This window comes from Anguilla anguilla, chromosome 8 (assembly GCF_013347855.1).
Source record: "Anguilla anguilla isolate fAngAng1 chromosome 8, fAngAng1.pri, whole genome shotgun sequence".
Classification (NCBI taxonomy): Eukaryota; Metazoa; Chordata; class Actinopteri; order Anguilliformes; family Anguillidae; genus Anguilla; species Anguilla anguilla.
This window is the reverse complement of record NC_049208.1, coordinates 38,782,614-38,854,702: the sequence shown is the minus strand read 5'-3', so window position 1 is coordinate 38,854,702 and position 72,089 is coordinate 38,782,614. Positions and strand designations below refer to the sequence as shown.

The following is a 72,089-nucleotide window of genomic DNA, read 5'->3' as shown; positions in this document are numbered from 1 at the left end:
CCAATACAAATCACACTGTAGGCTGTGTTAAATTTGGCAGATACTATCCAAAACTGCCAATAATCACAGAAAACACTAAAAGCTGGGGAAATTTTGGTAATGGCAAAACACAGCGAAAATCAAGGAACTGCCAAAAACAGTAGAGCTCTTATGAAACTTGATACTGCAATAAAAATATTCTCGTAAAATGATTCCTATTTACACTTTACACCAACGTTCAGTATCTGTCCTACCCAGTGAGATCTATTGCTTAGGGCTAAAGCTTCAAATTTTTCAGTTCGGCAAAGAGAAACAAGGGGCTGAGGTGGGCTGCAAGTCTAGATGGACATGTGTTGACTTGCTGAGATCTTATCTGGGTTACTGACCAGAACTATTTATGAGCAATTTAAAACTCTCTTTCTCAGTTGAGATAGCAAAATAAATTAGTGTAAATTGTTAAAATAAATATATAAAGTTTGTATCTTTAATCTCTCTCTCTCTCTCTCTCTCTGTGTGTGTGTGTGTGTGTGTGTGTGTGTGTATGTGTGGAGTTAACTACTACTGACTTCTCTGCAGGATAGCAACTTCACTTTTAAGTGAGGAAATTACAGGCCTGGATTCAATCAACAGTTGCCCTTAACTTTCACTCTGCAAGTGTTAGCTTTATTAGTCAGACAGTAAAATGTTCGGTGTTAAATCGACTCTGACAGAGTACGTTTGATCCCTCTTGGACTTGTATAAACTGTTAGGGTTAATGTAACAGCATTGTGATCGCTGAATTTGCAAAACTTCTTTTTCTTTCAAAGTTAAGGATAAATGTTGATTAATAATGGGCACTTACTACAAACTTCTATCTATTTTATTCATTTTGAACCTTTCCCAACACTATATAAATACCCTTATTTATTGGTATACATAAGGCAAACAATGCACTAAGTGGGTTTATGGGAGGAAAAAAAAATAAGGAGAGAATGTTCCTACATATCTGACAGTATGTTGGAGGTGCTGATACAGTTCCTTTCTGTGCACTCTGTGCATTAACACTGTTATAGAATCCTGCTCTCCTCTGCTCTTTGCCTCCAGGATCCAATTCTCATCTAAGGAGTAACTCGCAGTAACTTGCTTCTGTCGCACACCCCTTCCGACAAAAAGTGCACTTGCTTTTCAATCCCCTTTGCTGTCTAACTTCTTTTTCCTCTGGTATCTTCCTTGGATACTTATGCAGCCGAGAGAATGTGCTAACTTGGTAGCAAGTGACTAAACGCTATGTAATTTAACTTCCCCGCTTCAGGAAAGGGAAGACCTTTGTCACATGGTTCTGTAAACAGCAGCAAGGGAAAGACCCTTTTTACATGGTTCTGTCAATAGGGCGATTCTCTTTCCTTCACTCTGGCCTCTGCTGCTGTAATGCATTACTATCAACCATGTGTTAGATGTGAAATGTAAAACAGTCTTCTCCCACAAATTCAAATTTATGTTGCTTAAAGTTTTTTGATGTCTGAGAATATTAAGTGGGTAAAGGCTTGACCCTGCAGTCCTGGTTTGCCAGCCAAGGGATGCATTCCAGCTGCAACCAATAAAGATCAAGTTGATCTGTTGAGAAGACTTTCGATTTTCAATTACTTTCAATTTAACTTTTTTTAAAATTTTAAATACTTAAATATTGTGTGCTATAGTAATGCAAATTTATTCTGTGAACACTTTAAATAGTTCCTCACAGCACGTTTTACTCTGATTTTGTGTTTTTGGGTTTTCATTTTTTCAACAGAATGTATAAATATGTATTCAACGCTCCCCCACCCCAACAAACAAAAAAAAACAAAAAAATAAAACAAAACGGAAACTATTTGATGTGGGTGAACAATGTTATTTGGGATGATATGGGCACAATGACATTGATCTTACAGATGACAGTGTATTCACTGTATCCTTCAGCAAATAAGCAGAACGAAGCCGAGAGGCGGGGAAACTGTGGGATGAATGAGCCGCACGACAGCCAGCATGAGAAGCATTGTGCAGAATCCTAGTGAGCACTACCTGTGAACACAAGCTTTTTTCCTCAGAATCTTTTAAATTCTTGAAAGAGGAAGACAGGGAGAGGGAGAGTGAAAGTGAGAGAAAAAAGGAAAGAGGAAGACAATGACAGGGAGGGAATTTGAGCGGGGGGGAAAGTGTGCAAGAGAGAGGGAGAGAGAGAGAGAAAGAGAGAGAGAGAGAGAGAGAAGGCAAGGGAGAGAAATTTGAGTCTCTCTCTGGCTGCTGCTGCACCAGTCAGAGCCTGTCCTGGTAGGCATGCCTCCATGAATTGTGACCTGGGGCAGTCCACTTTTCCACTCAAATTAACCTCTGCAACCAAAGGGGGTCTCCACATTAACCTTCGGGGAACCCAGGATTGTTTGTTCTTTCATTCTTTCTCCTTGCCTTTTTATTTTTCCCCCACCTCTCTTTTCCCTCTAATTTATTTCCTTCCAAATGGCTTGTTTCTGGAGTCCACAGACAGAATCGGATAGAATGATAACTTGGTAAAAACGCTCTTGCCCACATAAAATAGGTAAGCAGCCTGAAGACTCAGGAGAGCTGTGTAATTGTGCATCCTCGGTGCAGCTGGGAGACAGACACACCCTGGAATTAAAATAAAGACGGATGATTGCCGTTTGATCCCAAAGTTCTGGTACACTATCCATAGCATAAAGAGAAGCTTTATGGTGTATGGTTTTATACTAAATGGTTCCATCAGCATTATCCTAGACCAGCAGCACTGTTTTCATAAGCTCATCTTTAGTGGCAGTGGTGTGGAATGAAGGTGAAGGCTGTGTGGGCCATGCAGCTGACTGAAAGAGTGCATGTAAAGCAGTGACCTGCCATTTGGCTCCTGCTGTTTTGCGAATGGACAGACCTGCTGGGGCCTTAGACACCCTCTGTGGTACTCTGTAGCTTAGACCTCTATTGAAAGCTCCTGCACAGCACTTCGCAGGCCATGATAATATCTCAGAGCTCACAGTGAGCACTGGCAATTTTGCCTCTAATGGTTCCAAGGGCATGCTTTCTACTTCATTTGGCGTGTAGGAACTGCGAACAGAGTTCAGCTGTTAAACAAAAAAGAAAAAGAAAAAAGACAGAACACGACAGGGGAGGAAGCAGGAGCTGCATCCAGTACTGCATGCCCTGAAATCTGGTTCAGCTGCAATATCTGCACACGTGGAAGAAAGCTAAGCTTGCCAAAGTTCATTTAAGAAAAAAAAAAGTAATATTAATATTTAGGCTCCACCCACTTATTGTGATTGGAGAGAAGCACGGTCCAGTAGTAATCTCTGCTCAGAACAGAGCAGTCACACCCCAAATCTGCTCAGGAATGACCAGGATTGACTCTTCAGAGCAGAATGAGAATGAGGCAAGCCCATGCCTATCTTCTGCGCCCCCCCCCCCCCCCCCCCCCAAAAAAAAACAGACTCAGCCCAACTGAACTAGACCACCTTGGAATTCTCGTTTAGAAGAATTGCTATTTTTTTGTTTGTATTCAGGTATTTCAGGGAACAGCGCTGGTGATGACAATGCACTCATTCAGTTGATCTTGTACATGTGAGTGTTCATGTTAGTGCTTACCAGCATCCTTGATTAAACCAAAAAAGAGAACATTTACTGGAGGGACATTTTCTGAAGGAATAATAATAAAAGACAGGATTTCTACCTCAGCTTTAAAATATGCTTTCATTTTTCTGTTGTCTTTGAAAAACTGTCTGCGAGATTACTTTCTGCCAAAGTATAAAAACGTTTTTGTACCGAGATGTTATTATTAAACGACACAGTATTCGACACTAAGCTACAAAAAAAAAAAATGTCTTAATGCATCTATGAGTTGTGTGCATTTCTGTATATTTAACAAACAATTAACTTTTAGTTTATACAGAAGCACAATCATTTGAGTGATGTAGGGTTACTGTAAGTCTCTGTGTGGTGCATGCCCTAGGGTAATTGCATATTAGAAGATATTATACTGTCTGCCTTAATGAGAGTTTATTATAATAGGTATGATAAATTACTACATTGCAAGTTTGCCTGAACTTCCCTTTTTCTTGTCCTTCCCTTTAGGTTCTCTCTGTTTGTACAGATAATGTAGCTCATGGAAGCAGAGAGCTGGAGTTGGAGATCTTAACCAGATGTAGCTGCTAAGCTTGGATGGCAGCCAGTGAGGATATAGTCATGCAGAAAGTATTTCTCCAGCTGGCCCCCCTCTTTCAGAGACAGACTCTGAGGAGAGAACACAGCTTAGACGCAAAGCTGCCAGGGCTCTGCTACACCACTCTCCCCCGCTTCTCACTGAACATCAGCAACGCGTTTTTAAAACACAAAAAAGGAGTCTTAAAATTAGCTGTGTTTCCACCCTTTTTTTCCATTCACTAATGCAGCAAATTTCCACAAAATACTGTTGCTGTCACACGGTAAAGCAAGCATTAGTCTGCTATTGAGCTTTTCCAGCAAGATGATTGGCTGTTTGTTACTACATGGAAACCCATAACTACTATTTAAAAAAAGAAAGAAATAACATTTTAGCATTTCCAACAGAAAAACACAAACATGTTAGGCCTGTAGAATCTCACTTGCAATGACTGAGATTTTCCAGTGACAGACTTTCAGAAGAAAGGGGCGGGACCAGACAAAGGAAGTAAAAAAGAAAAAAGTTGTCTGAAGGTCTGCAGTGGAATTTCTGGCTTCACCAGCCAGACTTTGTATTAAATGTAACCAGCAGTAGCTCAACAGTCTTTGCAACTTTTATTTAACACAATAAAGAACAAATAAAGAATAAATTTGGATTTTTCATCTGTCATTCTCCTTAAAACACATCAGTTTCTATGAAGCAACAGTAGGTCCCATTTGCATGACCTAGTCAGAAGCTTTCCTTGTGAAAAAGTTGGGAGTGCAGTGCCCCAAAAACAAGAAACGTGTAGTAGTTACGATTGATAATTGAAGTTAAATGTCATTGCAAAGGTAGATATGTAAAGATGGTCCTTTCTTAATTAGAGTTAAAGGTAGCCACCTCCTCCGCCTACATCCAAATCTGGGTAATGATGTCACCAAGCCAGATTCAGCTGCCCAACCCCAACTCAAGCACCCTGATGCAAATATGCATTACAGAAGTCCAGGAAATGCCATTCCCAAGATGCATGTGTTTGCCACATGCTCTTCTCTGTTGTAGCTCCTATCAGGTGCTTAGGAGGTTAACAGTCTCAGGAGGATCCTGACCTTTAGCTGTGCTTGAATTTACAGGCAAATTGAAGGTGTGAATTTAACTTTCAACCCAATTTGCAACATCCTTTGCCTATTGCACCATCAAGGTAAAACACCTCAGAAATTCAATCTTGAAAAAAAAAAGTATGTGAAAAGAATAACTAAACAGTGCTCCTAGATGCTCTTTTTCAAAGAAATATAAAGGGCACTTTAACAGACCACTTCAAGGGAATGGGACCATTTCAAGCAATGGCACATTATCTAAATTCTTTCAGGTAAATCATGTTTTTAAGTGCATTGTAGACATGATTCTTCAGGAAGTATAAACTAATAATCATTGTTGGGCATCCAAAAGTTATTTATGTTACTGTGGCTACTGCAGTAAACACTAATAAAAAGGAAATTCTGAGCAATATTCTCATTTAAGTAAAACTGCTGTTCTATAACATCTAGTCCTGTCATGCACATTTATTTATACAGCACATTTCACAGTGCCTAAACCCTCACAGGACCAAGCCTAAAGCAACAGTGGCATTGAAAAAATCCTTGCAGCCAATAGGAAGAAACCTGTGTATTCTCAATATATAATTTCAATACTGATTTTAACCTTAATTACAATTGTACTGAAAATGTATACCTGACATTAAAGCTGTGTCTGATTGAAATCTCTTCATAAGTGGAAATGTCCGATTGAAATAACTTTTTTTGTTGAAGTGAGAAAACCACTGACAGCACATGCTGGCTTTTTCCTTGATGAAGTATCGTCAGTTAGCTGAGCCAAAATGAAGATAAGTTGTTCAGTAAGTTGTGTTCAAACACAAACAAATGATCTTCTAGCACCCTTTCCCGATAGGCCTCTCTACTTTTGGCCATATGCATACTCTTAACTCTCCATCATCCCAGAACCTTCACCCCGAGTGCCAGGGGATCAATCCAATGCCACAGGATTTAGGAGCATGTACCTGGCCTGCCACACATTCCCCAGGGCTTGTCCTGGCAAACTGCACAAACTGGGCAATCCTGCATTTGTGCCTCATGCCTGTTAACTTCACCATGTGCAGTGCAACTAAAATCGACCACATCTGGAGACAGTGTTGCAGCGTCTTTAAGAAAATATATCAACTTCAAAATCCTTTCTTGTACTTTTTGTACTTACTTTAAACAAGCTGATTTCAAGTGTGCATTTTTGCCAATACGTATTCCCCATCAATTGTAAATCTGCAACACCTTCTCAAATACTTAGGAAATATTCTATTTTAAAAATTATTCAGTGGGATCAACAATAACACTTTTGTCAGATTACGAATGTGTTTTCAAAAGAAGTCCTACTAATGTTTGCATCTCTGTTTTCAGCACTTTGTGCACCCTCCATTCACAAGTGTGACACTATTGATCATTTTTAATTGTGATTTGTAAGATTAATTGGTGAATATGTTGGGGGATCATTGACCATTCCTCCATGCAGAAATAAAATCCTTTAGATCCTTCAGCCTGTGATTGTGTACTGTCCTCTTTGATTTAAACAACAAATTGTTTGATTGGAAATTTGTGTTCATTTAACCATTTCTTGGTTAACTTCGAGGTTTGCTTGTCTTGCTGAGAGATCCATTTGCAGCACAGTTTGAGCTTCCTGGCAGAAGGAACCAAGTTTTTGGCCGAAATCACAAGGTTCTTTCTGGAGTTTGACTCCATTGACCTTAACAAATGCCACAGGATTGGCATTGAACTGTGTTTTTGGAAGAAAATAAATTGTGTTCTTCGAGAAATTAGTGCAAAAGAGTATAATTATTCTATTATTGAGATTACATTTTGTAAGCATATGATATGCTTAATTACCAGCATTGTACTGATATTTTATATAGTATGTATGTATGTTTTGTTTGCACTCAACACCAAATGCTCAAATATGTATTTCACTAGGAATGTTATACCTCAATGCATTATGTATGTCTCATGCTTTTTGTGCTTATTCTACAAAAAGTGTGATTATCCAAACTGGCGACTCATGGGATCATTTCATTGTGCTAAACTAAAGTTAGCTGTTTATTCTTATATGAAAGACAACCTTTTTTTCCCCAATGGTTGTGTATGACAGCCAGAAAAGTTCAGGAAGTATGACGGGTGTAAATCTAATTCATCTCTAAAACAGCGATGCTGATGGAGGTTTATATTTAGAAATCATGTAATTAGTGTGCTGGGACCACCGACCATTTGGTTTCAATAATGTGGAAATACAAGATAAGTTCACTGGTGGCGCTACAGCCTACACCAGTCAGGCCATCTATTTCCATTTTACCAAAAAGACCCCATCTCCACCATCTTCCCTACAGTACATGTAAAGCAGCCATATTTTTGGTTCTGCGCTGAACAGTGTTGTGCTTGGTAAACTAGCGCAAGCAGAACATTGTTTTAAACCGCATCTGGGCTCCAGCTAGAAGGGGGAAAAAAGCTCCATATGAGCTTTCCTTCTGCTCGCTTAAATCAAATTTTTTTCTTACTTGCATTGGCTCCGGGCTCTGTTTTTTCTGGAAACCGCACTAACATTAGGAATACATTCCAAGCCAAAGATTTAGTCAGACTGAACAAAAGGAGTAGTCTGGAACAGCAAAGCAAGTAGGAGAGAGAACTGAGAGAGAAAACCATGTTTTTAAAACTTTAAAGATTCTTTTAAGGATACGTCTCTTTTTTTGTTCAAAAGAATGATGCTACAGAGATCTGCGAGACAAAGAGAAGTCTTAAATTTCATTTTTCATCTTGCAAACGACCACGTAAGCAACACGAAAAGAGAAAAGACACCAAAGGCGCCGCCCCCTCCTATTCGCCCACCCACCCCCACCCGTCCTCCATCTGACCAGAGCAATGGAAAAAATGATAGGGCAGACACTGCTAACCGTTTACAGACATTGCTTCACAGGCAAGCAAGCATATTATGAGGAGCTGAGCAAAATCTGTACATTTGCAGTTATATAAATCACAGCTGTAAAGAGAGGAAAACTTCATATCACTGCACCCTAATAAGAAGATCCCACATACGTAGCTTTCTGTCTCTTTGTTGTGTTCAGATTAGTCACACCTGAACCACTGATAGGAAAGCAGGAAAGTAGATACAAGGAAATCTGGCAACCTAATAATGAAGTATGAGAGAGAGAGAGAGAGAGAGAGAGAGTATGCTGCTATCAATTAAAAAAACACTTGGGCTGTGGAACACAATACAACTCCCACTTGATAACGTTCCCCTGACAACTTGACTATTTGAGAATTCAAATAGCTCACACCTGTGGAGTATGCTTCCAATTTACTATGATGCCCGAATATTTAAGATTGGGCCGAATGTACTGTAGGCTAACATATGCCTGCACCATCTGAAAATGTTAGCAAAAAATAAATACATTTCTGTCTTTCACTCTCAAAACTGAAATGTCAAAATAGGTTTCCACTTCTGAGAAACATAAACTACTGCATAGGAAAGCACTGGCTAGATAGATGTATGGGCTTGGCTGTAAGTACAAAGCGAGTAGGGGATTTTAATGGTGTCGTAAAAGACACCAGTCATTCAACTGCTTCTAGCATTTTAAATGTACAAATGCATTCAATGCATCACATATTGGTTTCAAAATGCTTGTTCCCTTAAAATGTTTTATTTGCTTTGTGCTCTGCATTTCTTTGAGAAAGACCATATAAATGTAGGAATGCTTTTTAGTTCAATTCATTTTTTACAAAACATTTTTGCAAGGTAGTATAACTGACGTTTTACCTTGATGGTGAAACTAGCTAAGGATTCTGTTGTTGCTGTTATTTAATTGTGCCACTTTTTTAAGACCACAGTGATTTTCAGTGGACCCAGGTATGCATTATCTTAACATATCGCAATACTATTATGAGCAGGAGAAATGGCAAAAATAGGAGAGTTGAATATAATGCTTGTTCCCATATTTAATAAGTTTTCTGCCCATGTTCATATTGTTTTCTTCATTAGTATAATCAGTCTTACAGAAAAAAGTTTTCTAATAGATCTTTTCACTCTACCTGCCTGTAGGCACATTTCGATTCAGTTGTTTTTTGGGGTTTTTTTTGTTTTCTTTTTTGTATAGACAAGAATAGAAGCATTTGAAGAGAGCGAGGGAGAGAGATAGACTGAGCTCTGCTCATTTATGACACGTCCCAATCCCAACCCCCACCCCAGCCAAAATCATTCCAGCTGACTCCTCTGCCTGGAATGGTAATGTGCAATTCATGTTAGGCTGTTTTAGTTTTACATTCCAGCGCATCCACAAAGCTTTTTTTCTGTCCTCATCTGGGGTGTCTGTCATGACTGAACTCGGTGAAGAAGACCAGCTCTGAAGGTAGAGTCCGACTGTGGACACTTGCAGTATATTTTTACATGTCCGCTTCTGAGAGGACACCAAAAGGAGGCTTTCTGTGTTCCCCTTTCACACACAAGTTCTTCCTCAGGCAGATAAATGGAATTAAAGTGTTTCCAGGTGTCTGTGCACAATATATTTCACCTCTGTACTCTGAAGAGACAATCCCAACTGCAACAGAAAGAGGAATATTCTCCATGCATTCCAAAAGTTTTCTATCACCACACAACTTTTTTACCTTCTGGGCAATCTCCAAGCATGGTGCAAATTCTACATGATCACCTTCCAATTTGTACTCTTCAGAGTGGTCAAGCGGTGGGTACAGCATCCTAAAGGTTATTGCGGATCAAATCGGTGGTTCTGCACCTTACAGACTGGGCTTATTGCTTATGAAATGGCTGAACGTATGTCTTACTGTAGGGCTTTCACTGTAATGGAGCTCATATAGCCTGGGGATGTGAGGTTACTTTTTCTGTTTCTATTTACAAAATGCTCTCATCCTGGGTCATTTATAAAGGTTTGGCAAGGTGGAATACAAATAGGAAATGAATATTTTAGTATGTACCATAAATCCGTAACAGTAACTACTCAGCAGCATAATTTGTTACTACTTAAGTATCATAAGGCCTCTTAGTATGCAGTTTTAGGCAGGAATACACCCTGGACAGGTCGCCAATCTGTCGCAGGGCACACACATCATTCACTCCCCATTCACTCACACTGACATACCATCAGGCAATTTAGAGTCTCCAATTCGCCTACCTGCATGTCTTTGGATTGTAGGAGGAAAACTAGAAAAAGCTAGAGTAAATACATTTTTCAAAATGCTGTTTTAATATTCTATATAATTTAGCAAACACACATTTTAACAAAGATTGTGCATCTCCATTAATAGTTTACAGATATAAGCTAGTTTGGTGCGATGAGAAGTGATGAAAGTCCTTGTGAATAAGTAGCAATACCTGATCCTATGGAAGTACTTTCCCAATAAAACTCAAAAGTACAAGCATATTGGAAAAGGCAATGGAGCAATGGCAGCACCTAAGTTCACTGTAAATTCACTGAATTCATTGTGTGTGTATAATTTATGCAAAAAAACAAAAATGAAACAATCCAGTTAGCCATTTTAAGTTCATTCTTTGAACATGCATCAGCAGAATGTGATCCAGAAACATACTTCAGCTGGGTATGTCACCAGTAGTAGATCTCATTTAGCGTTCAGCTTTTGTTATAAGCAGCAATAAGCCCTGTGGAGAACCTCATTGAGAGGCCCTTTTATCACCAGCAACTCCTAGAGTGGGGCACATACAGCGATCATCAGGTTGTATTGATGCCTTGTTTGCATGGTCAATATTTCATGCTATTTTATAAATGTCATGATTTTGCTCAGGTTGTTAGCTTATCAGAAAAAAAATATTTCTCTATCTTTATGAATTCCTCTTCAAAAATACAACACATACTGCCGACCCTCCTTGGTGGCAAGTTGAGTTATGATATCACTGAATTGTATTTTCTGTGCCATTTTGCACTTTGAATGGACTGGGCAGCTGTCCTAGCTCATTGTTGAGCAGAGAAAGTTTTCCTTTTGCAAGCTTTAGCTTTCTGAATGTATGTTCACTTCCAATAACAGGTAACATGCATTGCATATGCAGCATGTAATGCAATACACACTTTTCTATATTCTATATACAGTATCTCTATATAGGCTCTTCAGGTGCTTTGTTTAAGTGACTCTGAGTTGTTATAGGGGACCAAAACTGCTTTCAAAAGTAGATATGATATACTTTCCTCAGATGCTGAATTTGTTTTTCAAAAGCAGTTGCCAGATCATTACTGCTTGTAGAGAAAGCAATATCTATATGCCAGTCATCTGGACATTTTATTTTCAATAAAAATGTGAGCAGGACAGTATGCCCTCCTTTCATATGTTTGCGTTGTACAGATGGGTAGAAAGCTGAGAGCAGAACAGATAGAGAAGGGACCCGTGCTGAAAAGAAAAAGTGCCTTGGCAGGATTGTCTTTTCGTCATTAGCTCTGTGTGATGTTTTGAGTATGGAAAATCCATCGCCTACCTGCTTCCAACTAGAACCTTGACAGAAAGCCACCTAGACTGGCAGGGAGACAAAGATATTAGACAGCCTGACTGCTGCAGTCTTCATGTAAGGAGCAGACCCTGAACTGTTCCAGATGGCACACCTCCTAACACCTGTCCTGTTGTTGAAAACTCAAGCAAACATAACCCATCAACCAGACCTTAAAGACCAGTAAATACTGCATCGTAACTTAAAATTTTGTGGGCCGCAGGTCAGTTAAATAATAAGTGTCCAAGGTACTTGCTTTATGGTTGTTTCAAGTGCTTGAAATCCAACCCTTTTAGAAAATTCTGTTATCCTGGGTCATTTATAAGAGAATGGCAAAGTGGAATACAAATAGGAAAGAAGTAACTCAACATTTCTTGTTTATTGTTTTATCTCTGTCTGCTTGCGCATTGTTTTACTTGTCATTCCAGTGACCCTAATCATATTAAAAATAAATCATGTTCTGCAGTGAGCATTGCTTGAGTATTTCACTGCAGCTGACTCCTGGCCTGCCACTTGTGGCACTAAAAGCTTAAGCAGCACTTAAAATAATATCTGAGAACTGCATATATCAACAATCTTTGAGTAGAATGTGCCCTAATGATTGTTAAAATTACATGTCATTGAAGTTAAATGTTTGACCTCCTGCAGAGAAACCAAGTTTACCAGATGACCAATAAAATTTAAACACAGAAGGTTGCCTCCAGCAAAGAGACTGAATGGTTTTTACGTCGCCGGTGGGAGGCCTCGCCATAAAGAGTTTGGAGACAACATCTGTCTATTGTTTGGTGCTATGTCCAAAATAGAAAACTGGTTTGAGGTCTTGGAAGGTGCTGAAAGTAAGCAAAACAGTTCACTCAGTGCACTTCCACATAAGCAATGGCATGGATGAATCTTTGCAATACAAAAGTATTCTTAAACTCAGAAGTTAGTTACTTGGGAGCGCACGCTTCTCTTTGATTTATCTTGATTGCAGCATGAGGACTCCAGAAACTGATATGAATATAAGTTTGATGATGTTTTAAAAAGCCATGCCATTTGGGTACAAATATACAATTCCAGGTCAAATATGACCCGGTGATACAGAATGCTAATTCAGAATGTGGCAGAATGTAAGAACTGTGTACTGATCAAGTTTATGACTATCTGTAAGGTTTTGCGTGCATACACACACACACACACACACACACACACACATGCAGTTCATGTGGGAAGTACAACTTCTTGATGTGAGAAAAACAAATGGCCTGCAATTATGGATGTGTGGGATATGTGAATGGAGCGGTTGCCACGTCTGTATGAGCCTGTAGTTACAGAGGAAAACAACTGGCTGTTGACAGTACATTCCCAGCAAGCCAATAAAACATGGCATGCAGATATGAGTGGCATGTGATGCAAGGTTCAGTCATGCCTGACGACTGCAACAATGGGGCAAGGGAGGAGTACTGTGATTGGTTTACAGGAACATAGACCTGTAAGAAGATGACAGCCTGCTGGCATTTGATCATCTTTTACAATATCATTGATATGTCTGCAAAAAAATGCATTTGTGATCTGGACTGAGATAGACTTAGGACGGAACAGTGGGAAAATTCACAGGATATTCCTTGAGCAGTTCGGAAAAAATTGGGAAAACAGGGAGAAGACAGCACCTTCCTACAACCTCGCCCTCTCATTGTGAAGGACATTCAGGTGGAGAATCTGGTCCCGCTCCACCTGAAGTCCTGCCTAAGGCTGCAGCATTGGGAAGGAAGCAGAGGAGGTGACATGCTTGCCTTTCCAAAAAAAGACTGCAAAACCAGCACAACTGGCTACACACACAAAAAGTACATCTGCAAGTCACACACACACTGAAGCTCACATGCTATCAGTCATGTGGAGTATTAATGGATCACTTGCTGTAAACTCATCAGTTCCTCCACCCATCCATCCATACATACAGTAGTGCTGTTTGATGATAATAAAAAACAAACAATCTGAGTGATACTGTATATAAGACAAAAAATTATAAGTGACTCTTTTGGTTTTGTAGTGTATGGATCTATTTTGACCCGAAGTTGAGAATTTGTTCATGTATTTGTGTGGACTGTAAAGTGCAACAACAACAAAAAAAAACATATCTCATAATTGTAGATGACTGTTTAGACAGTAAGTAAGATAAAATGCAACAGCGGGTACACTCCCACACCTTCCCCCTGTTTAGGGAAATAAAATGGCATTTGAGAGTTAGCACATTAGCTGTTTTTGCTTGTTTGATAATGGTGGTCTGCTCACAAACGGTCGTTTGTGTTGAAGACTTGATGTGAAGCTCTGCTGTGTCTTTTCTCTGAGAGGCCCATTTTCTCCTCCCTCTGAATTATTGCTGTTCTGGGGCGAGGTCTGGAGGAGTCATTTGCTTCCTCCAGCTTTAGTACATGTTGCAGCTCTGAAGAGGGTTGCCAGATCTTGACAGAGAGCCTCCAAGACTTTTCCCCAAGCTTTGCTGAGGGGAAAAAAAATCAAAGGACTAGAAAATCTGTTTGATGTTTGGACAGGAACTTCTATCACATTCAATATCTGTTAATAAAATGTCGCCGTAGAACATAACAGCTTAGCAGGAGTCTCCGGCATACAATGGATTTTTAAGCTGTGCTGTAGCAAGGTGTCTTCGGAGGTCTCCTGAACAGCAAAAAAAACTGCAAAGGGAATGTAACCCTCTGTCTGTATTCATAAACTCATTATGAACATCGAGGAGGCTAACAGAAGGTCTTCTATTTGTACTTCAGGTTAACATCAAATTCAGGAACCTCAGCAGAAGGCTTGTTGAGCAGTAGGGACACAACAGTTCTCCTGTTGTTATCTCTTATTTTCCCATTACATAGAATGACTTTGTCCCAGGGAGAGAAAATATGCTTGACCTTCCCGAAATGCAGTTAGCCTAAAGTCTGCTGACATCACAATGCTGAATAACTGCGGCTTCAGCTTGCCAACACCACAATTACAGTACAGCAGAGTGAAAGAGGAGTTCAGTGAGGAATGAACATTACACTGACGACAGTCAGTTTCAAAAAAAGGAATGAGAATGCTGAGCTATTGCTAGGTGAGGGAAAGACAGAATTCAATGTCAAAGATGGATTTTAATAGAGTGACAGGAAAAAATCAGGTCTCTGCAATCTCCTCTGGAGAAATTAGATTTAAAGGTTAGGAAGACTGTGCCCTTGGGTGCGTTTTCCACCACTCTTGACTACCCTGTCTATGACTCTTCCATACGACACGCCCACTCCCACTGTTTACATCAGGATCCAAACACCCTGCACGGGCCCCAACATCTGCACAGCCATGTTCCCCTGTGGGGAGGGGGTGAAGGAGACCTGATTCAAGCAGAGGGGTGGGCCTTCTGACAAGTACCCTCAGCTTAGATCTCTTTTCCTTCTGTTGTAGAAGGTGCAGCTTCTTACGTTTTCCCTGACTGAAGATTAGCAGTGAGTTAACATGAATTTACTCATGTGCAAAGTCGAACCTTGTTGTATGAACAATGAAAGCGGTACCCATAATTTGCATGGTTGAATCACAGTCATGGAAGGTCATTTCAGGAGAAATGCTGTAGAGAAGAGGCTTACAAGCCAAGCAACATTTTCCATCTGGAAAACATCAGTAAATATTGGTGCACTTCCATTAAAATGGTGAAGAGGCTATGACCAAAGGCTGCGACTACAGTTAAAAAGAGGAGAGCAAAAAGGGTGAGATGGAATAAGGGGAGGAGAACTTAAAGGCGGAGGTCGAGGTGGGGGTTTCAAATTTCAATTGACGTCCAGTCTGGATATCAGCGACGACTATTTCTTTTGTATTAAGTTAAGGGAGCTCATGAGGTTAACATTTTCATCTCTGGATTTTTAGAAAATAAAGATCTGTTCGATGAAGATCTGTCTGACCGAATGAGCATGTACCTCAAAGCTACTTTACAGCTGTGTAACAGTCATGCTAAGTATCTGCCCTCTATGTACCCACATTTGTGTCACTGGTCTTCTCTCTCGTCGAGACCATGCCCGCAATGCGCTCTCACGCCACGCAGCAGACAGAGCCAGCCTGATGTTGCCTCCCAGTCCCGCGCAGCGCTTCCCAGATGCAATAACATACCGCACTGAACTTTCCCCCGTGCCAGAGCGCTGCTGCAGACAGCTGGTCTCGCTTAAACTCGTCCCTCCTGTGTGCCGTAATATGGAAAAGATTTCTGTGTTCCACTTCGCCGTGGCTGCCTTCTCGTAACCCTTTCGCGGCAAGGCAGCCGTGTAATTCAGACGCAAATGTGTTTTCCCCTTTAAGAGCTGAAGGTAGTTACTGCTGGTTGAGGTAAAGGTGAGTTTGTAATTCTGTCCTCTTGTCGGCACAAAGTCCCTTTCCCCCACTTTCCAGTGATTTCCCTCCTCTTTCTTTTTACTAAAAAAAAAACAAGGCAGACTGGAAAGGGTACCGGTGTTGGTAATTAAGTGCCAATAACGGAGCTCTTTAAAAGCAGCGAAGGTGGTTCTCTGCGGAAATAATATTCTAGTAAAGTGCCTGGTTGGACATGCCCAGCATATTAAAAAAGAAGAAAAAAAAAACCTGTGGAAGTTTGATTAGTGTGAATTTAATTAATCAAAAAACTTTCTTTAGAAAACTTGTTTGCTTCTAAGGAAAAAAAAGTTTCTCAGCTGAAAGGCACTCACTGCCAGGTATTTCACCCTAAACATTTGAGCATGGCCTGAGAAAGGGCGGGTTCAATCCCCTACCATCATCTTCAAACACACAATATCTGATTTACAGTCCAATTACGATGGCAGGTATGCCATCCCACCAAGTTGCAGCTTGGTGGGATGGCATGCCCCATACCTATACAACACCAAGAGTTTGGCACTTTTCAGGGTTCCCTACAGAAATAACTACAATGACCACAGACTCTCGGCCCATACCCTCTGACCTATTTCAACAGACAGAATTCACTTCACACATCCACACAATAACCCCAAACTTAGGGTATTTAACATTTCCCCTCTTCTTCTTATTATTTTTCCTACCTGATTACATCATCACAAATGCTCCAGGGCCACAAAGAATAAGTCTCCCCATTGGATGTATAGGTACATTAGCCAATAAAAACCTAGGATACAGACACATAATGGACAGTGCACATACTTAAAAAAGCAAAACCTTGCAGCCCTGATGCCTACTTCCCTCATAGTTCACTGGGTAGAGCGTTTACCAACAGAACGTTTTTGGATGAGTGACGGACCAGGGTTCAAATCCCCCCTGAGACGGAAGCAAACCTCTAACGGTGGGTGTTAGATCACATTTGTTCATTCTGGTAGGTAACGCTACCGGTCGTATAGAAACTGGTGCAAGATAATGACTTCTTCACACCTGGAATGGAAATGTACAGTTGAAAACTAGTTTTTCATCATATATACACGGTAAATGAAAACTGTAAGGTAAGCTACTGATGGGCTTTACATCTGGGCCATGAGGTCTTCTTCATCTTTATTTTAAACTAGCAATGCGAGCCACCAACCCAGTCTTTACTGTATCGAACATAATAGAATATCTCTTGATGGATATTGGAAATACATTATACGCAATGTGGGCTGACCAGAGTGTGTGGGGGTGATATAGGCTGAATGGTAGACACAACTTTGAATATCCAGTAACATCTTAGGCAATAGCACAACCATTAAAAGGAACGATTGGAATCTCCCATGTTAAAGGGCCATTTTGTTCTTTGAGAACAAGCTATTAAATATGCCTGCAAGTAGTTTGAATACAGAGAGTGTCCAAGACTGCTGGATTGATGGGAGATGGGATTTCGATGTTTGCAATGTTTAACATGCTAGAAGAAAATGACCCTTTTTAAACTATCTGTGGTACAGTGGCCACTCCTCTATTACCACTGTGTAAAATGAGAAGTTAAGAGAGTGTGCTCTCATTTGAGATATCTTTACTTAGCCTATTGCACAACAGGAAGCTGTCACAGATTCCAGCACAATGCAGGTGTATCAGCGCAAATTCAGAGAGAAAACAACCTGCAAAAGCTTCGTATCTTACTTAAAGAAAGTTCTTTAACTGATTCTCAAAATTGCTTTACATATTCTTCTCTGTCAATAATATCAGTTTTATCCACTTAATTTACCACACCCCTCTGCTTTTTCGGTTGCTAAAACAGTTACTTTTTCATCGATGCAATGTACCTTTTCTAAAATTTCAGACTAATGTAGTGGTTTGATCTTGATTGTGCCTGATATTATGATGTTAATTTTGTCATTTTCATTTTTCTTGATTGAGGATATACAAAATATTACTTTAGGACAGCAATCGGTAAAGGCAGCCAGGCAGGATACTAATACATTTTGGAGGGTGCACAGAATTATGTAAATACATTCTGGGAAAGCCTTTCATACATCAAGGCGCATTCATTTGGAGCAGTATACTTGCTACTTGTTTTTTAACTTTGAAATGGCCATAGTGCTATAGGTGTCGGGAACACTTTGCATTGTGTAATGAACATTGCGTCATTTCATTTGCAGTAAGACATCACATGGCCAGCAGAAGCTATAAGTAGCATTCTCATAGCGTAACCTTTCACTGTGCCACCACTCTGGTTTGCTCATTCCCACATGGCAATATAAATAGAGCACAAACAGGACAATAATGTCTGGTCTTAAATAGCATACTACTACACACTATGTAGAACTACCCACTAGTTTTGAACTGAGCTCCACTGACTTTTTTGTGGATATTTTCTTGGGCTACATTACACACTGGCTGACCAGACCACGTGTCGTGTGGATTCAGAGAGACACTTAAGTTGGCATTCTGTCCGACTGAGGGAATTCCCTAACCAAGAGTGCTCCTTTCAGATGCATGCCCTCTCACAAAGCTTCGACTTCCATAGAGGTGTTGGGAAAAGTATTCACAGCATTAAAACAAAAATAGAATACTTTGATATATTTTTGCAAAATACAAGAAACATAGAACTATAAAGCATAGATCTACTGTAAGTCAAAATGCACTTTAAGTATCACAGCTTCAGTACTTCAGTAGCGTGGTGCATTGGTTTGGCTGAGTTGCCACCATTTTGTTTTTCATGGTTCGTCATTTCCGTTTTTAAAATCCAGAATGAAAGGCCTTGTCCCCATTGCCCTGTGGTGTTCACTGACTCATTTTATACTCTCAAGCGTTCCCCTCCTCCATCCTGCAAGTATAAATCACTAAACCCCACCCCTCTGCCTGTTGGGCTCTGGCAGGGAAAATTCATAGCTGAAATGGTCAGCAGATGTGGGTGTCTGCATCTTCAAAAAGGCAAAAAGGCAATTCACACAGTTGGATTTAAGTTGTGTAGTTTGGGAGCATAAAGTAAATGAATGCTTTGAAAACTTGTACAGGTTTACAACGTTCCCATAGTGCCTCAATGCTGTAGATAGATGTCTGGGAGACATCTATAAGTGACCTTGCCTGCCCAGAGATTCCTTCTGATATGTGTTTGGGCTTGTTCCCTTAAGTGTTTATTTATTTGAAATATTTTGTTTTGTGAAGGTCTGTTTTTTAAAGTCATCACAAATGCATCAAGGCATTTCAACTTATTTCTTCCTTCAGTGAAAGTCCCTGAGCCTAGAGAGTTCCTTCAGTGAGAAAGCTGGATGCCTAGTTTCATATCCTTAGCGCTGGGTTACCATGTTTTGCTAGTGTCCAAATAATTCTTCCCTTTTGTTCAATGAGCATCTTGTTTTTGCATTTGGTTTCTGGAGTTTGAAGATACCTCTTTTTTTTTTTTTTTTTTTTAAACGAGCAGCTGGTTTGTCTTTTCTTTCCTACTGATTATTAAGAGAAAAACTGTGTTGGTTGCTATAAATGTTGGTTCACTCAAAGTTTACATGGACAGATTTCCAAAAACATGATGCAAGTAAAAGAATGTCATTAATTCGCTATGTAAGTACACTTTACATGAGTGTTAAGCATTCATGTTTTGTTGGAGCCTACTTATGCAAACATTTGTGCTAGTTCTTTGTTGCAGTCTGCCCTTGGAAATGTCTCATCGTATGGAAAGTTCATTACCGCTAGTCTCGGCAGTAAAAGGATATCTGCCACAGAGTCTAGCTTGTAATTTAAAAACCTCAACATCCCAAGACCTCACTGTGTTTTTCTACTTACTGCTGTCAGTGAAGTGAGTCCTAAATCATGGGCCCTCTGCTCCTCCCCTCTTGTCGTTTGCCTCCACTAGCCCCGCCTCCCCTGTCAATCAGACAGAACACCTCCTGGGATAGAGTTCCCATCAACTTCACATCCAGTTTACCTGTTCAGGGCTCTGTGCATGCTAGTGTTGCTATATTTGGTTACCTGAGATTAACTATATGTGAAATGCCTCTAAAGTCTGTGCCGACTCTTCTATAGAAAAATGGGAATAAATTAATTCTGAAGTTACAGCCAACACAATTTTTTAGACCATGTTTCTTGTAATTATCTACTGCCACAGTATTTTTTTTAACCGTATTGTATTTTGTTATATATCATTGCTTAAAGCCAAATGCCTTCCTGGTTAATTTATTAATTTGCTAGCCTGTTATATATTAGGATATAAGAACCACGTGAAAAGGTTTAGAATGTAATTTTCTGACTGAATTTCCGCTATCTTCACGCTAACATATTTGGAGCTTTTTCAGAAAACTCATGTTCTCCAATTCAAATTTTGGCATTTCCTTCTCAGAAAAAATTCTGGAAAAAAAAAGATCTCTAACCATCTGTAAAAACACCTTGGCAATTTGTACCAAGTGCACACACTACTCACACAAGTTTTTTTTTTTTTTTTGGACTAACTGCCTTCAGAGTTCTTGGGCTCCCTCAGTGGGTGTTTACAGAAGAGCTAATATATATTGAACCTATCCACCCTAAATGATAGTATTTCTCTGTGTAACTAACTAACTTTCTGTCAATGCTTTATTTCTTTGGTGTACCCTGTCTTACTTTTGAAACCTGTGATTGGCTGTGCTGTCACCCTGTGACAGCACAGCTACAATGACAGGCCAATAGGTGCCCTTTAAACCTTAAAAAAATTCTTGGGATCTCAGAATGCAAGATTTGTTACTGTTGGCCCTTTTACACCAATGTGGCATTGGCATTTCTTTCATATTCTCTTACAAAAATGGAGTAACTTCCGGAATGTGTCTGAGAGGATCATGCATACTGATCAAATCCTTGGACACAATTGAGCTGGGAAGACACTTGGAAGGCACAACTCTGAATTCAAATAAAAACTTTTTCAAAACTCTAAACATAAATCCGTGTTACATAATTAATAAAAACTGAATTATTTAATTGATTTTGACGATTCTAAAGAACAATAAAAACACTTGAATTGAACTCTCCTGTTATGTGTGTGGACCAGTTACATCAGTTATGTTCCTGGGTCAATTTTGATAGATCTCATAATAGGTATTTTACCATCCAGTTGTATTTTACCTGACTTCCCACGGAGTTAGTCATCTACAACTATGATATTGACAAGTTTTTGTACTTTTGCAGCAATTTATTTTTAATATTTGCCATTATAGATTATTTGATGCATGTGTTTTGTCTGTTTATCTCTGTTTAGCATTTGGGCACTTCCCGTACATTCTGTTCCACTGGGGTCAAATTTGACTTGGAACAACATCTTTGTACCCAAATGGTATACTGACTTTCTAAAACATCAAATATACACAGTTTCATTCTGAAAAAATAAAGTTCATGACATCATTTTTGTGACAGTCAATGTTGTCCCAGACATACAGTTACAGGAAGGTTAAATGAGAGTCCAGGATAAGGACTGATATTGATTGAACCCAGGTCATAATGTACATTACATTAAAGTTCCTTACAGTTACCAGTTGAAGAAGAAATGCTGTATATGTATACAGGCAAATCTAAATGTGGGGGCTTTGCTTGCCTCCAAAATAGCATTACAAATGAACAAATTACCGATGTCAGGATGGTCTCTTAAATCCTATGGTGGCTACCTGTGCAGACTGATGTTCTGCACAGAGTCTCAGTACCTGAGAGGTTTTAAGAATGCCTTCGTTGGGTGTGTCTACAGCTGCTGCACAATGACGGGAGGGCAGGCAACCCCCCGGGCACTGTGAAAGACGACACAGGCATTCCCCGAGACATTCTGCAAAAGGCACTGCGCTTACTTTCCAGTACATTATTTACACAGCATCAGTCAGTGGCCACATAGGTCATTTACCAACTTCTATGGAAGGCTGTTCTCAAGATGCAAAGCCTATGAAAGCTTAATTGTTCTTGTGACATTCACAACGAGAATAAATTCAGAGAGAAAAGATGGCACATGACATGCAAAAGTTGTTATATAATAGTCAATAGTCCCAATTATTACCAGTTTTATTTTGAGAAGGTGTTACCAAGGTATGAAGTTGTGGATAAATGTACCCTTGTGGATAAAATAAATTTCAGCTCTGTTGGTGAACGTTAAACTGCCTGATCTGCACAGATGAATTTAACTGATATTTAGATTTCAATGTTCCTTGAATTCAGGCACAGAGAACAAAGGTATATTGACATGTTCAGATATAACAACATACTAAAACATTTGCCATGTAAAATAAAATGCTACAATGCATTATATTCTTGATGAATATATTATATTTTATGTGCCCCCTAGCTTTAAGTATTCTGGGCACCGATGGACATGAAAAGCAAATGAAAAAGGAGCCCATGCTCAATAACCTCATGATGCCACTAAGAAGAAGTAATGTGTGCAATTTTGACTGATTTATGGCTGAAATATGGCTGTCTAAGCACATAACAGGGCTTCACATACTGTATGTGGTCCTGGAGGGCCAAAGGGTATCTTGTGTCTGTTACATGAACTCTTCATCTGTTAAATAAATAATGTACATTTTTACAAATATAGCAGACTGAAGAAAACCCCTTCTTTCTCCAGTGGCCTTCTTTATTTCAGACTCTAAGCAATGCAATGCAGGTTCCCATAAATCCTATGAGAGAGTTGTCTTCCAGTACCAGCGCACCCCTAACCCCTGTGCATGCAATGTATTCTGGGCAGCTGGCAGGCAGGTGTATGCATGGACATGAAGGGATCTGCACTGAGAGCACTGGGCTGCCTCTGCCTTGCCTCCAGCCATTTGGCTGAGGGAGAAATATGAGACGCTGGGATGAGAGCCAGCAGGGGTGAGGGCGGGGGGAGGGGGGAGACGATGAAGGAAGCTGGCCGAGCCAATCGTATCACAGCACATCTGGAACCTGACAATCGGCAGAGCGCGCAGATCCTGCCGCGTTTGGACGTGGGTGATCGGAACCGCACAAAATGGCTGACAGCAGAGGGCCGGGAGACTGAGGAGCCCTGGCCTTGGAGACGCTTACTAACGTGTGACCCGGCGGTTCAATGAGACAGCCAGAAGTTGCATGTCCGTGCATAATTTTGCTTCTGTTACCTGACGCCTGAGAAATGTCCCATATCTTAAAAAAACAAGAAAAATGAAATGAGGCTGAGCGAAGCAAAGCTATGCACATTTGACCGGGATAAGAAAATGTTTAATATCCTATGTTAGAGGAATGATGAAAAGCTGAGGTCCTTGGTTTCTTTAGCAGCATGCTTGAGGTCATTGTTCTGCTGCAAGGTGAAGCACCACCATCCAATGAGTTTTCATGCATTTGGTTGGATCTGAGCAGATGTTTCTATATGCTTCATATAGAAATTCATCCTGCTGCCGTCAGCAGTCATATCATATCAAGTGAGCCAGGTCCAGGGGCCATTATGCCCACGTCTTAACACCCCCCTGCCCCCCCCCCCCCCCCCCCCCCCCCCCCCCATGTTTCACAGATAAAGGTGCTTTGGATGACGAGCAGTTCCTTTCTTCACACTTTCTTTTCCATCACTTTCCATCACTTTAATACTCACCACATCTGTCCATAAGACTTTAATCCTAAACTCTACAGTTTTTAAATGTACTTTTTAGCCAACTAAATTATGTTCTTGAAGCTTACCAGTAGTTTCCATCTTGCAGGGAACCCTCTGAGGTTATGCTGGTGGACACATCTATGCCTGCATCCTGTGTGTCTGTGTGTCAGAGAGGTAATTCTGACTCACTCAATGTTTTCGCTGTCTCTGATCAACTTATTCAGATTTTTCAGCCTGATCATGGTCTGCTTTACTGACATTGACACTTATTTGGTCCTCATGCTGATAGAAAGTAGCAAGAGACTATAAATGCACATTTCACACCTAGAATATTTATATCTGGTCTTAGTTTTCTTGTGCATGAACTAATGATGCAAAGATGCCCTAGAAACAGCTGAGCAGTTAATTGTTCGATTACTTTTGCTCCCCTAAAAGTCTAATTAATGCTATAACATATCCCCGTTGCCACTGTTCAAACAGACACCCACATTTTGTAAGAGGGCTTATGTTAGGATCAATCCATAATGCGATCTTTCCAGTACTGGCAACTTAAAGTATTTTTAAAATGGCCCATAAATGTAACAAAGCAGAATGAAAGCTGGGAGTGCCGAACGGTTCTTCAAGCAGAGATTTTCTTCCAAATATTAACTTCTTGACCCCCGGAGATACTTTGCATTCCAGGATAGCTGACAACTCTGACCTCCAGGGAAGTGTTTAAACCCACGGTGAACATTATCAGGCAGACTGTTTTTGATACTGATCATTATATCAGTTATTTTTCTGTCAGTGATCAAATGTAAGTTGGTATGATTTGGTACACAAATAAGCATTTATTTTTATCAGCTGGAGCTTTAACTTTAACTAAAGTGCAAGCTGCCATTATATTGCTACTGTATGAACAAATATTCATCAATGTGAAGGCAATGAAGTTAAATTGAAAGTTTAAGTTAATTTCCTTGTGATAGAAGGAACAAACCTTTAGGGGAACTATATGTTTATAGTTTATACTATACATACATTTGTGAAATCCCCCTTTTTGTATGACCTTGTTGAATGATCTTGCTTTGCAATTAACACTAATTGCATACCTTTTACAAGTTCAAATGTAAGTGTATTTATGAAATGTGCAAAATTTGTAAGCCAAAAAGGATAATTTAATCCTCTAAGGAAGGCTGGCTGGCAAAGCTAACTGATCTAGCCTTATATACCTGCACCTTGTTTCCCTCTCAGTTGACTGGAGTCATATTAAACACATATTCTAACACATAACATTTTAACATGTCAATTCCTGTCCATGTGTGAACATGCACAATGTTATTTTTTTCAGAACTGGGTGGAATGAAACATGTATGAAACATTGATTAGGGAACTTGTATCTGTCATACAATACTAGTATTTATTATATAATGGGGCTTACTATATAATATTCCTAAAATCATTTTGGTAGTGATTCATAATTACTGGTTAACATCTTTTGTGGTTTTACCAAATATGTTTCACCTAAATACAAAAAATGAGAAATGTAAAACTATATACATAATATTATTCAGCATGTATTTTACAACATAAGAAAATTATTGTCAATGGAATCTAAATGCATTGAAATTTAAGAGTTTATGTGCAAGAACAGAAGTTGTTCTTGCACATAAACACATCACTCAGCACAATAGCTCAGCACAAAACCAACACATTTAGTTATGGTAGTTTGTTCATTTGTTAATGTTTGGGACAAAGACATTTTTTTCATGATTTGGCTATGTACTCCAGAAAGCAATTCATATGTGGTTAAAGAGCACATTCTCACCTTTCATTTATAGGTGTTTTGTACGCTTTGGTTTCACGATGTAGAAATTACAGCACTCTCTATACATACCATCAAAAGCATCTTATCTGCTCAAGTTAAGCCATAACACCCCCATGCTGAAACAGTAACACACCCCACCATGTTTCACAGATGAGGGGGTGCTTTGGATTTTGGGCAGTTCCTTTTGGCCTCCACACTTTGCTCTTGCCATCATTATGTGAATCTTGGTCTCATCTGTCCACATGACCTTTATCCAGAACCTTCCTGTTTCTGCAGTCCACTAGTGATTTGCATCTTGCAGTGTAACATCTGTAGTTATGTTAATTAAGTATTTTGCAGACAGGAGTCACTGACACATCCATGCCTGCCTCCTGAAGAGTGTTTCTGATCTGTCGGACAGGTGTTTGAGGGTTTTTCTTCATTATGATGAGAATTCTCCAGTCATCAACTGTGGTTGGCTGCCTTGGTCCACCAGGCCCTTTGCGATTACGGAGCTCACTGAGCTTCAGTGCTCTCTTTCTTTTTAATGATGTTCCAAACAGTTTATTTGGTAAACCTGAAGTGTTTTTCTTCCTTATTTCTCAGTCTCATGGCTTCAATGACTTTCAATCACACAGATCAGGTCCTCATGTTGACAAATGCCAATAACAGGCTCCAAAGACAATCAAAAACTTAGAATCAAGACTAAATACTGACATTTTGCACCTGCACTGAATACACAAGGATGCAACTGAATACACCAGACTAATTAGACACACCTGTGAAACTATTTGTCCCGAACATTATGGTGCTCTGAAATGGGGAGACTATGTATAAAAAGCACTGTACTTTTTACATGGTGAAACCAAAATGTATAAACATGATTTAATAAAAGCTGAAAATGTGCACTTTAACCACATGTGAATTGTTTGTTTAGAAATTATGGAGTACAGAGCCCAACCAATAAAAAAATATGTCTTTGTCCCAAACATTACTCAATGTGTATTTTAGGCTACAATAGTTTGAATTTGACAAAACCAATTGATTAGGTTGAAAAAAAGACTGAGAATAATTTCTTGTCCGCCATAACAAATAACAAGAAGAAGAGAAGAGAAATCATGAAAAGAGGTTAAAGCATCTCTGCTTTTTTGCGACAGCAGCATGAGTGTGTACCAACCAATAGGAACAATTCTCCCCAGTGATCCAATCAGGAATTAGCACAGTCTAGTGCCCAACAAGGCCAAATGCTCGTAAATAGCAAAATGGCACAATGTCCTGCTTTTGGGGCAAAATTCCAGTCTGTGACAAACCTCCTCATACCCTGCTAGTATCCCTTCATACTGCATATAGGAATTTATTTACTGTGGATAACATAATCTATGCCTAAAGTCCCCGATCCTGTGCCTGTGAAGGGTTCTTCCAACCAAATAACTGAACTGCTTAATTCAGATAACTACCTTACTTTAATCCATTTAAGAACTGCTGTCAGTCTGAGTCAATGTTAATAACAACAGTAATACATGGTGTATTTATAGTGCCTTTCATCTCCAGATCTCAAAGGACTGAACAGAGAAGGGAAAATACCTTAACCTCCACCAATACAATGCCCACCTGGGAAATGCATGGCCATAATTTTGCCCTGGATCACTCACCGCACATAAACTGAAGTGGAGGGAGAGAGATTATCAAACCAGTTAGGATGGGGGATTATTTGATGGTCAGGCTGCAGACAGAAAAGTTGAGAATTTGGCAATCTAGTCATTTAAACACTGCCTGCTGAGGAGACTACTGTAAGTATAACTGTTCAATATGCCACACAAAGAAATGACACACATTTTCATTGTTCAGCCTTTCCAGCTGTCCCCAAGCGTATTGCTTTGTCAAACACAACAAATCTACATCTATATTTGAATTTGTTTAAGCTCTTCTACCGCTGTGCCGCACTGCATCCGTCTTTAAAACTCATTTCTTCAAACATGCTCCCCGTCTCTTTTTCTTCTGACCCCAGGCGAGTTTTCTGCTTCATGGATGTTCCAGCGATGACTAATATTTTTCTGGCGCAGAGCAAAAAAAAAAGGGGGCCAGCAGACACACATGGAAAAAGAATAGCTGGGACGCCATTTTAAAGGCTGGGCTGCCTTGTTTCAGAGGAGCCTGCAGCTCCAGTTTTACATTTCATGTATTCTCTGGTGCTTGGCCGAAACACAGGACACAGGACAAAGGCTGAATCTCCACAACAGCTTTTCAGAGTTTACAATGCCACCTATATTCAGACCTAAAGCAAACAAAAGCACCACCAGCTCACCAAAATATTTGGTCCTTAAAGAGGGGCAAGGTAAACAAAAACTCTGCTAATTATGGCTGGCGCTTGCACACTCTTTTGGATCTGATGTTTGATGTTTAATTGCAAGTGCACGTTGCGATGAATAGCTGTACTCAGTAATACTGTAAGCAAAAGTAAAGTTTAACACCAGATGACGTGGCTTCCATCCACCGAGTGTTACTGATTTAGGGAGCCTCTGAATCCAGTGAATTATCTTTGGGTGAAGCAACATCAAAACGATAGTAGCATTAGTGAGAGTGATTTCTCTTTTCGAGGCATACTCTCATCTTCATCTTTTTTCTTGTTGTTGTTGGGATAAGTGGCCTCTTTCCATCATTATGATGTTCTTATATTCTTATTCACTTCTCACAAGCTGGATTCACCTAACATCTGTTTCTGTTGCTCTGGTCGCCGGCCAAACCATTTCTTTCCTTGCCGACCCAGTGTCTTCTGCGAAGCATGTAGGAAACTCTGGATCTCACTCGCATTAGTCAGCAGCAGTGTCTCTGACAGGAAAGGTACGCTTAGAAAAAGGACATTCCTTGTCTACAGCAGTACATGTTTGGCTAGTTTTGCCCAGTTCACATCAGTGTCTGATTTTTTTTTCACATCCTATTCTGTGATTTTTTTTATTTATAGATTTTCTGCTACAGTTTCAAACTTGTACCCAATTAAAATAATGAAATGCTTCATTTAACTTCATTTAAGATAATACCCTTTTAAACAATTTTTGTATTAAGAATGATATGTATATATTCAATTAGAATAGCCATTTGGCAACAAGCCTGTTAGAAATGCATATTTAAAATGTATTTTGATATAACAAAGAGCATTTGTTAATACACCAAACTCAAGATCTCATGCATTGTTTAAGACAAGCAGTGATCATAAAAGAGAACATTTTTCTTACTGTGTCCATATAAAAGTATTACCTGAAGCTTTAGGCTGAAACTCAAAATAGTGCCATACCTAGGATGTGGGCTGTGGTTTGGAATGCAGCCATCGCCCAATTCTGAAACTGAGAACTGAGTTGCACCTGTGCACCCAAGAGGTAACGGTTCAGTAAACCACTAGCACCAAGTGTTAAGCCCCAGGGATACCAGAAAAGGTAATTAATGAAAAAAGGTGTAAGGTATTGAATCACCCGGAAAAAAAATCCATAATAAAAAAGCTGGAAATGTGTGAGTAATCAAAACAATGGCACTACTTAGTACTTACACAATTATTATAATGATTAAACATTTTGCTTAGATGAAACCCTTATCCAGGGAGACGTCGCACTTCAATGTTTGACAGATTTCTGGTTTCTCAAAAGAAATGTAAGCGTTCTAGATAATGAGTGAGTAACCACATCCTTCTGCATGTTTCTTAAATGCGTTCTATATGGTTTCCTAATCCAGTCTTACTAGTAGGCCTAAATATTAGGTTTTAAGTCAGGAAAATAGCCATATGCAAAACAGAGACAGACATTTTGTGAAAATTGTGATGTGAAAACTTTAACAACCTATCTATAAAAGGTGGAACATAGCATCAAGCAAATTAGTCAAATGCATCTAAAAGAAAAGCACAGACCAACTCAGCTGCAGTCTGGATTTAATCAAATAGGCACTTAACATAGTTGAGGACAGAGGGTTATTCCTGCAACATTGGATTCCAAGGAATATTTCAATTACTATTTCATTATTAGATCTAAAATTTCACAATGTATCTACCTATTCAAAAAATGGTAAAAATAAATAATTTACTAACTAATTTTACATGAAAATATGAAGTTTAATTATATAATTGCAATTAGATTACTAGCTTGCTTTCTGTATTTTTCAAATAGGTAGTGATGCTTTCAGTAATTTCCAGGTACCTCAATCAGCCAACAGACGGCTAGCTATATTGAACTTGCCACAGAGACAGCACAGGAACTTACTTTTCATTCATCGTAAGTATGATAAACACAGCAATAATGATCTTCACTACTATTCACCTACAGTAATACACTGAAAGGGTACAGCTACAGAGCTGCCTTCAGTATGAATAAGTTCACTCATCCGTATCACTGTTATCATATGGTTATTGAGAGCATGTATTTTTTTGTGCATTGCAAGTCATCTGTGATATAAACTCTAGTATCCTAGTATTTTATATGATAGAAAAGTATGAGAACTAAAAAAAACTTGTTCAAATTAAGCTAGTTCAGAAACAGCCTTTGTATCATCTCAATATTATGTTAGTCCCAAACTTATCATATTTGCATTATTGTAACAGAAGATTGCAGTGCATTATGGTTTAATTGTTTATATTTCAGCCCAACCATACATTTTCATTATTAGCTATCAAAAAGTAACATTTTACTGAAAAGCCTAGATTGACTGAATGACTGATTCTCATTTTAATTGCATTTTAATGTGATGGTTATACAGTGATACAGTATACATCATTGGCAATTATTTTAGACCACTATTCTTTGTAGAACTGCTTTAATTCAGACAAATTGGTAGGTTTTTGAGGATGAACTGCTCATTTCGGTTCCTGCCACAGCCTCTCTATTTGTCAGGACTTTGACTAGGCCACTCCAAAATGTTGTTTCTTTCCAGCCATTCAGATCTGGACTTGCTTTTATGTTATGGATCATTGTCTTGCTGCATCACCCAATTATGCATCAGCTTCTTCTTAAGAATGTTGTGGTAGAGAGCAGAATTCATGGGTCCTTTAATAATGACAAGTCATCCAGGTCACGAGGCAGCAAAGCATCCCCACACCATCACACTACCAGCACCATGTTTGACTGTTATGATGTTCTTATTGTGAAATGCTGTATTTGCTTTATGCCAGATATAATGACTGCTGTGTCATCCAAAATGTTCCACTTTTGACTCATCTCTCCATAGAACATTATCGCAAAAGGCTTGGGGATAATCCATGTGCTTTTTTTTTGCAAATCTGAGATAAGCATTGATGTTTGTGATAAGATAATAATAAGGATAAACAAATAACAAAAATTCAGGGTTTTAGAAAGTGGCTGTGTCCAGTTTATACCTGTGTTTACAAGAGGTTAGAAGGTACTGAAGTTAATGTTTTTAAAGGCTGAGAGCCTGTGGTCATTCTGGTTACTTTTGTCGGAAATCCTGAAAAGTGGCGAACTCTTGGTATTGTTATGGGATATGCCATGCCAACCCGTAACTTGGCAGATGCCATTCCTGTCATCCCAGTTCTCAAACACTCTCGAAGACTGCTTTAAAAACCACAACAGTCCATTATCATCCTAATAACATATATTAAGACATTGCTTGTATGCATCCTTGCCAGTGTTAAACTATCTCACTGTTACTCAAAGATTAATATAAATTTGTGGAAAAAAGGGATGTTTACTTTTCTAATGCAGCCCAATTAGCCTGCACATTTTTCATTATAATGGTTTTCAGTTTGTTTGGTGCTCCAAGTGTTGTTCAAGTACAATATTATGTTCCACCAACTGATTTCAGATAGAGAATACATTTTTTTCTATTTCGTAATGTAAGTATACAGCTCATAAACTATTTTTGTTGGAAAGGCTGTAACAACAGACTTATAATGATTTTCACTTCATCAACATATTAGGCTCGCCATGTACCAATTTTAAAAGGCAACAATGATCATAGAATCTGCACCTAGACATAACATCCACAATAAATCATAAGGTTTGTTTTTCAGCTGGATAACTGCATTGGGGGCCTCATATAATAGAGGCATTCAGTTATTTTCAAATTTGTTTGAAAAGCAAAGCTAGGTTGCTAGGTTGAGAAATATGTAGAAAATGAACAGTTTTTGGAGTATATACTTTTCACGTTTCACATACGAAAGTATGATGGTCTCGGGGAAAAAATCACCACTGAGATGGCCCAGATGCCACATGGAGCGACTGCACAGAGGGCAGGCCGTAATAAGGCCACAGCCCAGCCTGCCTCACATCTGGACTGGGTATGACAACCAAATTCACTTCCTGTGCACGCTGTACAGCATCTGGGCTGCATCTCAGTAGTGGATGTGGGCCAGATCTAGGCTGAGACTATCTGGGATTGGGTAGGCTATATACTTTGGGAGGACATTGGATTTGAAGCTAAAATCGCTTTTATTGTTCCTTGTGCTGGAATAATTATGTGCCATTAAAGGATTGTTCATTGCATGAATATCACAGTAAAATGTCAGGTGTTCATTCAACTCTTAACAGATAACACAGATAACAACACTCTGGAATGTGGGACAAAATGTTATCTGTGATGAGTTGAATTAATACTGTTAAAGTTGAATTGGCACTGGACATTTTACTGTGTAGCAAATGTTTTGACTGAGCCAAAATGTGGGGCAGAACATGACCAATTCCCATAATCATTTTAAATGTTCAACTATCTGCAACCACTGCCACATTCATGGAAGAGTGTGAACATACGTGGTTCTCCTCCAAAACATGTACTGCCAGTCTACTTCTGTTCACATTGGAGACTACAGCTAAGCTTGCATAAAGAGGAGTCTGAGAAATACCTTTCAACAATTATGCAGGTTTGAAGTAGACCACGGGCACCTGTTTGACCAGCAGGGATCACTGGATGGCCTTAACTGACTGAACCCCCCCATACCCTGAGCGACACAATCGGCAATTGCACATCACCCTATGTGCCGGCCATAGTCAGCACTGTCACGGCCTGGATTCAATCTGAGACCATTCTTGCAACACAACATGGTGGCTTAACAGGACCTGAGCAGCCCCTTAAGATTCTTGAAAACCCAATTGCTCATATTTAAAATACTTCCATGTATTTCTTTATTGTTATCTTTCACAGATTGACCCATGCATTAGAAATATGACTGAAAGAGTCAATTGCAATTTTTCCTGAAAAAAATCCAAAACTTTATTTTTAATCTAAGGTCAAATATCAAAAATGCCATGAACAGGAACACAGACAATTTAATCCATATAAGCTGCCACTTGTTTGATTGTTTTTATTACTGAACTACACAATTGTATGGTTAGATGGATGGAGGGACTGCTGGGTTTACAGCAAGTGATCTAGTAATACTGCACATGAATGACGGCATGTTAGTGTTTGTGTATGACTTGCAGATGTACTGTTTGCATTTGTTGCAACTTGTGCTAGTTTTGCAGGACTTCAGGTGGAGCTGGACCAGATGCCTCCACTTGAATGGCCCTCACATCGAATGCAGGGGTTCTGGGAAGGAGCTGTCTTCTCTGTATGTGGGGAATCACAAGAGCTTTTCCCAACTGCCAAAAAAGCATCCTCCTCCTGTGGAGATTCCCACTGTTTCATCCTAGGTGTGTCTCCGTCCAGATCACAAATGCAAGGTGCGCAGACACATTAATGTTATTGTGAAAGATGAGAGAGGCCAGCGCACTGTCATCCTTTTACAGCTAGTTCCTGTATGCTTACCAAGGCTGACCACTTTTCCCTGGTTGCTGTAGTCAAAAATGATGAATTCTTTCCATCTTCTCTGCTGTTCACTTTCATATTCTAATGAAGACTATGCATATGCAATAAAATGTCCAGTGTTCATTCAAGTCCAACAGAATAACATTTAGTCCCACTCTGACTGGCTGGCTTCCCTGTATACACAAGCAAGTTTCAGGCATAACTAGAGCTTATGTCACATGCAACCCAGATTTCTTAAAAATGCTACTGGTAAGGCTAAGAGTGACACATTTTCCTTTAAATGTCCTCTGACTAATTTTTCAAGAGATACAAATGATAAATGTCTGCTTTTTTTTGTCAATTTGGAATACAGTTTGAACAGTTAGATAGTATAATTTCATAATGAATGGTGCAAATGTGTTAAGGTTTTCTTAACATCATGATTTCCTAATTAAAACATGTATTAACAGAAATAAATATTGTGTTGATTGTTATGCTACATAATGCACTGAGAATGTGAGAATATGTCCAAGTAGCCTACATCTATTTCTCCACACGTAATTGGAAATGTAAAAAATTCCTTAATCAAATGTTTCAGGTATTTATAGTCCTTCTCAATGTATTTCAACATACATTGCAATATTCTAAAACTTTGAAGTTCCAAATTATCCAATTTAAAATACTTTCATGAAAAGGTATTTGCAAGTAATTTAAACACTCTAAATGTGTCCTTCTAGATCGGGATGGATCTAATTGACAGTAGATGGGAGCTGCATCCATTTTGGGATTCACGAAAACTCCCCTATCCCAGGCTACAGCGTGCTTGTCTGCAGAAAATATTCTTTAATCTAAAAAAATATATATTTTTATTCACAGAGAAGAGAAAGTGAAATGTAGTGGTCGAGTTTCATATATGGTGTTGCGTATTATTTGATATTATTCAGTGGTTTAGGCCAACATGTTGGTTTATTATTTATTTATTTATTTATGTATTTGTTTGTAGCAATTTTAAGTGTCACTGAGGTAGGCAAAAACTTAACATCTATACAGAATTCAAAGGTGCGTCCTTTTATGAGTCTGTATCAGTTTCAAATGTAGCATACACTTGATTGATTGAGGGAATAACACTTTCTGAGATACACTGCGGTGTAACGTTTCTCTCTCGTTTGCGACGTTCAACAAGAAATGTTGTGAGTAAAAGACGTGTCTGGTCCTGTTGCTAGATTGTGATGGCTGAGGAGTTTGAGGTGAAATTAGATCTCTCACACCCGTGTTTTCTTCCCTGCTCTTAACGAGCTCAAATGCAGCCTAACTTCGTTACGTACCATGCAAGGCCTCCCCTAAAGATTTGGTGCACTTTGGTGAAGTCGTGCTAAAAAAAGAAGAAGAAAAAAATTGAGTTGTTTAATGGAGTGATTTGATGGTTATTGAAGGGAATTTCATTGTTGAGGCTGCCTGACTGGATATTTGAAGCAACAACACTGCGGTCATACTGCGTCCTAAAATTTTCGTTGAATCAGCTTGAGTGGACTCATATGAACTCGGTTAAAGTTTAATTAGCACTGAATATTTTGTAGTGAGCAACCGAGATACTGTAGCTAATATTGCATTAATAACGATTTGGTTTTAACAAAGATATTTCCCTTACTGATCCACTAATTTATTAGTAAAATTGTATGTAGCCGACATATAAAGATCTCCTTTGTTTTGTCAATTCAAGGGTTATAAATGTTTATCTTGATTATTGCAGTTTTAATAGTTTAAGAATTGCACAAAATAATTGTTGAGCGTTAATAACTTGAGCACTTCTGTGCCAGTAAACCGGTATCTTCTTCATACATTCTTCAACTTACATACAATTAAAAGTTTGTCAGCCAGCACAAAAAAATATCTATCACAAATCTGACTGTAGACGTTTAGCCTACTCGATTACTAGACACTACGCAAATAAGATAAGAAAGGAAAACTAGTCCGTATGAAAATGTGTCACAGTTGGAAAAAAAGAAAAGAAATATCCATTCCAATGCGTTTTAAGTCCCTCAATCCGATTATTTTATTCGGAGCAATGCGCACTACAATATTTTTCTCGCACGCACGTCTAGCGGACAAGACGCGCGTGATGATCAAGGCAGTGCCAAGGCGCAGGGATGTTCCTCTAGCCGCTGGACAGCTCCTGCGCTATGAATTCACGCGACCCAGTGAGACACATCCCAAAATGATGAGAGTATAAAGTCTGAGAAAAATGTCCGCCGTTCGTTCTTAAAGTTTCATATTGTCCACGTCCTCAAAGGAATGGATCTAATTAAAAGGCTGCCCTCGTCATCATCATCGCCAAATCATTGCCAATAATTCTGGAGAAGGCTGGAGATAAGGACCACATGACTCGGTGGAGCCTTTCTGGGATGGAAGTCTTCTTGGATTACTGCAATCTGATTGGTCGAGAGACTCGTGTTTGACACGCAGACAAAGGGCCCTCCTGCCATATAAATAGGGCAGATTGAACATTATTATTCTAGCATCACGGCAGCAGGTTTCTGCTAAGTTTGGAGTTACTCTTGTCACCACAACTGTATGCCTGCTTGAAGTTGATTAACAGGGCTCTGCAGCACAAGGAGTCTGCATGTCTGAATAGACATGCTCAGCTTTGTGGATACTCGGATTGTGTTGCTGCTTGCAGTAACTTCATACCTAGCAACATGCCAACGTAAGTTTGAAATATACTTTTGTGTTACCATGGATTGCAGTTTTTCCCATTTAAATGAAGGAAGATTGAACAGCACGTATACTTGTGTTGGTTATTGTGGACGTACTTCGCAAGGACAGCTTAACCAGCTATCGAGGGCTTTCCTGGGGCTATTCCGTTTAAAACAAACGGATTAAAGTCCTATGGCGGATTTTTCTTTTGTCTCGAGGATACATTCGCTGATTGATTAATTAAAGTTGCGCTCCGTATTAAAATTGGCAACACTCTGAAGAATCCCGTCAAAGCGCATTGCTTTGATTTAAATATTATGGATGTTCAAACAAGGAAATATCTACATGTGAAGTTCAGGTTTGTTGGGGGGAAAACTTTTTGTCCTATGATGAAAAGTTTGGGGCGTTGTACAAATTGTTCGGAGCGTCCAGGGAATTATTTTTATTATAGGGATGTTGAAACCTGCCCCCTGGTGGCGGCTTTCTCGAACATGAGAATCGGCAGCAGCAGTTTCAAATTTGTAATATTGGTACAGTACGTTTCTGCAACGTCTAAAGTATGGAATGTTAGTTTTGAACTAGACTAATTTGCCTGGTGTGTTTTCTATTTGATATAGTTTGAAATTATAAAAATTAAAAAATATATCCTACCATCTCAGAGATATAGGTCAGACCAGACGCTTTAAAATATCTAAACTTTTAAACAAAGTTAACAGAGACAATTCGGATGATTTCGACCTTGTTCTGTACTTTGATCTTGTTCTGTTCAGCTTGTGATTTATTTGGCTTTTTTCTGGAGTGTACGAAGGTGCCACCTGGTGGATATATCGAGACAGGACATCCCGTCATCGCGCTCCGTTCTGTTACTCAGTTTCTGCACGGTTTGCTTACTGCGAGTTTTTCCTTGGGAGGAATTTATTAGTTTTTATCATTGCATTACATGCACAAGCAAAACACAAACGCCTGAATCGGAAAGACGATTAAAATCTTATTGTATAAGCATATTATCGGTTATGCATAATACATCATATACAATTAAATGTTAATTCAGATAATTCAACAGGGATTATTGGCCTAATATGGATCGCGTGTTCTTTGTCAGGGTAAATAGCCTACTCTATCAGAGTTTATTTAACACTGTACAATTTATTTTTCGTAGGTGCTTAATTGTGTTCTGCTGCAGGGGCGTCTTGTATTATGTGGTATATGCATAGGTCAGATTTGACGGACTGGTTAATAATTACCAAAGAAGCCAACAATATTAATACCCAATTTGTGCTGAGCGATTGCTACAGGGTGTAACCACCGAGACGAAAAGTACAGGTTTGCAAAAATGTGTTTGTTTGTTTGTTTTTATGCACCCCGGATTGCAGGGGAAGTGGTATGTCCTACGCCAAACCATTTTTAAATATAGTCATTTCCCTCCAAGTGCATGTGATAAAGTAAAACTTTTTTTTCAGTACACTGCTGGCCGCCAGACTTTGGAGGCTTTATAATATTATAATTTAACGGAATTAAACTAAACCATATGCGGACAAGTGATTTATCATGACAGGATATGATGAGGTGAAGTATATGTTCAGATTACATAGACATTTCACCTAGTTAATATGCAGTGAATACAGTCCTACAGGCATAAATTTATCAGTGAGCAACTTTGCACTCAGAATTACTTGCACATGAGAATGAGCTGCATATAATTGAAAATTGTGGTTGTTTATTTGATTTGATATCACTGAAACATGACATTTAGATATGATTACTGTTGTTGTTTTACATGTATGCTCTTGCTTAATAAACTATTAATTGTCATAACCAAAGCATTCCTCTTAGAGCTAAACATGAACACATTGGACATATTAAAACATTTTGTACTATCATAAATGTTATTTAAAAAATAGCTAAATTGTCTGCAGGTTTTCTGTCTTCACAGTATTAATACAATTATGAAGATTTTTAACTTTTATATTGTTGTTTTGTACTAACGCAGTACAAAGAATTACTAATTTATGCAATTCATGTTGAGCATTAATTGGCAATAGTATGTTAGTAAGCATTATAATAACAGCTAATGTCTCATTTAATCTAGTGCATATAAATATTATGCGGATGCCTGAATGTGAATGGCATCAACTGAAGCAGTATTACTTAATCCTTAGTATTTGTTATCGATCAAAGATTAAGCCACCCCATCAATGTTATATTGTGATATCACTGATCTGTCTCTCTCTCTCGCTCTCTCTCTTTCTCTCTTTCTCTCTCTCACAGAAGATATGGTCAGTACAAACGATACATTTTTTGTTGTTATTAGGTATTTTTTTTAAATGTGTTACCTTGCTGTATTTCTTTGTTGTATGTCCTTAATGCAATCCCATAGTCGCTTTTGATGAAAAATGGAACTTCACCAATTTGAGCAATCTCAATCATGGCAACAACATTTCAGATTGATTCATAAATAAAGAGAAGTTAGTTTGTCCTTTCCTTCAAGGTAAAATGATATTTTCTATTGGCTACAATAATTGTCAGTCAAATGAACAGCCAACCTCACTTCCTCCCCTTAGGGGCTGGACAGTAGTATAAATGGGTTGAATAAAGGAGGAAAATTTGAATATGGACGGAGACTGAAAATGTTATGAAAAGGCTGAGGTCAGAATGGCTGTTTTCGTGCATTTTTCATATTCAAATTGTGTGTGGAAATTGAGATTGCAACAAATTGATACCTGGAATATCAACAATCTGATACGCAAGAGGGGCTGGATAAAATAGAGGTCCCTTTCGGGCCGTGTGGATTGAAGATTTCTTCAAAAACTAACCCAGAGAAACAAGTTACTGGCTGCATTTTATCATGCCCCTTGTCAGCATCTTTTGCTAATTCATTAAATGGATTGCTTCGGCTTCTGAACTCATCTTGTACAACGTGCTTGTATCCCTGCAGTAGTTAGATTCCTTCTTCTGCATGAGCTTTTAAAATGCATGTGTACCTGTGGCCATTCTGATGTCCGGCCAGCATTCAATCAACAGTTTTATCCAGAAAATAAATATTACTTGACATTATTTGTATGTCAAAGTTACGATGAATGTTGATTGAATACAGGCCTCTATTTGGTCTTTGTTCATTTCTCATAAATGTGCATGTATTTGATTGTATTATAGCACTGAATGCTGAATGCGGTATATAGTTTGGTTATTTGAATATGTGAGTAGAATTAGTAAATATGTTTTTAATGTATGTTTTCTTCCCATCACAGGCAGGACCCAAGGTGAGCAAATGTTCTTTTCAACAGCATTACCAAACAATACTCATGAGCTCAGTGTAAACAACCAAACACATAGGTGCAGTCAATGCTTTTGCCACACTGTACTTGCACATCTTAGCAGCAGTGTCTGTCTTTCCTCAGAAATACAAGGTCATGTTAGTTTATCCATACTTTTTTGCACAGATAGAGTGCAGTGTTTTTTTTTCTTTTTGTCTGCACATGCTGCCAAGCAGTGATGGACAAAGAACAAGATTAATAAACACGGTGAAGCTAATACACTGCGGATATGCGGATAATGCACTGTTTTTGTGCATAAAGTAAAAATCTGAATATCGGATCGCAATGGATGAGGAATGTCAGTTGTACCATCAGCACAATGTAATGTGAATTACTAAAGATTGCAATTACAAATGATTCAATTGGAGTTTTTAATAAATTCAATTCTAAATTTCCTCTGCAGGGTCCCCGAGGAGACAAGGGGCCCGAAGGTGACATGGTAAGCCTAACCTGTTGTAATGTTTTACTTCCTGTTTTACATTAGCGGATTTCTCAGTGGGACAAACCCCCCTTCTCATTTCTCAAATGACCACAGGATATTTAGGTTTCTATTAAATGATAGCTTTTCTGACAGTGGTGTCACTCTCAATCTTTATGGATTAGGATAATGCAGTGAAAACTGATGTCAAGGAAAGGCAATGTCTGAAATGTGAAATCCCCTTCAAACGACATTAGTCAAAAGGTCAAATTTCAGGTGAAAAGTTCAGGTCAAAGTTCAGCCCAGAGAATGTGTACAGGCCACGCCCCACTTTAAGCAGCAAAGAGGCGTGGCTTAACTGCTGGCAGCCTTTCTATCTTGTTGTTTTTGCAGCAGTAATGATGAAATCATCATAGTATATTGTTTTGAATTATGTTGGTTTACATTGTTTTTTTTCATTAAATTGCTTTAGCATTATTTATTTATTAATTTGTAAATTTGCTAAAACTATACAGTTATCTTTGAACTACACAAGCATGTTATTGTAACAAAACAAATTACTTCTGTTATGAATGAGGATGTTACAAACATTAGGCCATTAAGTATTCTATTATGTGCTGTTTATTATCACAGTTTTTATGCATAAGAACCATCCAAACCTAAAATAAAATGGCTGTGTACTCAAATGTACTCGTATATATATTACTGAATTATTGACCTCTCCGTGATTTCTTTCAGGGGTATCCTGGCCCTAATGGAAGAGATGGCTTACCCGGACAACCTGGCCTCCCTGGCCCTCCCGGCCCCCCTGGTCTTGGCGGAGTAAGTCCAGAAATTGAATTTTTTTATCTGTAAGATTACTGGTGCTGTTCTGCATTAAAGAGATAAATTGTGGGTTATAGCCTTGGAATATGTCCTTTACATCAAGGCATCCTAAAATTGGTATATGTTCTGACACAGCTTCCATTATTACATTTGTATGAATGCTATTTAAAAATGAACAATCAAGGCCATCTGGGTAGTGTAGAGTTATAAGCACTAGCCTACCACCGCAAAGACCAGGGTTCAATTCCCGGCAGCGGTACTTCCGGCTTGGTCAGACGTTCCTATGAACATAATTGGCAGTGGCAGTTCCTATGAACAACCTACTGGTTGGTCGGGGCGCCTGATCAGCAGGGAAGGGATCGGGGGGAGATAGCATGAACCTCCACATGCATTACACTCTCCTGGTGAAACTCCTCACTGTCAGGTTAAAAGAAGCGGCTGGTGACTCCACATGTATTGGAGGAGGCATGTGGTAGTCAGAGGTGGGTAACCCGGCTTCAAAAAGTAAAAAGACTGACCATGTATTTGTTCCACCACCATGCACTAAACCAGCTGAATCTAATTAGCATAACTCTTCAGCATGATGGGAGAACTAATAATTGTAACCAGCTGGTTTAGTGCATATTGGTGGAGCAAATACATGGTCAGTCTTTTTACTCTTTGAAGCCGGGTTACCCACCTCTGGTGGTAGTCTACACCCTCCCCAGACCAACAGAGGGTAGCGCATCGACTAGTACCGGGATTCACACAGGGAATAACGGAGAAAAATGGCAACAAAAAATAAATAAATAAACAATCATTTTGTTGATTAAACACATTTCATTTTGTCAGCCATGTATCCTTTAGTATTTTTCTATTTGATTTTAAACATGTAACGTTTTCAGATGTTAAATGTTAATTGTTGTTAAATGTAAGCCAAGCAAAGCACTGTCAGCCATTAAAACTACAAAGAAATCCACCAATATCTATGCCTTCACAGATTTAATTGAACTGAGTAATGTTCTGTCCATCAGTAATGGCACAATGAAGGCAATTTTCCATTAAATGAATGTATTTTCTCCTGATGGTCTGTAAGAATGTTGGCCATAAGATCTGTCTCCATTGCACAAGTGGCAGCTATAAGCTCATTGTGACCTCATAAACACCAACCGGAAGTTAATGAGAAATTGTCATGACTGGACCCCTCTTTACTTTTGTTTCCTGATGGCCTCAGTGTATGATGTCATCTGTCTGCTTCTTGCAAACTGACATGGAGCTGCTATGCTCCACTGTCACCCTGCCTTAAACTGACTGAAGCATGACTACAGAGATCCACTAAAACAATCAGCTGACTAATTTCAGTGTTACACACTTGTGTCCCAGATCTTGATAAATATAACTAATATGAAATGATGAACTAGTAAATTCTTTTCATGATGACGGTAATTATATGAAATCTATTATTATTATTATTCTTTATTTATTATTTTTGTACCATTTTTTTTTCAGAACTTTGCTGCTCAGTACGATGGATCTAAAGGCCCCGATCCAGGCCCAGGACCTGCGGTGAGTTAGTAGAACAGATAATTAGTTTTAAAATAGAGATTACAATATTTTATACTTCGTAATGGTATTTTTTTAAGGAGAGCATGTCCCGTATATGTAACGTAATTGGTCTTCTGAAGATGGTGTTGTGAGGTATATTGTGGTTTGCCTGATGTTTTGGATATTCCTTTATAAAAGACAAGTCCACTCTCATGGGAGCATTTACATATGATATGACCTTATGTGATGATGCATTGGATATACCTTTATAAAAGACAAGGCCATTCTCATGGGAGCATATATTACATATGATATGACCTTATGTGGTGATGCATAGGAGGATTCTCTGTTGCACTTACAACCTTTCATTCCTCTGAGGGGAAATGCTATGTATGGTGCATTCACCTGATTTTCAATAGAGCCGCTTGAGGATTTTACCACATCCAATGAACATGGCCAAAATGTGCGATGAGCACCAATGCACATCAGAAGCCATATCCGAATAGATACTATAATGATGTGAAACAGCAAACTATGAATCAGGCTTGTGCATGTACCATTTCCAGGTCTAAAATTTCGAATTTAAAAGCCTCATTCAAATCACCCCTTCTGTAAGTCTCCTTTTAATAAGCTTGAAGAGATTAAGCATTTTACATCTTTCCTTAAAAGTTCTATCTTTCATACCAGGAACCAATTTAGTTTCCCTTCTTTGAACATTTTCCAGAGCTTATATATCTTTCTTGTAGTACGGTCCCCAGAACTGCTGAAAATATGATAAATGTGGTTTGACAAAGGTATTTTCACATTTGATAGTGTAGTCTATTTTTGGCTGGACCGCAACAGCAGGGCCAGCCCTATAAACACGAATGTCTGTGACTGAGTGACTGAGTGATGAAGTTACACCACTGGTTGGCCGAGTTATGACGTTACACCATTGGTCGGCCAGATGAAGTGTGTTAGGTCCAGCCATATATTAGGTTTTGACCTGGTCTTGTTTAGCTATCATCTCAGTTGGAAGACTGCAAATACTTATTAAAACAGAAAATTGTCTATTTACTGTGGAGATTGATTAAAAAGAACAAAATCTTACGTGTTATAAATGATCCAATTAGAACATAATAAGTAGTCTAAAAATACACAAAGTGTGTAGATCAGTCTGAAAATACAATTGCACCACAAAACAAAATAATATTTTGAATATGTTGTGGAATGTGATAGCTGTCGATAAGATATACAGATATAGATATAGATGTAGGTATATAGATGTAGTATTTGTTGTTATCCATCCCCAGATGGTATAATTTAGTCTTCATTTAACGCAGGTGTCACCACTGTCAGTATTACATCACTTTCAGTGCCAAAGCATATCAAATGAAGAATCAACCTGAATGCCATTACTTAACGATATTAATATGACTACATACAACTGCTTAGGCATGTGAATATAACGAATCATGGTTGCAATTTTATTTGTGATGTGACAGGATCATAGAGTCTGCTGATTTGATTTATGTTTTTTCTCCCCAGGGTTTGATGGGAATGACTGGCCCACAAGGACCTCCTGGTGCCCCAGTAAGTATACAAAATATATATTGATATGTCATAATATCTGGCTAATTTGTTTGTATTGTTTTTTGAGTGCATGAACTCACAATAATTCCTATTTATTTGCACTTTTTAAATAGGGCCCTCAAGGATTCCAAGGACATCCTGGTGAGCCTGGTGAACCAGGACAATCTGTAAGAACCCTTTGACATATATTTTCCTCTCATATAGCAGGTAATTGCCTTTTACCCTTGAACTTTAACCTTTGACTCTTTCTTTCTCCCTATCAAATAAAGGGACCTGTTGGCCCTCGTGGTCCCCCGGGACCCCCTGGCAAATCTGGTGACGATGTAAGTGAAAACCTCCATGCTTTTTCATCATGTCATCCACTCAAATTATATTTAGTGTGTATTATTATATTTTTTAAATATATATTATATCTTACAAGCTGTACGTTTTTTATTGTCATGCTGTTCGCCTCTCATGAACCAACTTCATCTAATGTATAATATGTAAGATACTCCTTTTCAATGTTATGACTGTACTATAGAGGCCACAAACCCAGAGCACAAACACAAAGTCACGCATGGCATTGCTGCTGTTCTGCAGGGTAACAATGGACGACCTGGCAAACCTGGAGATCGTGGTACCTCTGGAGCTCAGGTACAGTGCTACTTTTATGTAATCCACCGAGAAAGGGATGCTTCTCACATTTGGTGTTGTGGATATTTTCACTCAATCACTGGGGTCAGATGTCCACTTTGTATAAAGGCTTGGCCAAAGCCTTACCATTCATACTGTACGCATAATGAATCTGAGTGATATGACTGATAGTTGTAGCAACTTGTATGTCATAATAAGGTAACAGAACTATGTCATCAGATTACATGCAGTCATAAGCATTATTGATGTTTACTTTAGTAAAATCAAAGGCACACTTAGGTTTGAATGTAGTATTAATCAATATTACTTTGCCATCTCAAAAGCTACCACTTTTGACTAATTAAGTAATAAAGACATATGTAGTTTCGATAGAGATTGTCTAAGTAAACAAAGATTTAGCTATAGTTCTTATCAGTTATGCTTTTATGATTGTTTTAATGATTTTTCAGAGTATAAATTTGCTGTCCTTAATGCCAATTTATGAATGAACCTTCATCTTTCTCTGCAGGGTGCTCGTGGTTTCCCTGGAACCCCTGGCCTTCCTGGAATGAAGGGACACAGAGTGAGTGTTGTGGGCTTTTTTAAAGAACAAAACAGGAAGTGCAGCCCCATTGGTTGCTATTATCAATTCCTCTTCCTTGTCCTTTAGTACTCTACCTGTCTCCCTTTAAAATGAAGAGCAGTGGGATACTGTTTCGCAGTTCAAATTTGGAAAACCTTTCAAATGCATAAAATTTTTTATCACTCTTTGGTTGGACAGACTATTTCTGTCTGTCAGCTTCATAACACTTTAACAATAGCTCATTGACATTGATATGGGCTTCTTCAATTGTAACACTGAAGGCATGATATATTTACAATAATGAGAGGATAAACCTGGTGACAGCCTTACCTCAAATCTTGATCCCAGCCTTGCGATTTGTGTAATTACCACTAATCCTGAGCCCATCTTTGATATTTGTGATATTACCTCTAAACCTGAGCGCAGCCTTGATATTTGTGTCACTACCGCTAATCCTGAGCCCAGTTTAGCCAAGACTTAGCCCAGCCTTGTTGTCACAGCTAATCCTGAGACCAATTTTGACATTTGTGAATTAGCTCTAAACCTGAGCCCAGCCTTGATATTTTTGTCATTACCGCTAATCTTGGACCCAGATTTGATATTTGTGTAACTGCATCTAATCCTGAGCTGGCCTTGATATTTGTCACATTACCACTGATCCTGAGACCAGGCTTGGGCAACCTTGATTGGGAATGCTTTATTGCACTTTATGCCAAGGCTTGGATAAATACTCAATTCTGATTGGTTGACAGCCCTGCATTATATTTGTGTATATGCCTGATAATCCAGGTACTCTGCCTCATTACAGTTCTAAATCACTAGGTGAATGCCTTAAAATTGTCGGCTTAGAAATCCCAAAATGAAAGGAAATCTAACAATTACAATGGGTTATAACAGTTGATTCACAAAACCAATAGCTAATATGTGGATAAGAAAGCTTTTTTTTTTTTTTTACCAGCGAATAGCTACGCTTTTTTGTGGTCAGTGGTACAGTATTTATTAAGTTTGGAAATCATAATGTAGTGTAGTTATGTGGATTAGATTAAATGACACAGCTGGCTGTCTGCTCACAATACTGGTAGCTAAATGCATCATACCAATGGTATCTTTGCTTAGTTTTTCTTTGTTGAATGTCTTTTCTCTTTTCTTATGTTTTTTTATTGCTGATAGTCATAGACAACTCTGTACTATCCAAACTCTAGTGCCATCTGCCATTGTAAGAGGAACTCTATTTCGCTAAGTGGCAGATGTGTACATACTGGTTTTAGTTTTGTACTCGATTAAAACTTTTAGAAAAACTGTTTTATTTTATTTATTTTATTTTTTCCATGCATGTTAGCTGTAGCAATGGCATACGAGATATAAACCACTCCATGGCAGTGCCTATACAAGAATATATGGCAACTCAGGGTGGTTAACCAATCTGTTGTGCCATATATTCCCGTATATGCACTGCATGTTGTGGTATATATATAACCTAAATCAGGAACTGTGAGGAGTAATCTCCCTCTCATTGCGGTATGAAACAAACAATAATAGGCCAGCCACTACATTAGCTATTCACCTTAAAGGTCCAGGAAACTGGACTTAAATTGTGGTTTTATTCCCCAGAAGTGACAATTGATTATCTTCTTAATATTTAACACTAATTATAATTGTAATAAACACTGTAATAAATAATCTAAACGCATTAGATTATCATGTTCAGCAGACAAGGACAGGACGAGCGTGTATCCTGCACTTATCAACATTCATGTCCGTAAGACACATCATTGCATATTACATATAGAAAGGATTTCATTAGACTCAAGGTTTTTGTTAAGTAACTGACACCAAGTTAACCCCACCCATTGAAAATATTCCGTTTAGCCAAGGGGGAAAGCAAGCCAAGTCCAGCACAGGCTTTTATACGTTTTTTTATTTTTCAAGAATATTTAAAAATATTTCTCGTCCGTTCGTGAATGCAAAAAATTATTGAAACATCACATCAGCAAAAAATTCACAGATTTCAGTTTCCTGGACCTTTAATTCTTTTGAAAATAATATGTGTGGCTGTGAAGGGCACTGTGAAACATTCCCCAGACTGGAATCAACTGTATTTGACATTGATTTTAATTTAACAGACAATTAAAGCTGTAAGAACCATCTACCAAAATATAGATAGAAGTAGTTAGATCGTTCAAAGCTTAACATTACATTTTTTTATACTTCCAGGGATACACTGGTCTGGATGGACGTAAAGGAGAGCCTGGTGTCTCTGGCCCCAAGGTATGCACCTGACAGTCACATCCATACTGCCCTCTCCTTCACCTGTCCACAGTCAGTCACATCCATACTGCCGTCTCCTTCACCTGTCCACAGTCAGTCGCATCCACATATGCATACACCCATCATCTACTTAATCCCATCACTCTTAATCACATCCACACACGTCCCCATCACCTACTCACCTAGTCACATTCATACACACACCCATCAACTATCCACTGCCACATCCACACACACACACACACCAATAATTTGCTCACTGTCAGTCACATACATACACACACCCATCACTTACTCACTGCCAATCACATCCACACACAGACCCATCAACTATCCATTGTCAGTCTCATTCATGCACACGTCCATCACCTACCCACTGTCAATCACATCCACACACACACCCCCATCACTTACTCACTGTCAAGCACAGTGAACTTCAAAAGCATTCTTGGCACTGCACAAGTCTGTGTATTTAATTAATAGTGATAAATAATGGTAGTTACTTCCGAATAATTGACAAGGCTAAGCTAATGCCTAGCTGGACGCACTGCCTGTGACCTTTACTGAGATGCAGTTTCATCCTCTCCTTCTCTCAGGGTGAAACTGGTGCTCCTGGTGCAAATGGCTCCCCAGGTCTGATGGTAAGTTACTCCAAATATGTTCCTTACTCTTTAGTGTTCATAGTTCTCTGCAGGAAATGTAACTCTGAACAAAGTGTATTGTGGGAGGCGCTGTCATGTTTGCGTTGTCAGTTCCTCTTTTGCACTGGTGTTATGGTCAACAGTGGCTCACAGATGATTAGCACAGTAAACGTATCTGCATTTTAACCAAATGATAAAGCAGTGCCCTTGAGCATGACGTAGTTTCTTCCTACTCTCATGATTTGATTGACTTGTCTGTTAAATTGACACAAGGCACCTTTATTTTAATGTTTAAGGCCAACTACACCTAAAAGAAAAACAAATATTATTATGTAAGGAAATTGCAATGAAACCTGCATTTTTGTTCTTTTGTTCTTTATTTGTCTAAGCATCCCGATACAGTACAATATAATACAGTACTGAACAGCATTTTTTTATCAACACAGGTTTTGTCTCACTTTTTACCTCAGATTTCCTCCTGTACTGCTAACACACTTCTTTGAAAACTTGATATCATTAACTACTGGTGTACCCTTGCCTCGGCTGTACATGAGGGACACAGCCCATGCCGTTGCAATCTAGAGACACACATAGTCAACTGTAATGGCGCTCATGTAGGATGTAGGCCTGTGTTAATTGATCCCTGTACATGGGTTGCGTTATGTACATTGCAACATCGTTGTGAACAAGGACGCTTTGTTTAGATTGTGTTTCAGTGGCTTTATGATTTTTTTCACATATTTCTACAATAAGACACTGGTACTGGTGTCTTATTGTACTTCCATTTTGTATTTTATCTGGATTAGAGCATGTATTAAATGAGTGAATGAGGCGAGAGGTTGGGGGATTCGCCTGTATTGGTGACACGGGCGGTCTTCTGTCTCCCCAGGGTTCTCGCGGTCTTTCTGGTGAGAGGGGACGTGCTGGCTCTGCTGGCCCATCTGGTGCTCGTGGTAGCGATGGAAACACCGGCCCTGCCGGCCCTGCTGTGAGTAACCCCACGTTCCTCTTAGTTCTCACTGAACATTCATTTGTGCCAGACAAGGGGCTCAAAGTGCCGCGTACATTTTCATGGACTAAAGACGAAGACTCACATTTAAAACGGAACTCCAGGAGATGACTGGAGAACTACCATTTTTCATCACCGAAGGATTGAGAACAGCCATGATGACCACTTCATTTGGCTAGTGGACTGTGACCTTTAACCTTGCTTGAATGTCCCTCTTTACTGCCCCCCTCAGGGTCCTCTGGGAGCTGCTGGACCTCCAGGCTTCCCAGGTGCTCCTGGTCCCAAGGTGAGCATCCTTTCGGGAGTTTTCTTCTTGCTAACTGTTTCTCATTTGATCTCCTCATAGGGAATCATCATGTCAGAATGCTTTCAATTACAAAATGTGGTAAATATGGTGAATGAGAGCCTGTACCTAAAATAGGCTTAATCACTGCCAAAATGTCTCAGCATTAATGTTTGTTAATATGGATATTTTTAAGGCAAGAGCAGGCTGGTAATGAAATTTCATGACAACAGAAACAGGAACTTTGAAGACAAAAAATTCATGAATGTTAGTCCTCTTAAGGTTAAATCTTAAAAAGCGAATCTTTCAGCCATTAAATGGTTCTGATGGTGTACACTTCATACCTGACAGGGAGAAGTTGGCCCCGGTGGAGCCTCTGGACCTCAGGGAGCTCAGGGTGCAAGAGGCGAGCCCGGTCCCAACGGCGTTGTTGGCCCTGTTGGCCCCGCTGTAAGTACTGACCATCTCCAACCCACCTCGTCATACATTACCATTTGTGTTCACCGAACAGCCACACTTAACAATGAATCACTGTTTGTTTTGTAGGGTAACCCTGGTAACAACGGTCTGGCTGGTGCCAAGGGTGCTGCTGTGAGTATTTACTTGAGAGCATCAGCATTGTTCTCGTATTTTTTTATTTGTAGCATGCTTTCAACGTTTATCAGTGAGACTCTGCCAGTCTGGAAAAGGTCATCATCTTCCGTTCAGGCCTTGAATTGTATTGTGCAATATTTACAAAGAGACAGCCCAATATATATTTTACCATGGCTTTAAAATAAAACCCGGACCTGTGCAAAATCAGAATTGTATAAAAAAACACTGTTAACATGCATGGGCCTCGGCTGTGTGGTGTATTTGAATGCAGTTCTGTATCAATCCCCCGAAAACAGTTGTGCATCCCATCATATAAATCAATGTTTTAGGAAAAGCAAATTTGCAGATATTCAGATTCCTGTAGTAGTATTTGTAAAAATGAATGACTGCTCCATATCGTGAGCATGTACATATGTTCTTCATGTGAATTTGAAAAAAGAAAGCTATTACTGGGGAATAATCAGTATCTTAGAGATTTTTTTTATTAGTATCATTTATATCAGATGGAAAGATCTCATTAATAAAACATTCTACTAGCTACATATTCTATCAGCTGCTAAGCTGGAATCTTTAGTCAAAGTCAAATAGGAGGGGTCAGCTAGGAGGCTGTTTTAACTTTTGTTTAACGTTTGTACTGTACAACGTCTGTCAAAAACAACATGATAACTGCCTACAATTCAGATTATTTTTATGCTCTTTGTAACAATAGGGCATAGAAAAAAACTGAAAGGAGCAGTTTAGTTCTTTGGTTTTCAGTTTAAATAAAGACATAAATTAAGAGGGGCATCCTGGCTTATTCACTGTTGTTTATTTGACTTTTGTACACGTGCCATTAAAGATACGCACATCATCAGATCGGGGCGGGGACTAATATGTGAACTCATGTGAAGTCCTTATTAGAGAGTTATCTGAATGGGGGGCTGCTTGCTTGTTGCTGTCTGTAGGGTACCCCTGGTATGGGTGGCGCCCCTGGTCTGAGCGGCCCAAGAGGAGGACCTGGCCCACAGGGCCCATCTGGACCCTCCGGTGCCAGAGGCCTCAGCGTAAGTTCTGCGTGACCACAGACCAAGGAACACCTTTGTCAAATTAAATACTCTCTGCATTTTAAAGGAGGAAATCTACGAATGCACAGTATCAGGATCGTGTCAGTATCAGCTGTATATAGTGAACTTATCGCCATTGGCTGATCAGCGAATGTTGTGACACAACATGCGTCTGACAGAGAGGCGACGCATTTGATGCGTTGCTGATGCTGCAGATTAAGTGGAAATGCCATGTTCGAGTAGACCAATCAGCCATTTAAACCTCTTTTTAATATTTTAAAAAATATTTATTAAAAGCTCATTAGCTCTTTAGACGCATGCCCGCTGCTTCATAATAAAGTAAGAAAGGATTTTGTTACAGAAATAAAATTTGAGTACATTTTTCTTCATTAATTAGCATCTACGCTCATCTCCTTGTTCCATGAACGCGGAGACTCGGTTGGAGTTTGCGTTTGTGCTTTAGAGTAACTGACATCGGCATCTGCATCAGTCAATATGACCAGCCAAATACGGGATATTGATATCAACCAAAATTACCATATTGTGAAATACAAACCCCTTTAATTTTTAATAAGTAGAGCTGGTTCTATGTACAAACTGCCTGCCTGTTGAACACATACAGACTATTTGATGAACCCTGAACACGTTACTGTCCTGCCTCTGGGCTGGTTGGCACAGGCTCTGCTGGTTTTTGTTGGTACTCTGCACTTAATTAATCAATAAGGGCAGTTGAATTAGGGGAAAACACACACCAGCAGTGTTTGTGGCTCTCCAGGACCAGGGCTGCAGATCCTTACAGAGGAACAGTCAAGTGGAGAGAGGCTCTTGCCTACAAACAGCCATACATGTGGAATGCCTCTACATGGGGGCATTGATGGCATGTGGTGACTGCAGGTGTTTACATGTTTGTTTTCCCACCTCAGGGTGACCCTGGTATCGCTGGTGCCAAGGGAGACACTGGTGGAAAGGGTGAGCCCGTAAGTATCTATTCTATTCAGTTCAATTAAAATGTGCTTTATTTGCATGACAAGTTAACTTAAATTGATGGGACATACAAAATGACAAACAGACCCCTACAACCAGAAGAGGGGAAAAATAGAAAAAAAGAGTAATAACCCCCCCATACACATATGCAAGTATAGATACACACATACACATAAAAACACAAACATAAACACACATACACACACATGCACACATGCACACACACACCTAGGTTAAAACATATTTAGTTTGTAATATAACAATTAATGAACCTGTCAGTATTAGTAATTAGCACAGATGATATTGTGTACAGTACCACTACAGTATCTCTCTCTTTCTCTCTCTCTCTCTCTCTCTCTCTCTTTTTCTCTCTCTCCCTCTATCTCATTGTTACAAGTTGAGCTACAGTAATTGCTTGTGTTCCCTGTGTAGGGTTCTTCTGGTCCCGCAGGCCCTCCTGGTCCTGCTGGTGAGGAGGGCAAGAGAGGTACCAACGGAGAGCCTGGCTTAAGTGGGCCTGCTGGCAGCCGTGGAGAGAGAGTGAGTACAGCTGCCCTGCAGGGCCCAGAATATGGATGCAGCGTCAGGAGCGTCCCTCTGTTAGGATGCTTATCTTAACAGCTCATTGGACAGGATGAGGGACTCCCAGTCCGCCGACTGTTATTTGCATACTGAACCAGGAGGTCAGGAATAGCACAGCTGCAGGCAAAATCAGGTGCTGATTGGAAAGTCTGAATTTTTTTTCTGCCCTAGCCTGAGCACATGACTACTCTTGTCATTTGTAGTTTGAGAGAAGGTCGTTAACAGAAGCCTGTGATTGACTATTGAAAGCTCTAGTCACGCTCAGTATACTAGTCTAAGTAGTGTAAGAAACTAGAATGAGACATGCAGCCGTCATATTGTCAGGGCTTGAATCAGCAATGGCATTTTTTGTCCGACAGGGAACCCCTGGAACCCGTGGTCTTCCTGGTGTGGAGGGAAGAGCTGGCCCAATGGTAAGTCCGTAAAAAAGGGACACAGTTTTACAACAATGATCACATATCAAATTGTCAAAATAAATAAGCATCAGCTGATTATCATAGCCAAATGGTAACTAATCTGTCACAAAATGGAACTCATATAGAAAACTGCTAAGAGGTTATTAGGGGTCTTTACCAGGCCCCTCCTTTTCCAATAACTCCACCACAATTGTGTGACAGTGAATAACGACACTTATTACATGGCTTTGTTGAATCCTCATTTCTGATTGGCCACTTCAGGCATTCTACGGTCAAATAATTCAGAATAATGACTGATGCTATCGTTAACAGACTGCTAATCTTATCACTCCACAGAAAGAAGTGTGGCTAATTTTCAAATTTGCTAACCCGCGACACCTGGTGTCAAAAAGACGTTACTCCACCTGTAACTTGCCTCATCTTATCATATCTCATACCCCCGTTAGCCAATACTCCTGCATTGGTCTATATCTAAGAGAACACAATGCTAAATTTGTTATATAAATATATAATGTAATTTCTATTTATGTGCACTGATAAACCCACTTAATATCAATATTTTGTGTCATATTGAGTGATTTCTTTTGTAAAGTAATTAGTCATACTATAATTGTGGTCTGCTATCTAAAAATAATGACCTTTGCATCAGGGGGATCTTTGCCTCCATGTCGGTCATTATTTTTCAATAGCAGGCCACCTTGGAATGGATTATCCCTTACATATAAACCATACCCATTCTGAACATTTGTTCAACTTCCTGTTGAATTTGCATTATTATTGATAACGCATCTATGCTGTACTTTTTCATTCACCAGCTGCAAAGTGCAGTGGCTTAGGGTTATTGTGCAGAATTATCTGCTTTTCTCTAGCTTGGAGCTTTTCAGCTGGTGAAGAAACAAAGAATTATTCAATTAGTCAGTTCATTGAAGCTAAAATTCCGATTGAATTTCTAGGACAAAATCTTATAGTACTTCACTGTACAGAACGCATTGAGAAGTGACCTTAGTGGTATAGTATGACACTGTAGTTCAAAATTAAGTGGAGAAGCACTGTAAACATGCAATTGCAAATACAGGATGCACACACTTTGCGCTGTATAAATGCAATGCTAAAACTCAGCCGGACAGAGGGATTTACAGATTTTTAAAAAGTGCCAATATGTGGTTGTATGAGAAAATAAAACACAAAGACATTGTCTATTTGAACATACTATTCCAAGAACTTGGATATCCTTAAACCTTACACAAGCCCATAGCCTTGTGTGCACTCTGCACGTGCAATTGAACACTCTATTGGATTTAAAAAAATGTCCAACTCAGCACTCTTTTATGGTTGACAAATATTTGGTAGCCAAAAGTTACACTTCCAGTGAAATGTGAATGTAGGATGATAACCCAGGCTCTTCCCCTTTTACCCGCCTAGGGTATGCCTGGTGCCCGTGGTGCCGCTGGCCCCGCTGGCCCCCGTGGACCCCCTGGTGATGCAGGCCGTGCTGGTGAAACCGGTCTTCTGGGCGCAAGAGTGAGTACCCGTCCTGTCTGCCCCTTTCGGCATGACCCGGCGTGATGCCCCGTGGCATAGGGGTTGACCTGACCCTGTTCAGCAATGTTCCCTGTCACAAAAAAGCTTAATTTGCAAATTTGCTAAACAACTAAATTGTAAAAATATAGAAATCTTGATATGTTTTCGGGGTGAGAACTGGTCAATGATTGATAGACACCAGGCATGTGCTTACCTACAGATACAAGGCTGCTTACATTAAATGCTGATATATCCTTCTAAGACACAGGAATTCATGTTTGCCCCCGTAGCAGTCTCTGGTTTTAATCTCAAGAACCATACAGTATATTCTACTTTGCTGAGGCCTTCAGTACAAAATAAGATAATGTTTTAGGAAATATTTTCACTGCAACCTGTTGTTATCATCCAAGACAAAAAAATTATGTCAAAAATTTAAACTTATGTTGGGTCCCTGGAGGATATATTCAGGTTTAGGATGCTGTACATTGTTTTTAGCAGTCTGTAGACTTGATGCAATGTTTTACAAAATAAATAAATTAACAAATAAATAAATAGACAATGCAGTATGCCACATGAATTGCAAGCAAGAACATTAACTTGATGAGGATTGGGAATAATTAAAATATGTGTGATACAAATCTTCCAAGAGAACAATTAAAAATGTATGGGATTTTTCATAAAATCTTAATTTTTTTCCTAGGGTCTTCCTGGTAGCCCGGGACAGTCTGGCCCCCCAGGAAAGGAGGGTCCTGCAGTAAGTACCGACCACTTTATAACTGATACTGTTGCACAAAAAGAGTGAATAACATATTTATAAATGTGGTTTTACTCTATGTAGTGCAGTGATGTACTGTGCAAGTGATCACTGCTAATGATATCTGTTGTGGCATTTAGGGCGCTTCTGGTCAAGATGGCCGCTCTGGTCCTCCAGGACCTACTGGCCCCAGAGGTCAGCCCGGTAGCATCGGATTCCCTGGTCCTAAGGGCCCCGCCGTGAGTACAGTCGCGTGACTCCGATCTTTTTCATTTTCTTTCCCATAACAAAGAACTTGCAACTTTGAAAAAAGAAGAAAAAACAACAATTGCCAGAAATACTTGTGTACAGAGTGGTTTCAAAACATCTGTAAGTTATACTCAAATCCAGAAGCAGAATTAGCGGGGGTGTAGTGCACCCATATAAGTAGCCATGGGGAGTCCCCCTCAGTACCCCAACATAGACACTAACTTAGGCCTAATTCATAAAAAAACATTCTTTAATGAATGTTGACAAGTAACATTTCAGCATTTGTATGAAAAAAAACAAATACTGTGTTTATTTTTAAGAGCTGACATTGAGATGTATTGTATCTTTAAAATGGAATTGCTATTTCTCATCATGCTCATCATCCACCCATATGTATGACAGGCTAGCTCTGCCCCTGCTCAAATCACTTTCATTTTATATTCAAACTTCTGTTTCTTAATTAATGAGCAATGTTCTGTTTGATGAATGGATGTTCTGCAATTCTGTGCACTGTACCCTGACCATAATGGTGGAGTTCACAAACCAGTATTGTACACTGCTGTTAATGTAACTGGTTCCGGACTGGTATATTGAGCCTCAGCACTCAAGTAGGTGTAGCAGGATGAAGACCTCCATGCGTGGCTCAGTGTCCTTTCATTTCTTTCAGGGTGAGCCTGGAAAGCCTGGTGACAAGGGAGGAGTTGGTCCTTCTGGTCTGAGGGTAAGTATTACTCTGTGCTGAGATCAGACACATAATAATAATAATAATAATAATAATAATAATAATTATTATTATTATTATTATTATTATTATTATTATTATAGCTAACATTTTATAATGAAACACAACTGTAAATCAAGTACAATACTAATTGAACAAATAAAACAGGACCAATGTACAATGGAGCTAAACATGCAATACAACACATACAAAACATGTATATAGAATATATGATACAATAATATACAATAGATAAATGAATATGTCATTTAAAAGCAATCATACGAATGAGTGTTTTGGGTCATTTAAAATGTCCAATGGATGGTGGTCTGCTGGGGTAAAGCATTCCATAGTTTAAATGGATAAAAACCACCCTCCCCAATTCTCCTGTTATATATTTTGGAAGGATAAGACAGCCCTTTCAGTCTCACGCTCCTTGAAGTTCAGTCTCCAGCACCTTGTCCCTACTGGCTTGAAGGTGCACAGTTTCTCATCCATGAGTTCATGCAGCTTATCCCATGGATGCAAAAACCAATCAGCGATAATTTTCGTCTGCAGTAGATGCCCATGGCTCCCATTGATCCTTTATAGTGCTGCGTTGAGAAGGAAAAATCCGCCCTTGTCTTGTAATAAGGAGTCAATCCAGTCAGGAAAACACTTCACACTAGATCCAATTATAAAAGGAGCACACCTGCTGACAGTCAATGCCATGCAAAAAAAAAAATTATTTATGGCGATCTTTTGCTAAGAAGTTGCAAAAAATCTTTTTATTTTGTCAAGAAGTTGGAGCTTTCTGGCTTGTGAGATATTTGTATCTGGCTCACGGGGTTACTCAGTCATCCCCTTTCGTATAGAAGATACAAGCAGTGATGAATAGGACAAAACACACCATTTTATATAACCTGCAAAAAGAAATATAACAAGAATAATATCATAGATAACAACATGTTAAACCTTCAACATATAAAAGGTTTAAAGATTATGGATTCTGATGAAATGGCCGCTTATCTTTGTCCCTTTTGTCTGTTTAGGGTCCATCCGGTCCCGATGGAAACCCTGGACCCGCTGGTGCTGTGGGAGCTGGTGTAAGCACTGAGCCTCTGCGTCATACGACCATTTCTGTTACACCATGCAGCTTAGAATATTTTAGACTTTATTGTCTTCTGCTGGAGATTCTTCTCCACAAAAAATGTGATTTGGCAAATTGTAGTCACAACAGTGCTGGTTAGCAGGACGGAGTGTAAAAGAGTCTTTTCCCATTCATAATGCTGACAGTGGCAGGGATGAAACTCTGGCCGTGATAATGAAAATGTTTTGTTATTCCACTGCAGGGTAACACCGGTGAGAAAGGAGAGCAGGGACCCGCTGGCGCCCCAGGATTCCAGGTTTGTATATGAATACCCAAAAATGCAAGACTGGCGTTTATACAGCAAGACAAAGGAAAACGTTTGGTTGTGCAGATTCTGGACTCCTGTTATACTTCACTAAATAGAACTTTAAGGAGCTTCCATTTAACATACAGTTACATTATTTTTCTGATGATTGCGCATGACTGATTGATTGATTGATCGATCGATTGATTGAATCATTCATTCATTCATTCATTCATTCATTTCTGTATTGACTGATTGATAGGATACTTGGATGGTTAATTGATTGGTTGATTGATTATTTGGATGACTGATTCAATCGTGCCTCCCTTCAGGGCTTGCCTGGCCCCGCTGGAGGTGTTGGTGAAGCTGGCAAACCTGGCGATCGGGTCAGTAACTTTCCAACGAGTTTGAGCTTACATGGCACCCAACAGGGTAACAATGTCACATGAGGCCACATGACACATAGGGAAGTGGGGACACAACACCATGTTCCCACTAGCATATTGCTAAATGCCATCATTCAATGAACTAACTCGCTCATTTTATGCACTGTAATGAAGACACTGGTTCCAAATAGTCGCATATTGATTACTGAACTGTGCATCTCAGATCAGAAAACTGGCTACCGGTTACGTGAGTCACATATTGGGCTCCTATCAGATGTTTTGAAAGATTGTATGACTATAGACATGGCAGTATTTTATAAGCTACAAGGGCAAACAAGTCACATTAACTTGGATATTTCTTGGGCCCATTCCCCATCCCCTTACTTTCGTACCCAACAAGAAAAATATAACTTTCGGTGGATTCTGGGATTAGACAATGTTTCAAATAGTTCCAACCATAAATTGCAAAAACCATGGTAATGGAAAACACTGCATGTTTAATATAAGTTATTGTCATCAAACACATTTCTAAAAATTATTGAAATTATTTAGTTGTTATGTCATGGAATATAAAAACTCATTTTCTGTTTTGTTTTGAGGTGCTTTTATATGTTTCCCTTTGGAATGTGAAATAATACACAATTTTAAAGAAATTAAAACTTCTCAACAGGGTGCTCATGGAGAACCAGGATTACCAGGGCCTGCTGGTGGGAAGGTACATTTTTTATTTTTTATTGTGTTATTATTTACTATATTGTCCTGTTATTTTCCGTTATGTCTTAATACAGTTTCAGTAATTCCTTTGGTAGTATCATTTGATATTATCTATTTGGTATTAATTATACATACTGTATATAACTCATTCTCTGTTACACCCACTTAGTACACAGGCGTACCATTCATTTGGGAAGAAAATGTAGTTGGAATTGACTAGCTGTGAAATGCACCTGTGTCCAACTGTGCTAGAGGAACAGAAATCAATGTAGCGACTGTCCCTTTCCACAGGGAGAGCGTGGAAACCCTGGACCTGCTGGTGGAACCGGTCCCCAAGGCCCTATTGGCTCCCGTGGACCTGCTGGTACTGCTGGAACTGACGGAGGCAAGGTATGCAAACCGTGAACAGACTTTATTTCAGGTACCAGGTACTTTCAGCGCTCACAAAAAATGCATACGCAGAAGCGAAAGCTTGTCATTACTGCACCGGGCGATTTTACTCTGTAAAATCTGTTTATGCTAAAGAAAACATTTTTGTGGGGTGTATTTGCAAAAAAATATGCATGTGTTTAAATGTTTTAAAAATTTAGCAGACCTTATCCACTTGCATTGCTTTTATGCATAGTATTTATTTATATAGCTGGACATAAATATACTGAAGCAATGCATGTTAAGTATGTTGCTCGAGGGTCTAACAGTAATGTCTTTCTTGGGAGTCCTTAGGGGACAAAGCCCATTCCTTAACTATTATACTACACAGCCACACATATTGGCTGGCTAACAAAGCTGGCCCTGGCATTTACCAGATGCGTTCTCACTGAGCGTGGGGCGCAAAAGCGTTTTCAGTGCCGGACCAGCATTCCACAGTGATGTTCTTCTGTCCCTCAGGGTGAGCCTGGTCCCGCTGGACTTGCTGGTGCCCCCGGTCACCAAGGACCTTCCGGAATGCCCGGCGAGCGTGGTGGCGCTGGCACTCCTGGAGGCAAAGGCGAGAAGGTGAACCTCCTTCGCGTGCCCCGGCGTATTTCCCCAAGCAATGAGTCACTTAATCGCGCCCATTAAGAGTGGCAAGGGTGCAGCCTTAGTCTTAAGGAGGAGAAAGGCTGTATTGGGAAAGGCTGTAGGGGCTGCAGGGACCCTATATATTATATTATATCTGTTTGAAAAAAACACTTGTCTCCTGGTTTTATGTGCAGTAGGATGAATTAGTACAACATACTGTAGGAAGAGTCTGGCTCACAATTATTTACCCAGCAATTTCATTAACGTTACAACTCCTCATTGTCTTCAAACCTAGGGAGAGGCTGGACACAGAGGACTGGAAGGCAACTTTGGCAGAGATGGCGCCCGTGTAAGTATTATTTTTTCAGTCATTGTGTTGTCCGATGTTATTTCTTTCTTTCTTTCTGTCTTGTGCGATAAGTGATCATTGTATCTTGACTGTGGCGCATTCGCTCCTTCTCAGGGTCCAGCAGGACCTAGTGGACCTCCCGGACCTTCTGGTGCCAATGGCGATAAGGTAAAATATTTTAAATTTATCCTCAGAAAAAGTTCCCTGAAGCTTTGCTTGTGTAGTGGTTGATAACAAGAAATAGATAAACTTTGTTCAGTATGCTGTTATAATGGTCAGCCCTGGTGCTTGATAGGAGTATCTGTCACAGGGCCTAGAAGAGAAGACTGTAAGCTAATGCCACTGTCAATTTTTCATGTTGGCTTGGACCAACACATTATTTTATACCACCCACTTCTGGTATTGTGCATGAATTACAACATTTATGAGATTAATTAAATCAATACGTTAGATATGTTTTAGAAAGAAACAACCAATCTGTTGAACAATTCCGGTCCTTCTTCGGGTCTGACAACTAGTTCTAGGATTTTTCACTGTAATTAGGGGCAGATAGTCCTCATTATGACTTTTAATCAATCAAAGAAATTTGGTCAAAGCTATTCTTGATGCCGAATATCACCGCTGTCAGGATATCTTTCACTCCTCAGACCTCAAAAGATTTTCAGAGGTTGCGACACTGAGGCCCTGTCCACACGTATACGGATTTTTCTGAAAACGTCTTTTTTTCCCCCTACGTTAAAAAAAAAAAAAAAATCCTATCCACACGACCAGCGTTTTAAAAAATATCTCCGTCCACAGGAGAGCGCTTAAACGATTGCCGCATGCGCGATACACCAATTGCCATGGTAACTGATGCACGAGTTGAGGTCATGACGTCAGCGTTTTCATAAAGCTCTGTTTTTCTTGTCCACACGAAGACAGGGAAACCAGAGTTTTGAAAAATCTCCACCTTGGAAGGCGTTTTCAAAAAGCTTTGTTTTCAGTGACCCAAAATGCCGTTTTCGTGTGGACAGGAGGCCAAAACGGAGGGAAAAAACTACGTTTTCAGAAAAATCCGTATACGTGTGGACAGGGCCTTAGAGTAGACTTTAAAGGGTCAGATATGAGCGCATTCAAAATAGACTTGAAACAGACACTGTCACTAATTTCATAGGCCCTTAAATGACAAATAATCATAACTGTGTTTACAATGGTGTGAGTATAAAGAAGTATCCTCCACATAATGTGGAATATTTTTTTGCTATAACAAGGATTGTGAGAGATCAAGGCTTCCGCGAGTGACCACGGCATAACCCCAAACCAAACATTGTTTTATACTGACCAGACAGGATGAACTTTAATGCTGACAGCATCTGTGAACTTGTATTTTACTGGGTAAACTATTGCCATAGCTTTTGATGACAATAAACATCAAATCCTCCAAGAAGGATCTCATAAATGTATTCAACCATAAATCTGAAAGAAGGTTATATAATTAAGAGACTTAGGTCTAGCTACCCTGAAAAGCTTTGACACCAGGTACTTGAGGCTCATACCACAGATTAAAATAATTTTATGGGGGATGCATATGCTTTTGTCAGATTTATGCCCCGGAATTGGATAGGCTTGGTAAAAGCTAGATCAAGGCCATCATTACAGTGTTTTAGAAGCAAGTTCAGTTCTGCTAGATTTGCTCAAACTTGTGTGAGCAGAGCAACATTTTTTCATATACACCTTGTCATAATTCCTTCACCAAACTCAAAACTCTTTTTTTTTCTTTCAAATGGAAAATAAGTGAAAAAATTGTCGGCAAGGGTTAGGGTTAGTGTTAGGGTTAGTTTTTCATCAGCAAAGAAAACTGTTCACCTCATCTTTTTATCTTATTTAGCAAAAAAGCAATAGGAATAAAATTCTAAAGTCTAAATATAAAACTGAAATGGTTGTTGAGATTTTTTGGGGTTTTTGCAGTGTAGTCTTCATTTCTAAATTTGTTCTTCCCCAGGGTGAATCTGGCTCCTTTGGCCCTCCTGGCCCCGCTGGTGCTCGTGGTGCTCCTGTAAGTATCTAATGTCTCCTGCACATGTAATCTTTGACTATCCACCATGTGAACTAGCAGTTGAAGGTACCCATGTGTTCTCCATCATGCATCTGTCATGCATAACAATGGACCATGGACCATGAATTCAATGGTCTATAATTCAATATGACTGTCATGTATTGCCTGTAAAGGTCAAAGTAGTTCTTATGCAGTTGATGGCAATTTCATGACTTTTTTTGTGACTGTGGTGTTGACATGTACTCTAAACGTGTCAGAGCTCGATGGAATCTTCTTTTCTGTTCTAGGGTGAGCGTGGTGAGTCTGGCCCTGCTGGAGGTCCTGGCTTTGCTGGACCCCCTGTAAGTATACACAGTATCTTAATCAGTAGGCATAATATCTATAGTAATAATTGTTACAATAGCTTATTTTTCTTAGTCTTTTTACAGGAATGGGCATTAAAAAGATATGCAGACCTCCACACAAACATGCCCGCACACACATGCACATACATGTGCGTACACACACACACACACGGTTAAGAGTAAGATATGTTTGGTTATGAGTGAGGTTAAATACCTTTGTTTGACCTTTGAAGACGTGTCCTGTATTGTTCCGGAGTGACATGTCCCGTGTCCATTGCAGGGTGCTGATGGTCAGCCTGGCGCACGTGGTGAGAGAGGCCCAGCTGGTGGAAAGGGTGATGTTGGGCCTGGCGGACCTGCTGGCCCTGCCGGAAACAGTGGACCCGCTGTGAGTTTCACTTGTACAGCATTCGCTGTTACGCGCAAGCTCACTTTCATGATATTCTGTAGATAATGATACCACCTTTCTTTTCATTGACGTATATAAAAAAATAATGCTGCAACTACATTAGGTAGCCCTGCTACAAGATCTTGAAATTACAGGCCCCTTCCTCCACCAAGCCCCTTTCGCTGAAGGAGCTCCATGACTGGTTGCTTGTTTCTGATACTGATAGTGATTTGTAACCTGCTTCTATGGTGGCACGGTGGTGCAGTGGTGAGCACTGTTGCCTCGCAGGAGTTCGCATTTTCTGCCCACGTTTGCAGGGGTTTCCTCCCACACCAAAAGACATGCGTGTCAAATTTGGTATACTCCTGCCATTGCCCTTGACCAAGTCATTGGCCTCAGAACTGGAGCTGGTTCCCTGGCACTGCACTGTGGCTGCCCATTGCCCCTAAGTAACTTGGATGGGTTAAATACAGAGGAAAAATTATGCCGCAGGGTTCAATAAAGTTATTTTCTTATCTAATCCTCTCATCATCTCTGCTTTCTGGCTTTTAGGGCCCATCTGGTCCTGCTGGCCCCCCTGGTGCCCGTGGTGATGGCGGTCCCCCTGTAAGTACCGTTGCCCAGATCAGATAAGCTCAAGAGCACACATTCATCCGGTGGTATGGTATGGTCTTCTGGTAACACGTGTCTCTGTGTCATTTCTGTCCCAGGGTCTGACTGGTTTCCCTGGTTCTGCTGGCAGAGTTGGAACTGCTGGCCCAGCTGTGAGTGTTATGCATTCATTTTGGGGAAACACTATAAAACACCTGCACATTTGCAGTGGTTTGAAACCAGGCTTGGCTCTGCTTTGGTGTATGTAGAGATTAGAGCTGTATTCAAGTGGTCATTCACCATTCAGCACATCACACATGCTATTTAATGGCTATTATACCTAGAAATTGACATTTGGCATACTGATTTGACATTAGCTGATAGTCAATTATTATCAGGCTCCATTTTGTAAGCCACTGTTGTGAAATCAAGTATAAATGCTAAACTGAGTTCTTCTTCAGCAACTATCCATCATTCATATTAGCACTATTTTTACCATATATTTTAGTTTTATGCCTGATATGTGAAGAATGTATCACATTCATTAAACCATTTGCTGTATTTGAGAACTGAGGTATGTGGACATACCTGTTTGATCTGAAGACTTGTACAAGCCCACATTCACACCTCAACTTTATCAATGTGATTGGACACCCTCTGTGGTGGAAGGCATTGTGGCTCCAGTACTAGCATACCACTCTGTGTTCCCTCCACAGGGCATCGGTGGGCCACCTGGACCTTCTGGCGCTGCTGGAAAGGACGGCCCCCGTGGCCCCCGCGGTGAGCCTGGCCCCGCTGGAGTTAATGGAGAGCAGGGTATCGCTGGACCTCCCGGAGCTGCTGGAGAGAAAGGCCCAAGTGGAGAGAGCGGTCCTCCCGTGAGTCACGCCGTCATCTCTACGAACATCATAATCTTGATTTGCAACTTTAAGAAGCTGGGACGATTTTATCACACACTACCACAGAAGTGTATTTGCTGCTTTTTTCCCATAGGCAAAGCCTTTAAATATAAGCACTGTGTCCGTAATACACCTATGATACCACCATAATGCAAAACTAGCAAGTTGTTTCTAATGGTCATGTTGTCATTTGGTAGTTTTGTTTGGTTTTTAGAGAATTAACTGGCCATAGTACTGTATGTATGTGGACTACATTTCCATACAGCATTGAGTTCAACAATGTGCCCTTCCCGTGTTTCAGCTTACCAAGTCCTAATCTAGCTAGCTAATGTCATGGCAGTTACAATAAGCAACCATTATAATTCAGGGCATGTCAAGGAGTGCAGTTACTATCTGGGACAGCTAACGGGTTCCGTAAGGGCTAGCATGCTCCTGGTAGGGATATGTAGTTTTTAAAAAATTAACTAATATTAACTAACTCAGAGGTCGTTTTCACTTTTCAGTACTTTATCACTTTTTCACTATTGTAATAATGTCTGGGTGGTTAAAAGCTGGTCTGGCATTTTTATATAATCGTTAATACCAAAATGTGAATAGGGAAGATTGCTACATGAATGTGATTCAACTTCCGGCGTCATAGACACACCCCACTGTGGTCTAATAGCTATTGACTAAATTTCTATTAATAATTCTTCACATTTTCAGTAAAAAATCACTCTTCGCTTTAATGGGATTTTGTTCTGGTGAAAATTATAAGACTGTGTGAACATGAAAGTTTCATGACAACAGTCCATCTAGGCTTGCTGCATTTCTATGGTCTGGCGCACACTGAGCACTGTGTCAAGCCTGTCCACCATTGTAAGGTTCCTAAAGCTATTTCACCTCTTAATAACTCTGCATGATGTATTTCGTAAAGGGACCAATCTTAGTTACAGATGTTCCCCATTGTGTATGCTCCCTCAGGGCGCCGCTGGTATTCCCGGGCCCAAGGGTGTCCTCGGTTCTCCTGGTTTCGTTGGTCTTCCCGGCTCAAGAGGCGACCGTGGTCTTCCAGGCGGTCCTGGCGGTGTTGTAAGTATTACCGTCTTCATCATGTCGTTCGGCTGTGGTACACTGAAAACTTCTACGAAATATCTTACTTCTGATTATCTATTATGTATCAAATTTCATTGAGCATTGGAAAAAATACATCTGGCATTTCATTCAGAAATACGCTTTGTATCCTGCACGAAAACATATTGCACAATGCATTAGAGGTGTATGATTGTCCTGCTGTGGTGGTGACCTTTGCTGTTATGTGTGATTCAGGGTGAGCCTGGTAGGCTGGGCCCAGCTGGACAGGCTGGAGCTCGTGGACCTGCTGGTAACATTGGCATGCCTGGTATGACTGGTCCCCAGGGAGAAGCAGGTCGTGAGGTAAGTGCGGAGTCAGGATCACATTCACACTGTTCTTTGGCCCTTTGCAGATGGTAAATTTATCCTTATCTCCACTTTTTAGTGTATGACAAAGTCTGTTTTTTAACTACATTTTTAACATGGTTTAATTAGGTTCCTGCTGTGTTAAGTGTTTTCTCATGCACTAGCCATTGTAAATGTACTGATTAGTTTAGTGTAATCTAAGATTATAGGTACCATGAAAAAGAGGGCATGTGAGATTCTGTGAGTTAATTATGCACCATTTGCCTTTGCTCAGTTTCAGTGAAGTAAAGCCTCAGAATTCTCACCTGTCAGGTACATTGTAAAAATATATTCTAGATGAAAAAGAACACCCAAGCATTTATTTACAGCACTGCCCCGGGATGCTCTCAGGGCTATCTTGTTTAACACCGTTTGATTTCTTTCTGCAGGGTAGCCCTGGCAACGATGGTCCTCCCGGCCGTCCTGGTGTTCCTGGTTTCAAGGTAAACTTCTCCAGACCTTTGAGAATATTAATGAGCACCTGAAATTACTAGCTTAGTGAGTAATCTGCCGATACTCACTGGAGATGTACATACACAGACACATATGCTTGCAGTTACAGTAAATAGTACACTGTTCTATCCATTACATTTACATTACAGGCATTTAGCAGACGCTCTTATCCAGAGCGACTTACACAATTTTTACATTGTATCCATTTATACAGCTGGATATATACTGAAGCAATTTTGGTTAAGTACCTTGCTCAAGGGTACAACGGCAGTGTCCTACCCGGGAATCGAACCTACGACCTTTCGGTTACAAGCCCAGTTCCTTACCCACTGTGCTACACTCCGTCCTATCCAAAAGACTACGGAGCTATACAGAATGCATAATATCATAATACATAATATCATAATTATAATCATAAATAATCATAATATCATAATATCAATAATCATAAATATCTTTCATTGCCCATATGTTTTTATGTTGTTTTCTGATCAAATACCACAGTAATACATAATCAAGCGAGCCCCATGCTTCTGTTGAATTTTGGCACATTTTGGTGCCGTGTACAGTGAAGTCACTGATATTGTGGCCTTTCTGCAGGGCGATCGTGGTGATCCTGGCGGTCCTGGTCATGCAGGAACCGCTGGTGCCCCTGGAGCTCATGGACCTGCCGGTGCCGCTGGCAGAGCCGGAAACCGCGGAGAGACCGTAAGCGCCCGACCTCACCTCAACTTGGGACGATGCAAACGCGAGAGTTCCGTCAGAAAGAGACTTAAGAACAAACCATTTGAACTGCTAACCGCGAATGTGTTTCTGCTCATTTTTAGGGTCCCGGTGGTGCAGGTGGTCCCGTTGGCCCCGCTGGTGCGAGAGGCGCTCCTGTAAGCCATCCGAATGTCGAGCGAGTGCATGCTCTTTTTTTTTTTTTTGTCGTCGTTTGTCTTTCTGTCTTTCCCTGACAGGCTCTCTGGGTTTGTGTTGTAGGGCCCCGCTGGACCTCGTGGAGAGAAGGGTGTCGGCGGAGGAAAGGGAGACAGAGGCTTGAAAGGACTGCGCGGGCACACCGGCCTGCAGGGAATGCCCGGGCCTGCTGTGAGTGACCTCTGACCTCAAACGCATCAGCGCCACAGCGACATGTCACCTGAGCAAACGCATGTCACAGAGCATTGCGATAAGCACTGGGCATGGCAGAGAGCAGCACCTGGGCTCATTTTAAATTTACATGTTGAGAACGACCCTCGACCTGGCTAAGTGCCACAGCATTTATAATCAGTTGTTCTACCAGGTAGCCTTTTAGCATATTTGAAAATGTTTGATACAGCCCTGGGGATAAAACAAGTATTTTAGACATGCACACTGTGCTTTGCATTTTTCTCAGCCTTTTGGCTGGATCAAGCATCATTTCTTATTGTACAGTAATCCAGTCCCACGCATATTGCTTTGACCATGCCCTCTGAAATATCTACATTTGTATGTCACTTATTACAATAATGGAATGTCTAAATGAGATATGAGATACTAGACACTAGATGGCCCCATTTTGAGAAATGTACAGTCCAGCATCTCCTGTCTGTTCTTAACCGGTTCTGACCGGTTCTCTGCCTTCACACAGGGTATGGGTGGTGAGCAAGGTTCTGCTGGTCCCGCCGGTCCCGCTGGTCCCAGAGTAAGTACCGTCACGCGGGCGTCGTCACACGGGCCCCCGAGGCGCGCCGAAGCTCATCGCCAGTGCGTTTCGCGGGGCAGGCTGCCTTTTTTAACGCCCCTTTCCCCTGCTCTTTGATTAGGGCCCAGCCGGTCCCCACGGCCCCCCCGGAAAGGATGGCAGAGCTGGCATACACGGAACCATCGGGCCTGCTGGCCACCGTGGCGCCCCCGGACACGTCGGCCCAGCCGTGAGTACGCCTCGTCACGCAGCCCCCGGCCTAGCTGCCAGCGCGCGCTCACAAAACCTTGATTTACACGGTTAAACTGATGCTATGGTAACATTTGCGGTAACTTAGGTTAGCATTTATCTATTGGAAGGCCAATTTCAATGGTAAAAGCTCGATAATGATAAAGTAATAATATGCACATACCTGGGCAAGCAAGTTTATGACTTGCCATAACTTTACTGACTTAGCCTATGCTTACCGTGTGAACTAGATTTGATGTTCACGGCTACGGATACCTCATACTTTATGAGTATTATACCTCATCTGACTGTGTTCTGTAGTTGTTATAACCACCTTTGGCCTGCAATTATTGCACATCGCTTTGGAGTCAGGGCAGGATAGACCCGGTTGTCCCTGTGCTTGAGCGCAGGGTCCCCCCGGAATTCCCGGTCCCCCCGGCCCCCCTGGTGCATCCGGCGGCGGCTATGACGTGGGCGTCGGCTTTGAGGAGTACAGAGCTGATCAGGCCTCCGTCAGGGCCAAGGACTACGAGGTTGACGCCACCCTGAAGTCTCTGAACACCCAGCTGGACAACCTGCTCACACCCGAGGGCTCCAAGAAGAACCCAGCCCGCACCTGCCGTGACATCAGGCTCAGCCACCCCGAGTGGACCAGCGGTGAGTCTCCTCAGCATCAGCAAACACCTCAGAGACCCATATCCACGATGAGCACCATCAGTATCAGACGTCTGATTGGAATGCCTGTTCTATCAGAGCAATGAGCTTACTAACTAGCTAGCTAGCTAATTGTCTCAAACCAGACACATAATATACTGTGCTCTGCACTGTGAGACTGGTTGTGCGACTAACTAGGTAGCTATTCAGGTAATGATACCTAACTGTGCAATAGCAAGTTAACAAGCTAGCAAGCTAACCAGTAAGATAAACAGCTAAACTTGCAGTCATGGCTACCATTTAATATTGATGAAGTTTACTAATCAAGTGTCTGCAAGGGCTTATTAGTCTCTCTAAAAGGTTGCCGTTAGAATTATATGCTGGTAAGAAAGTGAGTGGTTCTCAGCCCTGTTTCTTAGAGGGCTACAGTGTCTGCTGGTTTTTGTTTTCACTTTGAAATCTGCAACCAGTTCAGACTCCTGAAGCAAGGTGATTCCAGCACACTGAGTAACACATGACCTCAATTGAAAGTGAGTGCTGAATAACAATGAAAAGCAGCAGGCCCCACCGTCCTGCAGGACTAGGGTTGCCAGCCCAGTATTTTATTTTATGTAACCAAGTAAAATGGGAATCTACTGCAGACAGGTGATCCTTATTTAACCCGCCACGCCTCTCTCCGAGCAAAATACCTGTGTGGTCGGTCGGTCACATCACTCCCGCTTCCTCCGTAGGCTACTACTGGATCGACCCCAACCAGGGCTGCATCATGGATGCCATCAAGGCCTACTGCGACTTCACCACCGGCCAGACCTGCATCTACCCCAACCCCGGCACCATCGCCCGCAAGAACTGGTACAACAGCGCACAGGGCAGGAAGCATGTCTGGTTCGGCGAGACCATCAACGGTGGCACTGAGGTACGTAAGACATGGATGGCAGGGAAGTCCCATTTCTCATTCCGTTTGTCTCTTTATCCATGCGCAAGGACCAGGCAGTTAAAATACTTATTAATTATGTATCGTCGTAACGTCGGTAAAAAGTACAGAGGAGCAATTGTAGAAATTTGCAGCGACAAATCGATTTTGATTGAGTGGTTGGCTGACTGGCTAATCGTTTTGTTGGCTGATCGCTTTACGCTTCTGTTTCAGTTTGCCTACCACGACGACACCATCAGCCCCCAGAGCATGGCCACCCAGCTGGCCTTCATGCGCCTCCTGGCTAACCAGGCCTCCCAGAACATCACCTACCACTGCAAGAACAGCGTGGCCTACATGGACGCCGAGAACGGCAACCTGAAGAAGGCCGTGCTGCTGCAGGGCTCCAACGACGTGGAGCTGCGGGCGGAGGGCAACAGCCGCTTCACTTTCAACGTACTGGAGGACGGCTGCACTGTAAGCCCCTCCTCCTTTCTCGCCGCCAATCAGACAGACCACACCCACAGTCAGGACACAGGGACAGAGCAGCATTTCACTGTAGTCATGCAGCAACCTTGCTGCTCCAAGAAAAATGGAACAACAGAACACTTTTGCCGTTCACCGACACGATATCGGTTTGAAGTTTTAGTATGTTTAAAAAAGACAAAATGTCAAAATGTGTATATACAAGCCAATTTTGCATGGCAATGACAAATTGCCATAGACAGCAGACCACCTTCATATCTGGAACAGTTATGATCAGCACTGCAGTCAAAACCATACTCAACATCACAAAACCGTACCCTGTCATATTCCATCAAGAATAACTGATGTAACCTATCCCAGTGTTATTTGAAAGTATTTTCATATTCCGATGTATAGTTCCCCTTTAAGTATTTATAATATGCATTGCATATTTTTATCAAAATTGTGTGTATAAATAAAATTTGATTCTGATTATTCCAAATATGTTACACTTCTAAAAATATCCCTGTACACAAACTCCTGTACAAAAGGCCACATTATTGTAGCATTGTGAAAATGTACTATAAAATCCATTAGTGAAGAATCTTATGCTCGAAAGCATTTTCATTCAAATGATGTGGCTTTGATTTAACATGTCAGTGTTCACTCTCCATGCTGAAACATTTTCCCAATTTTTTTGCATTCACAGAGACACACTGGCCAATGGGGAAAGACAGTCATGGAGTACAGAACGACGAAACCATCTCGCCTGCCCATCCTCGACATTGCACCTTTGGACATTGGTGGAGCTGATCAAGAATTTGGTTTGGACATTGGCCCAGTCTGTTTCAAATAAATAGACTCATGATAAATTAAAGAGAGAAAGAAAAAAAAAGAAAAAAATCTCTGCCCTCTCTGTTTTTTTTTTATACTGAATGCTGATTTCCCTCTGCCCCTCCACTTGCTTAAATTGGGCCCTATCGGAGAAGACAACGGACTGATCGGAGCGTTGTGCAATGCAAATTAATACAGAAGCCAAAGGCACGTGGGAAAACACCTTGTTGTGGGACATGTCATCATCTGTAAAATAACAACGTGTAATAAAAAGATGAAAGTACACCACTTGTGGTCTTTGTATATCTTCCAAGGAGGAGGTTTAAAACCACAGCTTTCAAAGGTTTAAACTACCTCATGACCGTATTGAGAAAGTAAAAGAAAAAAACTTGCATCCCAATTGTAAGAGTTTAAAAGGCTTCAAGCTTGTTCCCGTGGTGCTCAGATACTTGAAGCGGTAACATGGTGCTATGCATACGGCTGCAGAATGAACCACTTTAAAACTGTATTGCTTTGTATTGACCTCCAGGTGGCGTCTCGTACAGTTTTTGCTGATAATCCCTTATTAAGCAGGTGGAACCCTCCTTCAAACTGTCTGGTTTTGACTTTGTTTTATTTTATTTCTTATTTGTGTCTGATTTTGTCCCTTCCCCCCCTCTCCCCACCCCTTTTTTTCAATCAGTTCCCCATGTTCACGCTGTTAAGCACATCTTGTCCGTCTAATCGGGATAAGAATGTCTCTCTCTCAAACAAACAACAAAGTTTATTGTACCTATTTTGTATATGTGAGATGTTTAAATAAATTGTGAAAAGTTCTGAAATAAAGCATGTCCAGTGTTCCAAAAAACAACACTATGAGTTAAGTGCTTTCCTGTTTATATATTGCAATGAACGTGAGGGTTGGGAAGAGAAAAAATGATCAGGCTCTTGTAATATAGAATCTCTTCCTCTTAATTTCACTTGAATACTGACATCACATGAAAAGAATGTAGTGTCAATATCCAATTTTAACTAAGACACTTAAACTTTGTTTTATTGTTGTTTTCTTGTATTTTTTTCCGTTTCGGTCTGTTTCGGTCCCTCTGCAAACTTCTATAAATACTTTCCTTTCCTTCTTAATGGCTGGGCTTTGCTTACCTCACCAAATGATACAATAATGTCATTTTGTTTCAGACAATTTGTATATCACCATATACAACGTTTCCTGTTTCAACAAAGCAAAATCATAATTAAACACTGATGAAGAATACTCTGGTCCTCCAATTAATGTTTTTTTTTTTTTTCTTTTCATCTGGCAAAGTTCAATCTGCCTCTACTATGTATACAAAATAAAAAGGAAAATGGTGCTAATTATATTTCTTGACTTTCATATATTTTATATTGAAAACAATGGATGGATCTTGAAATTAGGGATTATTCGAAATCATCTCATACAATCTATTATTTCAAGAACTACTGTTAGTATGCTATTGTCCATTTTTTAATGGTCTGATTTTAACATATTTTTTCACATATTGATCTATGCTTTATGTGTCAATCTGCAACAGCTTCAATTTATCCACTTATTTAGATATAATAACTTGAGGCCAATGCAAGAAAGTCACATTTTTCTTGTCTTTTTTTTTCTTTCGGTTAATCGTATATACCAAATTCATATGTAGTCA

The 72,089-nt window shown here is 40.1% G+C and overlaps 1 protein-coding gene across 2 annotated transcripts; it reads left to right on the top strand.

Annotated features, from left to right (window-relative positions):
• The first annotated feature begins 35,564 nt into the window (after positions 1 to 35,564).
• col1a2 (collagen, type I, alpha 2) lies at positions 35,565 to 71,674 on the top strand. Of its 2 annotated transcripts, none has more exons than XM_035429474.1 (51): positions 35,565 to 35,767; positions 38,029 to 38,033; positions 39,006 to 39,017; positions 39,475 to 39,510; positions 40,228 to 40,311; positions 41,803 to 41,859; positions 43,366 to 43,410; positions 43,524 to 43,577; positions 43,680 to 43,733; positions 43,993 to 44,046; positions 44,555 to 44,608; positions 46,823 to 46,876; positions 47,473 to 47,517; positions 48,407 to 48,505; positions 48,759 to 48,812; positions 49,161 to 49,259; positions 49,356 to 49,400; positions 50,348 to 50,446; positions 51,370 to 51,423; positions 51,863 to 51,970; positions 52,372 to 52,425; positions 53,851 to 53,949; positions 54,650 to 54,703; positions 54,844 to 54,942; positions 55,620 to 55,673; positions 56,705 to 56,758; positions 57,005 to 57,058; positions 57,379 to 57,432; positions 58,103 to 58,147; positions 58,438 to 58,536; positions 59,035 to 59,142; positions 59,444 to 59,497; positions 59,612 to 59,665; positions 61,479 to 61,532; positions 61,820 to 61,873; positions 62,157 to 62,264; positions 62,817 to 62,870; positions 62,975 to 63,028; positions 63,572 to 63,733; positions 64,718 to 64,825; positions 65,063 to 65,170; positions 65,602 to 65,655; positions 66,266 to 66,373; positions 66,493 to 66,546; positions 66,650 to 66,757; positions 67,278 to 67,331; positions 67,453 to 67,560; positions 67,970 to 68,216; positions 68,945 to 69,129; positions 69,361 to 69,603; positions 70,301 to 71,674. In XM_035429474.1, exons 1-51 carry the CDS (start codon positions 35,698 to 35,700, stop codon positions 70,445 to 70,447), a joined length of 4,074 nt encoding a protein of 1,357 aa, XP_035285365.1. In that variant the 5' UTR covers positions 35,565 to 35,697; the 3' UTR covers positions 70,448 to 71,674. The 2 variants fall into 2 exon arrangements, with proteins under 2 accessions (XP_035285365.1, XP_035285363.1); XM_035429472.1 differs by having other exon boundaries at positions 38,026 to 38,033.
• The last annotated feature ends 415 nt before the right edge of the window (positions 71,675 to 72,089 follow it).

Bases quoted from the DNA above. Each gene is read 5' to 3' on its own strand.
- col1a2 (XM_035429472.1), top strand. From the start codon at position 35,698: ATGCTCAGCTTTGTGGATACTCGGATTGTGTTGCTGCTTGCAGTAACT. The intron at 44,047-44,554 runs GTACAGTGCTAC...CTTTCTCTGCAG, and splicing joins GTGGTACCTCTGGAGCTCAG to GGTGCTCGTGGTTTCCCTGG. The intron at 48,813-49,160 runs GTGAGCATCCTT...CATACCTGACAG, and splicing joins CAGGTGCTCCTGGTCCCAAG to GGAGAAGTTGGCCCCGGTGG.